At 36.7% G+C, this 54,818-nt stretch overlaps 1 pseudogene; it reads left to right on the top strand.

Moving 5' to 3' along the window:
- The first annotated feature begins 11,877 nt into the window (after window positions 1-11,877).
- LOC128049540 (sulfotransferase 1 family member D1-like) lies at window positions 11,878-43,203 on the top strand (annotated as a pseudogene).
- The last annotated feature ends 11,615 nt before the right edge of the window (window positions 43,204-54,818 follow it).

Raw genomic sequence — 54,818 nt, 5'->3', positions numbered from 1 at the left:
TGTGTGTGATATTGAGCAAAAAATAATACTGATTTTCTATTTTTTCTATTTTAAATATTTCTTGTATCTCTAATTAGCTAAGCTTCATCGTCAAAATCTACAACTTGTAGTATAGGTCTACCAACCACCTTACTGCAATTTGGCATTTCTCTTATGTCACTGTATTAACATTTATTTCTTCAGTGTTTATATTTAAAAGGTAGTATAGAATAGTGATTAAGATTGCTGGCCCTGTCGTCTGACTATGTGGGTTCAAAACCAGTCCTGCCACATACTGTTACGTTACTTGGACAAGTTGCTGAAGCTTCCTCTATGTGAATTTTCCCCTGGGTAAAATAGAACTTAAATTAGAAGATTTTAAAAAATGATTAAATAACATAATACATGCACTGAAAGCAGGGTTGTGTGTTTATATGCATATGTATATGAATGTGTATGTATTTTGAATAATTAATTAGAATGCAAACTCCTTGTTGATTGGGTCTATGACCTACTGCCCCTTCCCAGTATATCCCAAAGTACTAACTTGATGATCAAAATTATAGCTGTAAGATAAAATAATTAAATTCTTGATTATTCCACCTAGAATATTGGAGCAATTTCATTTCATTTTGGACTTCCCTGGTGGCTCAGACTGTAAAGCGTCTGTCTACAATGTGGGAGACCCGGGTTTGATCCCTGGGTTGGGAAGATCCCCTGGAGAAGGAAATGGCAATCCACTCCAGGACTATTGCCTGGAAAATCCCATGGACAGAAGAGCCTGGTAGGCTACCGCCCATGGGGTCGCAAAGAGTCGGACACGACTGAGTGACTTCACTTTCACTTTCATTTCATTTCATTTCAGGATACATTTATTAGGACTTCCCAGACATCTCAAGTAGATGTGTCAAGTAGTAGAGAATCCCCCTGCCAATGCAAGAAGTACAGAAGACGATCCTTGGATCAAACAGATGCCCTGGAGTGGGAAATGGCAACTTGCTCCAGTATTCTTGCTTGGAAAACTCCATGGACAAGGAGCCTGGGGGCTACAGAGCCTGGTGGGCTACAGTCCATAGTATCACAAAGAGTCGGACCCGAATGAGTGATAGAGCACAATCACGACAAATACAATTACATTTATTAATCTAATTACAGCAAAGGCCTTGGAATTACAAGGTCAAATATATATTCCAGTCTAGGGACAAGAACCTAAATTCTGATTAGGGAAGTGAAAGTGAAAGTGAAGTTGCTCAGTTGTGTCTGACTCTTTGTGACCTGTGAACTGTAGCCCACCAGGCTTCTCCATCCATGGGATTCTCTGGGCAAGAATACTGGAGTGGATTGCCATTTCCTTCTCCAGATTAGGGAAGTAGACCCTGTAAACAGAAATAACAAAATACTAAAATATATAAAATAATATTAGTATATTCAATATATGGAAATAGAGAAGAAAAAGTGACTAATTTTGTCTTTAGGTCACCAGGAGAGCTTTTCAGAGGATGTGAAACTTGTACAAGTATTTAAGAAAAAAATAAGCGTTGTCTGGATCAGTCTAATTCAGTCACTCAGTCATGTCCAACTCTGCAACCCCATGAACTGCAGCATGTCAGGCCTCCCTGTCCATCACCAATTCCCGGAGCCTACTCAAACTCATGTTCATTGAGTCGGTGATGCCATCCAACCATCTCATCCTCTGTTGTCCCCTTCTCCTCCTGCCCTCAATCTTTCCCAGCATCAGGGTCTTTTCCAATGAGTCAGCTCTTGGCATCAGGTGGCCAAAGTATTGGAGTTTCAGCTTCAACATCAGTCCCTCCAATGAACACCCAGGACTGATCTCCTTTAGGATGGACTGGTTGGATCTCCTTTCAGTCCAAGGGACTCTCAAGAGTTTTCTCCAGCACCACAGTTCCAAAGCATCAATTCTTCTGCAGTCAGCCCTCTTTATAGTCCAACTCTCATATCCATACATGACTACTGGAAAAACCGTAGCCTTGATGAGATGGACCTTTGTTGGCAAAGTAATGTCTCTGCTTTTTAATATGCTGTCTAGGTTGGTTATAACTTTCCTTCCAAGGAGTAATCGTCTTTTAATTTCATGGCTGCAATCACCATCTGCAGTGATTTTAAGAGAAATAAGAGTATCAGCTCAAAGACAGAATCATACAAATTCAGCAGCTAGATAGAAGGATATGGATCTTTTTTTTTTAATAGGGAGGGTCAGAGAAGTTTAAGTGTAAAAACCATTGCTAAATTCTCTAAACTTTCTCCTTTCAACATGGGGTTTTGATTAGGTGTTGCAGAGATCATGATGGTTAGCAGGTGAAAGGGAGGAACTGAATTTAGAGAAAAGGAGACTAATTTTAAGACTATTGCCTTAGTACAGTGTAGATGATGATAAGGGCAAAAAATTAAGACTCAGGAGAAGGGAGATAATAATAATGACAGTATTAACAATGGCTGTGCTGTGTTCAGTCTTTGTCCAACTCTTTGCAACCCCCATGAATTGTACCCTACCAGGCTCCACTATCCAAGGGGATTCTCCAGGCAAGAATATTGAAGCAGGTTGCCATGCCTTCCTCCATGAGATCTTCCCAACCCAGGGATCGAACCCAGGTCTCCCACCCAAGAATGCTGGAGTGGGTAGCCTATCCTTCCTGACCCAGGAATTGAGCTGGGTATCCTGCCTTGCAGCAAAGTGTTTACCATTCAAGCTACCAGGGAAGCCCTAACAATGGCTACCATTTATCAAATATATACCATGTTTTATGAGCATTCATGTTATATCTGTCATCTTATTTTTCCAGAACAATAGCTCTATAAAGTAAATAAGTCACGACCTCTGTTTTAAATTGATGAATTGAATTTAAATTTGTGATTTGTCCAGAGTCCTCCTGATAATAAATGACAGAGCTGGCATATAAATTTGAATTAGAGACTTTACAGTCTTAACAGCTGAGTTAGTTCATGAAGAGAAGGTGGTTCTCTCAGGGATTCGTTGTTGTTTAGTTGCTCAGTCATTCCAACTCTTTTGCAAGCCCGTTGACTCAGTAACATATCAGGCTTCTCTGTCCATGGAATTTTCCAGGCAAGAATACTGTCATGGGTTGCCATTTACTCCTCCGGGGAATCTTCCCCAGCCAGGGATCAAACTCATGTCTCCCGCATTGGCAGGCAGATTTTTTACCACTGAGCCACGGTGGAAGCCCCTTTAATGGGGATATTTGAAAGATAAAAAGATCTGTGAGCCAAATGGTTTTGGAAGAGTCAAGGAGAAGGTCAAATCTAATATGGCACCCAGATTTCAGACTTAAGTGGTGAGGTGAATGTGGTGTTATCAAAATATGAGTTATATAGGGATTCTGGATAAGAACTGGTTTCCTGGAGAGTGAGGTTATTGAGTTAAATTTGCTGTTATTGAATTTAGACTTGGCTGAGAAATGCTGGGGGAAGACAGGTGGTAGCAGTTGGATACCAAGGCCAGGAGCTCAGAACAGAAACCTAAAAAAAAAAAAAAAAAAGGTAAATCTTATCTTCTAGAGGCATCGGCTTACAGGTGGTTGTTAAAAGCATAGAAAAAATGTGCAAAATAACATAAGGGAGTCAACATGGGATTGCAAAGAAAAACAATACTTCTGTTCTAAATAGGTAGAAATATTTTGGGTATTTTTGAAAGCTTGGAATAAACAGAGATAAGAAATGGTTCTATACTATCCATGTTATGCTTGGCTATACTGCAGCAAAAAAAAAAAAAAAAAAACAACAAACACCAAGATATCTATGGTTTAACACAATAAATACTTATTTTTCACTGTCACTGTCTGAGGAAGATATCTCAGTCTTGTACCTGAGTGTTTGAACACGTATGCTCCCAGGGCTCCGAGGCAGTAGAAGAGAAAACTGGAGGGTAGAGGCGTGGTTTTACATCACCCACAGCCCATCGGTAGAACTCAGGTCCATGCCCTCAATCTAACTGGCTAGAGAGACTGCATGATAGTCTTGATGCTCAGAAAGAGGTAAAGGTGTTGTGAATGCACTGCACTTTCCCTGGCTAGCCCTTCCTCTATCACCAGTGCCTGGAAATAGTATTTGATGTTCAGTATGTGTATATGTGCTCAATTGTGTCTGACTCTTTGCGACCCCATGGACTATAGCCAACCAGGCTCCTCTGTCCATGGGATTATTAGGCAAGAATATTGGAGTGAATTGCCATTTTCTCCTTCAGGATATCTTCTTGATACATAAATTAACCCATGACTCCTGTGTCTCCTGCATTGGCAGGCAGATTGTTTCCAACTGAGTCACCTGAGAAGCCCTTGATATTCAGTAATGTCCAGCAAATGCTATTAAATAAATCTATCAAAATGTGTTATTTTGGAAGGAAGGGAGAGAAACAACCTCTAACTGTGCACATTTTAAACTTTACATTTCTTATGTTTCCTTTGCACAGTTAGGAATTCATGAAACTTAGCCAAGGTCAACAGGAAATATTGTAGTACTATGGGGCTTCCCTGGAGGCTCAGAGGTTAAAGTGTCTGCCTCCAATGCAGGAGACCCGGGTTTGATCCCTGGGTTCAATCCCTGGGTCGGGAAGATCCCCTGGAGAAGAAAATGGCAACCCTCTCCAGTATTATTGCCTGGGGAATCCCATGGATGGAGGAGCTTGGTAGGCTACAGTCCACGGGGTCGCAAACAGTCGGTCTAGATTGAGTGACTTCACTTTCACAGTATAATTATATCATAGGCCAACACAGTCATAATTTTGTTTTTGAGATATGCCAAACACAAAAATTAACTTATCATTATCTACTGGTATTGCAACTTTGTGGTCTTTATAAATCCTCAAATTCTTGGTTAAAAAAAGGTAACTAATATCTATTGCAATTATATATTTCTTTTTCAGTAATGTTCAGAAACATCGCAGAATCAGTTTCATCACCAAGCTCTTACATGAGGACAAAACTGATTTTAAAACTAGCACTGTGGCAGGTTAGTGGACATCCCTATTCTGGTAAATTCTAACCAGAAACCTGGTATATACTGGACACACTTAATCACCCAGAAACGACCTGAAATTTGTAGCTTCTGCTTCAGCAATACCTGAACCATGGACTTCCAGATGTTCAAGCTGGTTTTAGAAAAGGCAGAGGAGCCAGAGATCAAACTGCCAACATCTGCTGGATCATGGAAAAAACAAGAGAGTTTCAGAAAAACTCTGCTTTATTGACTATGCCAAAGCCTTTGACTGTGTGGATCACAATAAACTGGAAAATTCTGAAAGAGATGGGAATACCAGACCACCTGACTTGCCTCTTGAGAAACCTATATGCAGGTCAGGAAGCAACAGTTTAGAACTGGACATGGAACAACAGACTGGTTCCAAATAGAAAAGGAGTACGTCAAGGCTGTATATCGTCACCCTGCTTATTTAACTTCTATGCAGAGTACATCATGAGAAACGCTGGGCTGGAAGAAGCACAAGCTGGAATCAAGATTGCTGGGAGAAATATCAATAACCTCAGATATGCAGATGACACCACCCTTATGGCAGAAATTTGAAGAGGAACTTAAAAACCTCTTGATGAAAGTGAAAGAGGAGAGTGAAAAAGTTGGCTTAAAACTCAACATTCAGAAAACTAAGATCATGGCATCCGGTCCCATCACTTCATGGGAAATAGATGGGGAAACAGTGCAAACAGTGTCAGACTTTATTTTTGGGGGCTCCAAAATCACTGCAGATGGTGACTGCAGCCATGAAGTTAAAAGACACTTACTCCTTGGAAGGAAGGTTATGACCAACCTAGACAGCATATTAAAAAGCAGAGACATTACTTTGCCAACAAAGGTCTGTCTAGTCAAGGCTATGGATTTTCCAGTGGTCATGTATGGATATGAGAGTTGGACTGTGAAGAAGGCTGATCATGGAAGAATTGATGCTTTTGAACTGTGATGTTGAAGAAGACTCTTGAGAGTCCCTTGGACTGTGAGGAGATCCAACCAGTCCGTCCTAAAGGAGACCAGTCCTGGATGTTCATTGGAAGGACTGATGCTGAGGCTGAAACTCCAGTACTTTGGCCACCTCATGAGAAGAGTGGACTCATTGGAACAGACTCTGATGCTGGGAGGGATTGGGGGCGGGAGGAGAAGGGGATGACAGAGGGTGAGATGGTTGGATGGCATCACTGACTCGATGGACTAGAGTCTGAGTGAACTCTGGGAGTTGGTGATGGACAGGGAAGCCTGGCGTGCTGCGATTCATGGGGTTGCAAAGAGCTGGACATGACTGAGCGACTGAACTGAACTGACCCTAATTTGGAAAAGTATTTATGTACTCCTCACTTTCTACATACCAGGCATACAGACATTACTGAAACAGAGCAGGACCCCATGGTCCTTGCCCCCACACCATGTCCTCTGCCTGCCTTTTGTCTATGGAAAACTTTAGTCAGAAGAAAAGTTTGATAAGAAAAATGAGAAATGCAGGGAAAAAAAGAAAAACAGTTAAAGGAGACTAAATAATAATAGTGTAGCCATTAAACACTTTCCAGGTAATTCAGTGGTAAAGAGTCCACCTGCTAATGCAGCAGACATGGGAGAGGTGTGTTCTATTCCTGGGTCAGGAAGATCCCCTGGAGGAGGGCATGGCAACTCTCTCCAGTGTTTTTGCCTGGAGAACCCCGTGGACAGAACTATGTCAAATTCTTGGAGGGCTATGGTCCATAGTGTTGCACAGAGTTGGAGACAACTGAAGCAACTTAGCACAGTATTAAACATAGTCAAGGACTGTTAGTTCTTTCTTAAGAGATATAGACAATATTTTGGGCCATATCCTGTGAGCTGTCTTATAGATACTAAAGCAACAGGTGGAAAACTGCATGATGACCATACTGTACTCAGGACATAAGCTGCCACAGTGCTGAGAATTGGCCTCAGAGAAATGGGAGCAAATGGACCTTGGAACTGAAGATTAACTGTACCTAAAACAATCATGATGATGCTGGGCAGATCACCGATGATCTATTTAAAAATGACCGTCAGAGTTGACTGTATTTCTACATATAGCTTCCCCCCTTCTGTCTAGAAAAGGTCTCACCCGCTGCTTGCTGGGGGGAGTTGGACTTCTGATAGATGTCCACCAACTCCCTCCCACTTACCAGCATCTGAAATAAAGTAAATTTTGCTTTCATCAACCTGGCCTGTTTATTGACTCTAGAGCAGTAAGCAACTGGAACACACCCCACACCTTTTTTGGTAACAGATTTTGGGGCCCAATGAAGGGCTGTCTCCTGTGCTTTTCTGGCACCTGGCTGTCCTGCAGTTTTCAAGGGGGAGCTGTGGTCATGACAGTGTATCAGCCTGCTGCTCGTGGCTTGCTAGCCCTAAGTAGGGGATTTGGAAGATGTTCCTAGCAGCTGCCAAAACCATTTGTTTTGAGGATCTTCCCTATTTCTCCCTGCTTGGCACTTGCTGGCAACTTACGCTTTTTCTGGGTGGAATGGAAACATTTGGGACAAGCTGACGAACTCCAATACTGGGTAAATCCACCAATGTGCACATGGGTGACCTTCCTATTTGTGAGTGCTAGTGGGCATTCTTGCTAATTGGTTCTGATGTCTCTCTGCCACTGAGGACCATTTGTTAATGCTATTTGGGCATTCTTGCTAGTTAATTCTGATGTGTATCTAATATTGAGAGCTGTTTGGTGCATGAGGTGTAATTTGGGCATTTTTGCCAATTGGTTCTGATGTGCGTCTGATATTGAGGACCGTTTATGAGCATTGATTGCTATTTGGGCATTCTTGCCAGTGCCAATTTACAGTTGACAGTGTCTGCCAGATATTAAATAGTAATATTCAGTAAGAATTTTAAAATTTATTTTACTTTCACAACATTGTCCTTTATGTCAGTATGTATGAGCCTGGTGACAAAAAAAAAAAGTAACAATAATAACAATACATGGTTCTAGAAAATATAAAATAAAAATACTGGTAGCTAGTCAAGGACTTGCTGTGCATTTTTTTTGTTTTTTCTCTGACACAGTGGAGAATATGGCTGGGAAGGCTCTTACTATTTCATCTGCTGAAAAGGCTGACCTTTGCAAAAGCCGTGTGGTTGAGAATAAATCTTTTTATATTAAGTGACTCACAGATAGTAAGAATCTGGTAAACATTAATGGACTGAATACAAATTGATGGCATTTCCAGAAACTTCCCCAGAAAGATTATATTATCTCCACTAGAAATCCTCTACTAGCATAGATATATTTCATATGTGATTATATTACAGAGCACAAAGAGCCTGAAACTCATAGGATGAATTGCAAAACAAGGCAATTTAATGGCCTGGTGGAGGATTGAAAAGCCAGTCAATGTCTTGCTGAGTCTTTACATATTGATTTAAAAAGTGTTGATTACATATTTCATAGTGATACCTTGAAACATTTCTCATTTTGATAGTTTTTAATAGAGAAAAACAAAAAATAATTTGGAAACTTGATTTGGAGTAAAGAGCCTGCATTTTAGTACCAGCCTATCAACTATTTCTTGTGGAAGGGAAGCTGTGGGTAACTGGGAAGAAACAAATTAGGGCAACTGGAAACCTGAGGCACAGTATAATAGAAATGTGAAAAGAGAGGCTATAAGGTATGAGAAATATTAGGCAGTGGAGCGAACATTAGCTACTTTGAGAAGTTAGTATATAGGAAAAGGAATCAGATCATGAATTTAACTTATTACATATTAAAAATATTTTTTCTATCTGACTTTTCCTTCCATCCCAAGATCTTATTTTGAACAGGAGGAAAGGATGAGGGATTTGGGGAAAATAAAAATGTCTGAGCACTGCCACAAAAATGTGTCAGTTTCCTGTGTGTTCTGAGGCTGAGTTACTTAAGATAAAATGGCATCTCTTTATGAAATTCTTGTGCTGTAAAATAAATTGGATTTTAACCAGAAAATATTTGTTAAATAGTTTGAATCACAATCTTTTACAAATCAAAGTAAATTTATTTAATTTGAAGAATTAGATGATACTGTTTTCTTTTTTATTGAGATATAATTGACATATAACATTATAGTAGTTTCAGATAGGCATGCATGCCTGCTAAGTTGCTTCAAGAGTGTCTAACTCTTTGCAACCCTGTGGATTGTACTCCACTGGGCTCCTCTGTCCGTGGGATTCTCCAGGCAAGAATACTAGAGTCGGTTGCTATGCCCTCCTCTAGGGGATCTTTCCGACCCAGGGATCGAATTTGCATCTCTTATATCTCCTGCATTGGCAAGTGGATTCTTTACCACTAATGCTGCCTGGGAGGCCCCAGTTTCAGGTATATAACATAATGATTCAATATTTGCATGTATTGCAAAATAATCTACACAATAAATCCAGTTAACATCCATCACCTTGTATAATTACCAAATATTTTTTCTTGTGATGAGAACTTTTAAGATCTACTCTCTTAACAACTTTCAGATATGCAATACAGTATTATTAACTATATTTTGTGCATGTGTGCTCAGGCTTGTCCAACTCTTTGTGACCCTCATGGACTGTAGTCCAACAGGATCTTCTGTCCATGGGATTTCCAGGCAAGAATATTGGGATGGGTTGCCATCCAGGAATTTCCTCTTCCAGATCCAGGGATTGAACCTGTGTCTCCTGCATTTCCTTGTACTGACAGGCAGATGCTTTACCACTGAGCCACATGGCAAGCCCTTTCAACTATAGTTTCTAGGTTGTAAATTATATGTCCATGACTTATTCATGTTACAACTAGAAATTTGTACCATTTGACCCTCCCTCACCCGTTTTGTTTTCAGAAGGACAGTAGTCTTGAAGCAGGATCTTATTTCCCTGTCCAGGGATTGAATCTAGCTGTCAGCCCACCAGGAGCTAGAGGCTAGAGGCACAGTTCCCTGATACTTACCCCATTTGAAAGCAAAAAACGTTTCAAGGAGGCAAAAACTGAAAAAACAGGTACAAAGTATACCATTAGAGACACAGTGTAATGTATGGGAGAGCACACAGAGAAAGTGTATTTCTGTCAGAAGCAGGATACACACCCCCAGAGGAGTGCAGGCATCCTGAATGAGGAGCACAGTAAAATGGTGATTTAAATTGCTGATATAGGACAGAACTTCTAGTCTTTGTTTTCATTTGGCCAATAGTTTTGTTACTTTTTTCACACCTGACTGGCCCTTAGACCCTCCCAAAGATGTGTGTGCCTCTTTGCTAAGATGAATCCCACCACAGAGGCCTATGGGTACATGTCCACACTTTTTATGGGATGGGATCTCCTCAATTTTTGATGTTAAAGAAGCTTTCATTTCTATGCATGTGCAGACAGGGAAGTCTTCCTTGACCTCAGGAATGGGCACCTTGTCCCTTAGTGTCTGGGTGAGAACAAAGCTTCAAGTTTACTTCACTTGATAAACACCAGCTGTCCAGCCCAGGGGCCCATCTATCTCCTAACTCAATTTTGCCCAACCTCTTCCACGTTTGATAATGACCAATCTGTTCTATCTATGAGCTCATTAAAAAAAAAATTACTATCATTTTTGGATTACACATGCAAGATCATACGGCACTTGTCTTTGTCTGACTTGTTTCACTTAGCATAATGCCCTCAAGATCCATTCATGTTATTGCTGGAGAGAAGATTTCAGTCTTTTTAATGGTTGAATGATATTCCATTAGATAAATAAATATAGATACAAATATCATGTTTTTTTATTAATTTATCCCTTGATGGACACTTAGGTTATTTCCATGTCTTGGCTATTGTAAATAATTCTGCAGTGAACATGGGGCTGTATATATATCTTTTTGAATTAGTGTTTTCATTTACTTTGAATAGAATACTCAGAATTGGAGTCATATGATAGTTCATTTTTTTTTCTTTTGATGACTCTCCATACTGTTTTCCATATTATTGCACCAATTTACATTTCCACTAAGGTGCACAAGTGTTCCTTTTGCTCCACATTTTCCCCAACACTTATTTGTTGTTTCTTTGATCATAATCATCCTGACAAGCATGAGGTGATATGTCATTGTGGTTTTGATTTGCATTTCCCACAGTGATTTTGAGCATCTTTTCATGTACCTGTTGGTAATGTATGTGATACCTTTAGAAAAATATTTCTTTAGATATTCTGCTCACTTTTAAATCATATTGTCTTTTTTTGCTATTGAGTTGTACGAGTTCTATGTATTTTGGATATTAGCCACTTTTTAGATAAATAATTTGAAATTATTTTCCAGGTTGCATATTAATTTTGTTACTGGCTTCCTTTGCTGTGCAGAAGCTTTTCAGTTTCAGATGGGGTCCCACCTTTTTTTTTCCTTTTCTTCTTCTGTTACCTTGATTTCTGGTTTCAAATCTAGAAAATCATTTCAAGAGCTTCCAGTCTATGTTTTCTTTTATGAGGCTTATGGCTTTAGGTCTTATATTAGAGTCTTCAATCCATCTTAAGTTTTGTGTATGGTGTAAGATAATGGTACCATTTCATTCTTTTGCCTATAGCTTTTCAGTTTTCCCAACATTATTTCATAAAGAGATTCTCCTTTCCCTACTGTATATTCTTGGCTCTTCCATTGTAAATTAGTTGACTGTGCAATGCATTGGTGAAGCACTGTGGTTAAGACATTTCTCCTGACTTTTAAGTTCAGTAGCTTTATTATTTAACATAAGCACATAAATGAATTGTGTGATACCTCTTTAGTTTTTATAATACCTTCTTATGCCACTGATTCATAATGCGGAGTACTGTGACTAGCCTACTTGATCTAGAGTAGTGAAATATCACTTTATTTAATATGATATTAATTTGTTTCTTAATTTGATTGATGTGGTTAAAACAAAGACCTACTCCTCTTTGCTTAAAATCTAGTCTTTCAAAAATGGTCAATAAGCTGGATATATTCAGGAGGGAGTTGGTGGATGTTCAGGGCATCCCTCTTTTTGGAGCACTGTTGAGGAATAGTCCCAGGTGGAATCATTTGAAAGTCGACCAGATGACCTTCTGATCGTCACCTATCCCAAATCTGGTAAGATCTTTTCATTTATTTGTACTAGCTGACTGGTTATTGATCCACATATGTAAGCCCAATGATCGGCAGATCACTTGACAAGGGAATATCTGGAGCAGTTGTGGGACAGTTTTGTTACACAAAGTCACTTCTTATTTTGAAAGATCTGCAACTGAATGGTGGTTATATCTGAGAGGAAATTAATGATATTGGAATTTCTTTTTATAGTCAAGCAAAAACAAACTACATAGATAAAGAATTTAAGAACATTAGAATACATATGCACACATAAACTTTCTATACAAGTTATGTTTAAATATTTTGCTTATTTTAATATTCAAACATATTTTGTAAAACAGTGTTTTGCTATTTCAAACGTATTTATTTTGTGAATATGTTTAGAAGTATTTTGACCTGAGACCAAACTAGGGAGGAGGTATTGAAGATACTGGCAACCCCCTACAAAAGGTCCCTTGCATGCACTGATGCACTTAGTGCCCCTGACCTTGCAAGAGTCCAATAAGAACTGGACTTGGAACAATAGACTGGTTTCAAATTGGGAAAGGAGTACATCAGGGCTGTATATTGTCACCCTGCTTATTTAATTATATGCAGAATACCTCATGAGAAACGCTGGGCTGGGTGAAGCACAAGCTGGAATCAAGATTGCCGGGAGAAATATCAATAACTTCAGATACACAGATGACACCATCTTTAAGGCAGAAAGTGAAGGAGAACAAAGAGCCTCTTGATGAAAGTGAAAGAGGAGAGTGAAAAAGTTGGCTTAAACCTCAACATTCAGAAAACTAAGATCATGGCATCGGGTCCCATCACTTCATGGCAAATATATGGGGAAACAACAGAAAAAATGACTTTAATTTTTGGGGCTCCAAAATCACTGCAGATGGTGACTGCAGCCATGAAACTTAAAGACACTTGCTCCTTGGAAGAAATGCTATGACCAACCTAAACAGCATATTAAAAATCAGAGATATTACTCTGCCAACAAAGGTCCATCTAGTCAAAGCTATGGTTCTCCAGTAGTCATGTATGGATGTGAGAGTTGGACTATAAAGAAAGCTGAGCACCAAAGAATTGATGCTTTTGAACTGTTGTGTTGGAGAGACTCTTGAGAGTCCCTTGGACTGCAAGGAGATCCAACCAGACCATCCTAAAGGAGATCAGTCCTGAATATTCATTGGAAGGACTGATCCTGTAGCTGAAACTCCAATACTTTGGCCACCTGATGTGAAGAACTAACTCATTGGAAAGGACCTTGATGCTGGGAAAGATTGAAGATGGGAGGAGCAGGTGACGACAAAGAATGAGATGGTTGAATGGCATCTCTGCCTTGATGGCCATGAGTTTGAGCAAACTCTGGGAGAAAGTGAAGGACAGGGAAGCCTGGCCTGCTGCAGTCCATGAAGTCACAAAGAGTCTGACACGACCGAGAGACTGAACTGAACTGAATTTAGAACTATTTTGCTTTAAGCAAATTACTTTCTGACTTTAGTACACAATTTCAGGAAGGAGAGTTTAATATAAAAATAAAAATCAATAATTTTTTTTACTTCCCTAGTGGTTCAGTGGTTAAGAATCTCCCTGCCAATGCAGGGGACATGAGTTCCATCCCTGGTTCTGAAAGATTACATGGGCAATGGGGCAACTAAGCTCATGATCCACAATTACTGAGCCTGCAGTCTAGAGCTATGTGCTGCAACTACTGAGCCTGCATTCTGCAACTACTGAAACCTACATACCTAGGGCCTGTGCTCTGCAACAAGAGAAGCCACTGCAGTGAGAAGCCCATGCCCCACGACAAAGAGTGGCCCCCACAACAAAGACCCAAGATAGCTAAAAATAAAGGAAACAATTTTTAAAAAAGAATCAATAACTTGTATTTCTCAAAAACATATATGACTGAATCACTTTGTTGTATACATGAAACTAACACAATATTTTAAATCAACCATACTTCAATAAAAAAATGTGTATTCCTTCAGATCTTTTTATGATAGCTTTCCACTTTACCCAGTAATAGATATATAGAAAGGTATCAGAGAGATGAGGCTCTCTCTTGCCTTTTATCCAGTTAATTTACTTGCACTCATAATCAACAAACTGTCCTAATTACAGAACTCTCTAAAGTCAATTTTCCTTTATATTCCTGCTTCATTTCTTAAAAGAATTGAGGAAAATAAATTTTTAATAAGTTTATTGACTACTGATCTTTTTTCTAGGTTATAAATATTAAAACTACCTCAAAGCAATATGTTACAAGTCCTAGGAGGAAAGCCCTGCAAAGCTTGGGTGATTCTGCTGCTGCTGCTGCTAAGTCACTTCAGTCGTGTCCGACTCTGTGCGACCCAATGGATGGCAGCCCATCAGGCTTCACCATCCCTGGGATTCTCCAGGCAAGAACACTGGAGCGGGTTGCCATTTCCTTCTCCAATGCATTGCATAGGAATATAGGGTTCCTTATTTTTAATTTTTATTGGAGTGCAGTTGATTTACAATGTTGTGTTAGTCTTGGGTATATAGCAGGGTGAATCAATTATACATATATTCACTATTTTTTTTTTAGATTCTTCTTCCTTATAGATCATTATAGAGTATTGAGTAGAGTTCCCTGTGCTATATGGTAGGTCTTTATTAGGTATCACTATTATATATAATGGAGAAGGCAATGGCACCCCACTCCAGTACTCTTGCTTGGAAAATCCCATGGATGGGGGAGTCTGGTAGGCTGCAGTCCATGGGGTGGCTAAGAGTCAGACACGACTGAGAGGCTTCACTTTCACTTTTCACTTTCATGCATTGGAGAAGGAAATGGCAACCCACTCCAGTGTTCTTGCCTGGAGAATCCCAGGGACAGGGGAGCCTTTTGGGCTGCCGTCTATGGGGTTGCACAGAGTCAGATAAGACTGAAGCGACTTAGCAGCAGCATTCTATATTATATATATATATATATATATATATATATATATATATATATATAATACTGTGCATATATATATATATATATATATAAAATACTGTGCATATATCAATCCCAATAACTCAATTTATCCTTCACTCCCCCTTTTCCCCCTAGTAACCATGTTTGCTTTCTACATCTGTGACCCTATTTCTGTTTTGTAAATAAGCTCATTTTTACTGCTTTTGTTGTTGTTGTTGTTATTGTTTAGCTTCCACATATAAGTGATAACATATGGTATCTGTCTTTGTCTGACTTAACTCAGTATATCAGTCTCTAGGTCTATTCATGTTGCTGTAAATTGAATTATTTTTGTTTTTTATGGTTAGCCCATAGTCCATTGGGTATATGTACTGCGCTTTCTTTATCCATTTCTCAGTTGATGGACATTTAGGTTCTTGTATATATGTACTACAGTAGGAATAGTCCATTGCATTAGATCACTAGTGCTCCCCAGGTGGTGCTAGTGGTAAAGAACCTGCCTACCAATGCAAGAGACATAAAAGATGTGGGTCTGATCCCTGGTCAGGAAGATCCCCTGGAGGAGGGCATGGCAATCCATTCCCGTATTCTTGCCTGGAGTATCCCGTGGACAGAAGAGCCTGGCAGGCTACACACAGAATCACAGAATTGGACATGACTAAAGCAACTAGCATGCACATATGTATGTGCCACACAGGCCAGTGGAATAGTAGTCCACTCTATATATGTGTTACGTCTTTATCCATTCTTCTGTTGATGGACATTTAGGTTGCTTTTATGTCCTAGCTATTGTAAACAGTGCTGCAATGAACATTAGCTGCATGTATCTGTTCAGATTATAATTTTCTCTGGATATACTGGACAAATATATATACTGCAGAAATATAAATCAATGGAATATGATAGAAAGCCCAGAGACACACCAACACACCTATGGTCACCTAATCTATGACCAAGGAAGCAAGAATATACAATGGAGAAAAGACAGTCTTTTCAATAAATGGTTCTGGGAAAACTGAAAAACTACATGTAAACAAATGAAATTAGAATACTTCTTAACACTTAACACCACACAATAACATAAACTCAAAATGGGTTAAAGATCTAAATGTGAGGCTGGATACTATAAAACTCTTTAAGGTAAATAGGCAGAATGCTCTCAGACATAAATTTTAGCAGGATCTTTTCTGAGTCATCTCCTAGAATAATGAAAATAAAAACAAAAATAAACAAATGAAACCTAATTAAACTGAAAAGCATTTGCACAGCAAAGGAAAATATAAACAAAATGAAAAGATAGCCTTCACAATGAGAGAAAATACAGTATTTACAAAAGAAACAACCAACAAGAGATTAATCTCCAAAATATGCAAACAGCTCATGCTGCTCAAAATCAAAAAAACAAACAACCTAACCATTTGTTAAGTTTTGTTTTTATTTCCATTACTCAAGTAGGTGTATCAAAAATGATCTTGCTGCAATTTATGTCTGAGAGTGTTCTAATTATGTTTTCCTTTAAGAGTTTTCAAGTATCCAGCCTTACATTTAGGTCTTCAATACATTTTTAATTTATTTTTGTATATCGTGTTAAGGGAGCTTCCCTGGTGGCTCAGTGGTTAAAAAAAAAAAAATCCACCTGTCAAGGAAGGAGACGCAGATTCAATCCCTGGGTCTGGAAGATCTCTTGGAGAAGGAAATGGCAACCCACTCCAATATTTTTGCCTGGGAAATCCCACGGAGAGAAGAACCTGGCAGGCTACAGTCCATCACAAAGAGCTGGGCATGACTTAGCAACTAAACAACAATAACAAACGGTATTTAGGAGCATTCTAAAGACAATTTTTGGAAGCTACCGTCATTCAAATAGTTCATCTATGAAAGTAACCCTTGAAGGTGAACTTTTTCTGGCATAGTAAGAGTTAAATGGCTTCACATAAATTAATCCAATGCTCTTTATTCCTGTTATTTTCTTTTTGGTTGGTTTCCCTTACAATCTATTGAGATTACATCTTAAAATTACTAATATTTTGGTGTCCTGTTGATTTTTTTATAAAAAGTTTCAAGTTAATGAACTCATTAATGGGCTAAACCATGTGCTATTTTTTTCAAATATTGTGGAAGGTAAACATTTACAGTTCAAACCATAAATTGGCATCTTTTTCAATCAGATTTCATTGACCACCATTCAAACCACTCACTAACAGGAAATACAATGTGCTATATTGTACTTTGGCATTTAGGTCTCTTTTTCTCCCCCTCATGAATCATCACTTAAGCCAAAACCAGTTGCTGTCATTTAGTTACTAAGTTGTGTCTGACTCTTTGCGACCCCCTGGAGCGTAGGCCAGCAGGCATCTCTGTCCATGGGATTTCCCAGGAAAGAATACTGCAGTGAGTTGCCACTTCCTTCTGCAGGGGATCTTTCTGATAGAAGGATCAAATCTGCATCTCCTGAAATATCAGGCAGATTCTTTACCACATGAGGGAAGCCCAAGCGGAAATGAGATCAAGCAACAAAATGTTCAAGGGTAATAATGATTTGCCTCATCTTTTTCTTAGTACTACAATTGTCTATGTAGAAGGATAGAGGAGAGAGACTCATGCTCATGATGTAGGGACAAGGAAGAGGAAGAGTTGTCCATAAGAAAGGACTGAATAGTAAGGAAGTCTAAAGTACTCTAATACCTGGAACCAATCCAAAGTTGCATCTACAGACAGATCATTCTTCAGAAATGCTGTGTGCACAGATCAGTTATTCAATTTGTATATTTAGTTTCTATCCATGATTATGCAATTTAGAGACTATTATTACACACTGGGTAAAGAGGAAGAGGATAGAAACAATTAATAAGGTATTTTTCTCCTAGGTACTATGATGTTTGTTTTGTTTGTTTAGCAGTGCCTCAATACCCTGAACATTGAGTGCCGTAGACAATTGGGTAGAGCATATTCTCATACACTTAGGTCCATTTCTCAAAAGACCAGTGAGGCACAGTCTCAGAAAGATCAGTGACTTGGTCTGCCCTGTCATTCAGAATCCATTGTCTTTTGTTGATGAATGACACATGGGTCTCCATGGATGCATCTACAATGTCTTCTTTGTTTCCCTGTTCACCATTCCACCAAATATTTAACATTTTTACCTGAAGTGCTCTTTTGACCCCAAAACTAATAATCTTTTTATTTTAATAGGAAATATACAAATTGCTGGTCAGATTCACTAAATGTGACTAATTCCCTCATCCATTTCATCCAGGAGGGTATGCTATTGCTACTTAAATTCTGTCTGCTTAAAAAGTCATGCTTATGTCCTTTGCCTGCCTTATTTTCATGGTTATTTTAATCAGATTTTAGACATATAGACACACATACATATGTACACAGTACATATGTATATGTTCAAGATAGATACTGATATCTCCTAAGAAAAGAGATACTGATATTTCCTATCTCCTAGAAAAAAAAGAATGCAAATGAAGAACACATTTTTAAAAATATATTACAGTGCTTTTCTACCTCTATTAACCCTCTCATATACTTTTTAAAAAAATTTTATTCTTACTTTATTTTACTTTACAATACTGTATTGGTTTTGCCGTACATTGACATGAATCCACCATGGGTGTACATGAGTTCCCAAACATGAACCCCCCTCCCACCTCCCTCCCCATATCATCTCTCTGGATTATCCCCATGCACCAACCCTCTCATATACTTTTTAACACAGAAGTTTTGAGTTTCTTTGATTCTCTTTTCCTCAGGAACAACCTGGATTAGTGAAATATTGGATTTGATCTATAACAATGGGAATGCGGATGAGTGCCATTCATGGAATTAATAATTCCAAGACTTACAAATGGTACTTTCTCTTAATGTTCCTTTTCTGCATAGGATTAAATCCCCGTTTTTGTGGTGCTTGAAAATGACACAGACAGAGCTTGTGCAGTTGAATCATAAGTGTCTACAATAAAAGAGTAAGAATTTGGCTATGCCAATACCCATATTATAGTCAACTTCCACCCAAAGATAATATCTACATATGAAGACATTTTAATGAGTTTTTTTTTTCCTGAATAGGACACACAGAAGCTTTCAACATTTAAATGATGTGTGATCATTATATGTAGAAAATTCAGTGTTTGATTCATTATAGAATCATGTCTACTATTATGCAGCTGATGTTCACAGACTCAAAGAAAATGATGATGGGAATATGTGGTTTTGTGTTATTAAAATATTTAAAATTAACCATGGATCTCATAGCTTAATTTGATTTTAAGATTTGAATATAAAAAAGCTGGAAAGAGATTTTGAAGTCCTGTAGTTCAATTTCCCCATACTGTAAATAAGAAAAAGAGGAAGATAAATGAAGGAAAAACTTGGACAATTTGCACTTGACTTACTGCCTCAGCAATCCTTTTTGTCTGAGGATTTATAGACACTTATAAAGATAATAAGCCCCATTATTTATAAATAAAAAATCCTAGCTTACCAGAATTTATCAGTTTTTACCTTATTGTGGATCTCAGAAGTATATGAGGACATGTAGTAATATATCCGTTTCAAGTCACATAACGGAGTTAATGTTTACAAAGTCTTAGGTTATATTTTAATTAACCTTTATGATTCCATATTTAAAATGTAGTTTAACTTTTATGCTTGCAGGTGTTGAGGACTTGAATAACATGCAGTCTCCTCGATTAGCGAAAACACACCTACCTGTCCAACTTCTCCCTTCTTCATTTTGGAAAAATAACTGCAAGGTAGCAAAATTTTAAAAAAGCAAACTTTATGTTGTGATTACTTTGACTAATTATGCAGAAATTAAGATGGGAAATTGCAATCCCTGGATAAATCATTGAAAAAAAAATAATTTCATCCATATATTCCAAGGATCAAAATAATACCACTGGACACAAGTGCTATAGATAGGATTTTTCTCAGTGCCCAAACACTGAGAATCACTCAGGCTTTCTCTTCTCTAAAATGCCTTCTTGTCTAAATCCCTTCACTCATTGTTTTTAAACAATGGATGTTTAAATAACTCAGAACTCCTTCATTAATTCAGTATAATTTTAATTTACCAATATGAACTTATATATAATTTATAATATAACCTGGATTAGTGAAATATTGGATTTGATCTATAACAATGGGAATGCGGAGAAATGTAAAGAGATACAATATACAAACGAGTGCCATTCATGGAATTAATAATCCAAAGACTTACAAATGGTAATTTCTCTTAATGTTCCTTTTCTGCATAGGATTAAATCCCCCTTGTTGTGGTGTTTCAAAATGATACAGACAGAGCTTGTGCTGTATAACATACAGCATGTTATAATTTATAACATTTCCCTGTTGGCTCAGTGATAAAAGATCCACCTGCCAAGTAGGAAAGGGAGGTTGGATCCCTGGGTTGAGAAAATCTCCTGGAGAAGGAAATGGCAACCCACTCCAGTATTTTTGCAGGGGAAATCCCATGGAGAGAGGAGCCTAGTGGGTTGCAATCCATGGGGTGGCAAAAGAACTGGACATAACTTAGTGAATAAGCAACAGCAAAATATTACATTGCAGGTTTAGCTAAGTACTATATTATGGACTTCACTTGTTGCTCAATAGTAAAGAATCTGCCTGCCAATATGAGACACTGGTTCAATCCCTGGGTCAGGAAGATCTGCTGGTGAAGGAAATGGCAACTCACTCCAGTATTCTTGCCTGGGAAATCCAGTGGACAAAAAAGCCTAGGGTGCTACAGTCTATGGGGTTGCAAAAGAGTTGGACATGACTTACAACAATGGACTTGTAACAACAACAATGGATTTGTTTCAAACTACCTTTTTAATAAGCATTTTAATTCATGTAATGTTTAAAGTCAAAGTACATAAATACTAAGGATATGGATTGATGAGTTTTCACAAAGTGAGCATACCCTCGAAATTAGACCCCACAACAAGAAATTGATCAAGAAATTGAATGAGGAATAGAGCCCGATAAAGCTCTGTTCCTGTGCACTTCCAGACAGGAACCCCCATTTGCAGAGATAATCACTATTTGTGAATGTTTTCATCGTAAGGTGATTTGCCTCTTTTTCCTGTAAAGTAATTCTCTTGAATGTTTAGCTAATTTCATTTAATGTAATATCTGTGGGATCAATTCTTACCATGCTTGCTATTTTGCTTTTGTCTGGGTTTCTTAATATAGACCTGTTTACGTCATAAATTATGGCATCATGAGCAAAAGTAGCTCATTAGAGATGCAAATTCTCAGGCCCAAATCCAGCCTACTGAGTCAGAAATTATGGGCTTGGAGTCCAGCAATCTGAGTTTTAATTAGACCTTCAAGCATATTTGGTTCATATTAACATTTGAAAACCATTGATGTTAGGCATTCCAATACGTGCATGTGAATATTTCACAAATTACTTATTCATGGTATAATTGATGGACAGTTGGGTTAGTGTTTATTGTCAGTAATAAAAGTAGTTCTGCAGTACACATTCTTATGCAAGTATTAAATAGCACATATATGTTTATATTTCCCTTAGTTACACATCTTGGGATAGAACTGCATCTTAAAGTGTGCATTTGTCCAGCTTTAGAAAAAATTTTCCAATTTCTTTTCAAAGCATATGCACCAGTGTACACTTTGATCAGTAGTATATGAATCAAAGTTCTCCATGTCCTCATAAATCCAAAATATAGCTAAAAATACTGGCACATGGTGGCAAATTGGTGGCATCTCATTGTGGTTTTACTTTATATTTTCCTAATGATTAATTGTTTCAAGCAAGTTTACATAGCTTGCTGCTGCTAAGTCGCTTCAGTTGTGTCTGACTCTGTGCGACCCCATAGACGGCAGCCCACCTGGCTCCCCCATCCCCGGGATTCTCCAGGCAAGAACACTGGAGTGGGTTGCCATTTCCTTCTCCAATGCATGAAAGTAAAAAGTGAAAGTGAAGTCGCTCAGTCGTGTCCGACTGTCAGCGACCCCATGGACTACAGCCTACCAGACTCCTCCATCCATGGGATTTTCCAAGCAAGAGTACTGGAGTGAGGTGCCATTGCCTTAGATGGCACCTTTTCTGAGGTATGTGTACAAATCCTTTGCCTTTTTCTATAGAGGCTTCTTTCTTTTTAATTATTAAGCTAGAAGTTCTCCATATAGTCTTGATACAAGTCTTTTCATAAGATAATTTAATTTCTTTATATCTTACTCTGTTTTATTTTTTTTTTCCTTTTTAACTTTCTCAGCAATATCTTTTAAAGAAGTTTTTAATTTTGGCGATGGGGGATATATCAGTTTTTTTCTTTGTGATTGGAACTTTCTGTAATTGTTTAAAATGCCATCCCCCCAATCATGAATATATTCTCCCTTCTGTTTGCCTCTAGAGGCTTTATTGCTTCAATTACCACTTTTATATCAAAATATCTGTTTAATACCTATAACCTAAGTAGTAATGTTCTTTTTAAAAAATTGATATAATAATTTTCTTTCTCTATGACCGCATTATGCAAAGGTTTAAAAAGTCAGGGACCTCTGCCCCATAAAGCATATAGTCTTATGCTGCTACTGCTAAGTCGCTTCAGTCGTGTCTGACTCTGTGCGACCCCATAGACAGCAGCCCACAAGGTTTCTCTGTCCCTGAGATTCTCCAGGCAAGAATACTGGAGTGGGTTGCCATTTCCTTCTCCAATGCACACATGCATGCTAAGTCACTTCAGTCATATCCGACTATATCATACTCAAAAATAGAATAAAACATCCAGTTACTTAATGCATTATGAGCAGGTTTATATCCTTCTTATGGCTTTGCTAAACAGCAGGTAAGATGTACAGACATCAAGCAAAAATATTTAGCGACTTCCTATTACTATCTAAATATATTTGCAATTATATATTAATATATTTGTGGTATGTGCTATATTGTAATATATTTGCAATTATTTCTATTTCAATTTTTAAATAGGTCACAAATAATCTAATATTGCTAAAAGAATAAATACATACTGAAAAAAATATTCTTCAATAACCAACATATATAGCCTTTTAGAATACATCAAATACTGTGGAGAAGACAGATAAAATATTCATATATATATACATATATATGTATATATATGAAAAAATAATTACATCTCAGCAAAGTAAGTGTCAGTACATGAAGTAAAGATTCTCTGGGGCAAAGTAGTCTCTCTCTCTGGCTATGCTGCACAACCTCCAGCAACTTAGTTCCCAAACCAGGGATAGAACCCCATGTCCCCTGCAGTGGAAGCACAGGGTCCTAACCACTGGACTACAAGGGAAGTCCTGAAAGAAATCTCATAAATGAAGGAAAATTTTGATCAACATCTTAAAGAAAAAGTAGGAGATTTTCAGATTAACAAGATCAGTTTAGAAAAAGAAAACTATATGTCCATAGCCTAACACATGAAACAGCAAGGCATGACGCAAATTCCACAAATGGTTTAATGTGGTTGGAAAATGAATCTGGAAAGCTAGGCAGTCACCAGACCTGCAGATCTGAGAAAGGTGTTTACAGCATGTCTTTATCACCGCATCTTTAATAGAATGAGCAAAACAGCTGTTGTTTTTCAGCTGTAGTTTTTCTTTTGAAAAATTGATTGATTATACTTTCACTTATATTATCCAAAATGTCTTTGGATGTGTGTTTGTGTCTACCTTTGTTTTTTATTCAAAATCTAATTAAAACAAATGTGATAAGGAAGTAAGGATATGGTTTATCATCTTAAATCTAGAAGTAAAAACTCACAGAATCTCCCAGAAATACCTTGGTGTTAGGAGAACTGGGGAATATCTCTGAGTGCCTTTTATCTACATTTCTATCTCACAGACTTCATTAAGGTGGTGATGATAAGAAAGCAGTTGATTCATCACCATGGTCTCAGTATTGAAACAGAAAGCAATTGAGAATGTTTGCAAAGTTTAGTATTTTCTCAAGAAATTATATCAGCAACAGAGTCCAAACTCTAAACTTTTGAAAAGTCCCTTTCCACTCATGTCACTTTTTTCCCCTTTCTAAGCCTGTCCAGAATATGAGAACTACCAGTGGTATGGGATTATAAAATTTCTCATTTCCTTTCTCCATCAGTTGGAAAAGAAGAAGAAAGCTCAGATTCTATTTAGATGAAAGGAGATTTCTTCCTGAAATACATTTTTACTTAGAAATATATTTACTTTATAAGTGGCTAGGGCTTCATTGTTTTCAGGTGGGCTTTCTGGGGATAAGTAGTATTTATAAGTAGTATTTTCAGGGGATGAGTAGACTTAATGGACTTCATAGGATTTGCCAGCAAGGCATAGCGATATCACTTTTGGTGGGAAATGTGTTCAAAATGTCTGCCTTCAAACATAATTGACATCTTAATACATAAATTTTACTCCCATGTCAATCATTATAAACAGCAATGATCATTATGCACATTGATTAAATGTATCCAAATAATAGTTTCTTTTCAATAAAAGGTAAGGTGTTTTCTCAGCTTTATAAGTTTGCTTTTTCCTTTCGTTATTAGTTTTAAAAAGTTATACAGAGAAATAGTTTAAATTTAGGAGCAAGTTTAGTTCATTCTTAAAATACAATATTTACTGTAATTCTTATTATACTTGGTTTTCCATGTGTTAAGAGATGTTCTTCTTTTGAAAGACTAAAGACAAATCAGGGATGTGAGATATGAGAAGTTTTTGTGTTATATATAGTCATGAATATACTATATCAGGATATAAATATTAAGCTTAGGTTATGATTAAAAAAAGGAAAATAAACATTCTGCCAGGGTAAGCAAAAAAATACAAACAATTAAAGAATATAATGAAATGATGATTTTCCCTATCTCTCCACAGATGGTCTATGTGGCACAGAATGCTAAAGATGTAGCCGTGTCTTACTATTATTTATACCAGATGGCAAAAATACATCCAGATCCTGGTACCTGGGAGGAATTCCTAGATAAATTCATGGCTGGAAAGGATGAGTCTAAATCTTATTTTAATGATAGAGTTCCAATGTGAAAAATCTTTTTACAAGGAGATACAAAGTTTAAATACAAATATTGTATTTATTATAAACCTAATATATACCCAACATTCTACTAGTGTATGAGGAAGATAGACAAAGCAAAAGATATAAAACAAATAGTCTCTTCCCTTTAAAGACTTTTGGGGAATATGAGGCTTACAGAGTCTTCAATCCTGAGTCTCTGTTTTGTTACTGCTTAGTGACCACTGATAAGCACTTTCTTACCTTCCCTCCCCTTGTATTGTTTTGATTTTGTACATATCTTTTGGACTTTCTTTTCTCTACCATTTCCTTCATTTTTATTATATAAACTGGAAATCCTTGAGTGAAAATTTTATATTCAAATCTTTGTTCTTCTACAGAGCCTCTTTTAGGAATCATATTCATGCCTGTGGTAGTAAATGTATGCTTCTTCCACATCCCATTCTTAACCTCTCAATCCCTTTCTCTCCCTCTCCCTCTCCTATGAACTTCAATACCACTTACCTTCTGTGCTACTTAGTATCTACCATCTTGCTCTTGTAATTTTAGTTTTATTTGTTTGTAGCTGTATTTTTTGTGCTAGGCCTGTCATAGCAAAGTACCACAGCCTGAATGGCTTAAACAACTCTTTTATTTTCTCAGTTCTGAAGGTTAGACGTCCAAGATAAAGGTGTACTCAGGGTTGATTTCTGAGGCTTTTCTTCTTATCTTGTAGGTGACCATCTTCTCCCTATGTCTTCATATGGTCTCATTGTACATGTTTGTTGTAATTTCCTGATGACCTCTGAACCTCCTTTAGGATCATTCTTGAAAAAAGAAGCATGCTTGCAGCCACATGCTCTCTATTGGTCTATTTCTTGCCTGTAGAGACCTAGAAGTCTAACAGTCTTCTCACATTTCATCCTGCCACTGTCCCTTCAGTGCAAACTGGCAGTGTTTTCACTGAGATAACTAATTGCATCTTTAAGTCACACACTGAACCTCTTTGATGAATGCTGCCAGTCACATCCTTGGTGTTTTTTCCAGAGCATGCTTTCTCAGATATTTTTGCAATATGGATAAGCTGAGAATTTTCTAAATCTTCAATTTCTAGTTCCTTTTTGCCTAATAACTACTTCTTCAGTCTGTTTCCAAAATCAGTTATAGTCCAAAGTACTAGTGATCAGGACTTCAACCTAAGAATTTTAGGGGACACAATTCATCATGTAACAGAAGTATTTCATCCTTTCTAAGATTGTAAGTTGGGTGAGAACAGGAGTTATTTGATATATTTCTCTTATCCTACCACCCCTCATCCCTGAACTAATAAGTAATCATCCTGATGTGTGATGATGACTGGGAATAATGTTGAACAATTCTTTACTTCATGTAAATACTTTAATTATGTGATCATTTTATGTCTCAATTTAGTGGCTTTTGGTTCTTGGTATGACCATGTTAAGGGCTGGTGGGAGAAGAAAAAAGATTATCGCATACTTTATCTGTTCTATGAAGACATGAAAGAGGTATGAGCAAGCTACAACTTCTTCATTTTTAAGGAAACCTAGGATTCATCTTTGTATCATGCTTTCTTTTCTTTTTGATCTATAAATATGAGTAATCTGTGCGTGCTAAGTCACTTCAGTCTTTTCGGACTCTTTGCAATGAACTAGACCACTCGGGTATGACCTAAATCTAATCCCTTATGAGTATACAGTGGAAGTGACAAGCAGATTCAAAGGAGTAGATCTGATAGACAGAGTGCCTGAAGAACTATGGATGGAGGTTTGTGACATTGTACAGGAGGCAGTGATCAAGACCATCCCCCAAAAGAGAAATGAAAAAAGGCAAAATGGTTGTCTGAGGAGGTCTTACAAAAATAGCTGTGAAAAGAAGAGAAGTGAAAGGCAAAGGAGAAAAGGAAAGATATAGCCATTTGAATGCAGAGTTCCAAAGAATAGCAAGGAGAGATATTCTCATATTCGCCTTCTTCAGCGATCAGCGCAAAGAAATAGAGGAAAACAATAGAATGGGAAAGACTAGAGATCTCTTCAAGAAAATTAGAGATACTAAGGGAACATTTCATGCAAAGATGGGCTCGATAAAGGACAGAAATGGTATGGACCTAGCAGAAGCAGAAGATATTAAGAAGAGGTGGCAAGAATACACAGAAGAACTATACAAAAAAGATCTTCAGAACCAAGATAATCACAATGGTGTGATCACTCACCTAGAGCCAGACATCCTGGAATGTGAAGTCAAGTGGGCCTTAGAAAGCATCACTATGAACAAGGCTAGTGGAGGTGATAGAATTCCAGTTGAGCTATTTCAAATCCTGAAGGATGATGCTGTGAAAGAGCTGCACTCAATATGCCAGCAAATTTGGAAAACTCAGCAGTGGCCACAGGACTGGAAAAGGTCAGTCTTCGTCCTGATCCCAAAGAAAGGCAATGCAAAAGAATGCTCAAACTACAGCACAATTTCACTCATCTCACATGCTGGTAAAGTAATGCTCAAAATTCTCCAAGCCAGGTTTCAACAGTTCATGAACTGTGAACTTCCAGATGTTCAAGCTGGTTTTAGAAAAGGCAGAGGAACCAGAGATCAAATTGCCAACATCCTCTGGATCATCGAAAAAGCAACAGGGTTCCAGAAAAACATTGATTTCTGGTTTATTGACTATGCCAAACATTTGACTGTGTGGATCACAACAAACTGTGGAAAATTCTGAAAGAGATGGGAATATCAGACCACCAGACTTGCTTCCTGAGAAATCTGTGTGCAGGTCAAGAAGCAACAGTTAGAACTGGACATGGGACAACAGACTGGTTCCAAATAGGAAAAGGAGTACGTCAAGGCTGTATATTGTCACCCTGCTTATTTCACTTATATACAGAGTATGTCATATGAAATGCCAGGCTGGATGAAGCACAGCTGGAATCAAGATTGCCGGGAGAAATATCAATAACCTCAGATATGCAGATGACACCACCCTTATGGCAGAAAGTGAAGAAGAACTAAGGAGCCTCTTGATGAAAGAGGAGAGTGAAATGTTGGCTTAAAACTCAACATTCAGAAAACTAAGGTCATGGCATCTGGTCCCATCACTGCATGGCAAATAGATAGGGAAACAATGGACACAGTGAGAGACTATTTTCTTGGGCTCCAAAATCACTGCAGATGGTGACTGCAGCCATGAAATTGAAAGATTCTTGCTCCTTGGAAGAAAAGCTATGACCAATCTAGACAGCATATTAAAAAGTAGAGACATTAGTTTGCCAACAAAGTTCTATCTAGTCACAGCTATAGTTTTTCCAGTAGTCATGTATGGATGTGAGAATTGGATTATAAAGAAACCTGAGTGCCAAAGAATTGATGCTTTTGAACTGTCATGTTGGAGAGACTCTTGGGCATCCCTTGCACAGCAAGGAGATCCAACCCCAGTCTATCCTAAAGAAAATCAAACTTGAATATTCATTGGAAAGACTAATACTGAAGCTGAAACTCCAATACTTTGGCCGCCTGATGCAAAGAACTGACTCACTGGAAAAGGACCAGATGCTGGGAAAGAATGAAGGCAGGAGAAGGGGGCGACAGGCAATGAGAAGGTTGGATGGCATCACCGACTCAATGCACATGAGTTTGAGTAGGCTCTGGGAGCTGGTGATGGACAGGGAAGCCTGGCATGGTGCAGTCCATGGGGTCGCAAAGAGTCAGACATGACTGAGCGACTAAAATGAACTGAACTGGACCAGAACCCACCAGTTCCTCTGTCCATGAGACTCTCCAGGCAAGGATGCTGAAGTGAGTTACAATTTTCCTTCTCCAGGGGATCTTCACCAACCAGGGGTCCATCTGATGTCTCAGTCTCCTGCTTTGGGAGGTGATTTGTTTGTTTGTTTTTTTGTTTAATTCTAGCACCATCTGGCAAGTCCTCATAACTAATCTACTGTTCTATTAATTCATCCTTGAAACTTGATCTTTTACTTAATCTACTCCTTTCTGCTAATACTGTCTCCTAGTCTAGGTCAGCCAATTGTCTTGATATATTTGAACTAATTTTGCTTCTGTTATTCACTCAGAGAGAATAATCTTCTTAAAATCTAAATCAAAGTATGTCCACTCTCTTCTAATTAATCTCTCAGTGACTTCTGTCTCTGCTGTTGTTTAGTCACTAAGTTTTATCCGACTCTCTATGACCCCATGGACTTTAGCCCACCAAGCACTTCTGTCCATTGAATATTCCAGGCAAGAATACTGGAGTGGGTTGCCATTTCCTTCTGCAGAGTATCTTCCTGACCCAGGGATGAAACCTGTGTCTCCTGCATTGGCAAGTGGATTCTTTAGTCTGGATGAGCCACCAGGGAAGCCCCAGAATATAAAACATTAAGAAAATTTACAGACTTGCACATTATTTAGTCCCTGTCTGTCTCTCCAATCTCTTCTGATACCATTCATTTTCCATTTCTCAAAAAATTGAGCTTGCTTGACACATTTTTCCTACTATTTTTAGATTAACCTCTTCTCCTGCTTCATGTCTTAGGTGTTACCTCTCCACCGAGCTCTTTCATGTTCACAAGATCAGATAACTTGTCTTTTGTCTACTAAAGTCTCTTTTGATGCTATTGTTATTTTCATAGTATCAACTACTTCTAATTATTTTATGTATATGTTTATTTATGGTTTTTTAGTCTCCTATAATATTATGGCAAGGATATTGAGGAAGCAATGTAATTTTTATTATGTAATCTCTAAAACATATAACTTTTATTTTTTATTCTTCAGTTTAATCATTAGCATTGAAAATCATTCATTCTACGATTTGATTGAAAACTTATCCTGTCCTGATTATTTAAGCAATTCATTTAAAAAATATTTCTCATCTCTTAAACTGAATATCTCTCAGAGAACCTGTCCACACCTAAATTCCTTTGTATGACTATGACTCATTTATCTCTTATTTGGGAAATCTATTCCACACACAGCCCCTAAAGAAACTACCTTACCCACCTAAGGAAACCCTCTCTGGCAGATTTTCTAGTCAAATTCTCAGCTTCCCATGGATCCTGTTCAAACCACTTTGCACTTGCCACTCTGGATTATGGGGTAATATATTACGCTAATTATGGGACAAGAAGCAACAAATAGAGATTGAAAAGGATAAGCATTATCTTGAAAGAGAAGTTCCCACATTAGGTCATAATAAGGTCATTGAGCTAAGGAAGTTTTGTTTTTGTTGGTTAGTCGCTAAGTCGTGTTTGACTCTTTGCGACCCCATGGACTGAAGCCTGCTATATTACTCCATCCAGGGGATGTCCCAGGCAAGAATACTGGAATGGGTTGCCATTTCCTATTCCAAGGAATTTGAATCTTCTCAAATATGGGAGGAGAATCTAAATCTTCTGTCAGAAAAAGCTCAAAATTAATCAAGGGTTCCAGTGTCTCGGTCACGAGATCCACCCCAAATATTACCATTCCAGGCCTTTCCCTCACCCCTCCATGTACCTTTCACATGATAGACTAGTCACAACTGGGGATTCAACTTTCATAGTAATTCTTCCACTTCAAGAATTAGGGTGTGTATCTTATTGCTACCATGTTAAGTTCTGCAGTTATAAGAAATAGATTCTGTTAGAGCCACCACAGAAATGCTCTGGTTCTGTTTCCATGAATTGAGATGGATGTCTTAGGAAAGCAAAAGCTCAGATTGCCTTTCTGGCTGATCTCCCCAGTTCACTGAGATTATGGCTCTCTGTTCCAGTCTGGTTTAGAGCATCAAGAAGAACACTTCCCCAGTGGATAGCAGGGCCCAAGCTATTAGATCTGAATGCAACTCTTTCACTACATCTAACATGCTGGTCTAGGTCCAGTCCTGATGCACAGAGAAGGAAAGTCACAAGGAATACATTAAATGGATCTCTCCTCTTCATTATTGTCTCTTTCTCTTCCCTACCACTCCCTGGGCTGGAAAGTGCACAGGTTTTTATTTTACTGTCCTCATATACTCAGACTATCAAAATATCTATTTAAGTGTGAGAGGTAGAAAGAATATCTTTTTTCTACTATAAGAGATTTCTCGGAGAGGTATATCTATTCATTATTTTATCAAGATATAATTGACATATAATATTAGTTTCAGGTGTACAACAGAATGATTCAATATCGTCTACAGTATAAAATAACCACCACAATAAGTCCAATTGACATCCATTACCACACAGAGTGATATATATTTTTTCTTGTGATGAGAATTTTTAGATATACTCTCTCTGTAACTTTAAAATTATAATGGAGTATTATTGACTATGGTTAACCATTATTCCTAGCCTCAGAAAACTTTCAGCTTTTCACCGTTGAGTATGTTAGCTCTGGACTTATATGTGGCCTTAATTTTACTGATGTATGTTCCTTCTCTATTCCCTTTGTTGAGAGTTCTTAATCAAAAATCGGTGTTAAATTTTGTCGAATGATTTACTCTGCATCTATTGAGATGATCATGTGATTATATTCTTGATGTTGTTAATGTGATATACCACTTTGATTGATTTGCATATGTTGAAACATTTATGCATCCCCAGAATAAATTTCACTTGATTATAGCATATGATCCTTTTAATGTGCTGTTGAATTTAGTTTGCCAGTATTTTGTTCAGGGTCTTTGCACTGATGTTCACCAGAAATATTGACTTGTAATTTTCATTTCTGATACTCTCCTTGTCTAGCTTTGCTGTCAGTATAAAGCAGGCTTCATAAAATGAGTTTGGAAGTATTCTCTTAGATTCTACTTTTTGGAAGAGTTTGAAAAATATTCATATTAATTCTTCTTTAAATGCTTGATGGAAAATCTATTCTTAATATTAGATGTGCTATAAAAAGAAGATAAAGGGGTTTTGAAAATTTCATTTTATCATAATTATATCTTATCTTAATTATACCTTGCCATGAGATGGTTGGATGGCATCACTGACTCGATGGACGTGAGTCTGAGTGAACTCCGGGAGTTGGTGATGGACAGGGAGGCCTGGCGTGCTACGATTCATGGGGTCACAAAGAGTCGGACACGACTGAGTGACTGAACTGATAGTATCATAGGGCTTCCCTGCTGGCTCAGTCTGTAAAGAATCCACCTGCAATGCAGGAGACCCAAGTTTGTTTTATCACCATCTATTATTCTACAAGATAATTCTACTTTTGAAAGTAAAAAATTGAATATTGACCTTTTTTTTTCCACTTTTTGAAACAAATCTTACCTCTTCCTTTTAGCAGATGGTTGCCTGGTATAATCAAGAATAGGATTATACACTTGGGAAAGAAAAATGAAAAGGCCAATATAAAACTATAAAAATATTTCCTCTGCCACATTGATATGTTTGGATCCTTATAAAATGCACTGCCTACTTCATGACTAAATCTACCTGAAATAATCCTGTTTCTTTATAACATTTTTTAGGATCCAAAGTGTGAAATTTGGAAGTTATTAAAATTTCTAGTTAGACCTTCCAGAAGAAACTGTGGATAAAATCCTCTATCATAGCTCCTTTGATGAAGCAAAATCCTAGTGCAAATTATACCATTATGCCAAAATCTAGTAAGGACCATTCTGTGTCTCCCTTCATGAGAAAAGGTAGCTTTATATACATTATATATTAGCTTCTATACGATTGATAGTAATATTACGGACATTGTATGTGGGCAGATAAGAATAGTATCAAAGTAAATGGGAAGAGATTAGGTATGTTGGGGAGAAAATTTTATGAAAAAAATTGTTAAAGGAAATAATTCATGGCAACAGTATTTATTATTACTGTAAGTCTAACATATAAGACAAGCTTTCTAATAAAAATATTTATTCAAGAGTCTATGTGTTGATAAGTATGGATTTTGGCACTCAATGATGTATCAGAAGAATAAGTGTTATTTGTCTGAATTATCTAGATAGTTTTCATATTCCCTAAAATTTTTGCTGTGGCTAGTAACTAGCTTAAATGATGTTGGGAATACTAAATTAGTGAAAAGTGAAAATGAAGTCTCTCAGTCGTGTCTGACTCTTTGCGACCCCATGGACTGTAGCCTACCAAGCTCCTCCATCCGTGGGATTTTCAAGACAAGAGTACTGGAGTGGGTTGCCATGAAAGAAAATCCAATTTCTTGAGATTGTTTCTATGATTATGATAAATCATTGCATACTCAATTATTGAACTCAATGTGTAGTCAACATTTTGCACAAAATATTCCTTTGCTGAATATATGTTGAGTTGAATTGTGTGTGTGTGTGTGTGTGTGTGTGTGTGTGTGTGTGTGTGTGTATGTATGGTTGGGTGGCATTACCAACTCAATGGACATGAATTTGAGCAAAATACGGAAGATAGTGAAGGACAAGGAAGCTTGGCATGCTGTAGTCCATGGGGTCGCAAAAAGTTGGACACGACTAAGTGACTGAATAAAATGTGTGTGTATGTCTTTGTCCTTATGATGAGATTGATTGATAAATTCTCTTAGTTGTGTATGCATTAGTCAACTTTGCTAAAACAAACAACCCCAGGAATCTCAGTAGCTTAGGGATTTGTTTTTTGATTAATATTGGTGTGTGCTGGCCAACTGTGGCTGCAGCAGTTTTATTCATCTGTTTTTGACTCTGATTAGTTTTGTTTGACTCTCATGGGCTCTGCCTCTTGTGTCTTCTCTTTCTGAAACCCTTACTGAAAGAGCTTCCCTTTTGTGAGCTATGCCCTCACAAAAGAGAGAAAGATCAAGAAAGATGTTGGAAACTTGCCAGGCCCTTTAAAGTTTCTGTTCAGATGTGCTATATACCACATATATTCAAATTCCATTGACCAAAGCATACAAAAAATCCAAGCCCAAAGTTAATGAGGTAAAGAGGAATCACGCAACACATTACAATGGACATAGGTGTAAAATCTTTTTACAGTGAAGAAGAGAGTAAATATTAATATAATCTAAGACAGTTTTGGAGGAACAGATGTTTTGATGAGAACCTAAAAAGGACTAGTAAAGGAAATTGTAATGCATCAGTACATTCTAGAGATAATTTTAGGAGGTTAGGAACTGTGCAATGGATAAGCCTTGCTGGGAATATCTGGATCTTGGCCAGGTATGATTTTGCCTCCCAGGGGATGTTTGACAACATTTGAAGTCATTGCTGGTGATCATGACTAGGGGTTCACTGTTAGCTTCCAATGTATAGGGGCTAAGGATGGTGCTTAAAGCTCCCACAATGCACAGGACAACCCCCACATCCTCCCCAGCAAAGAACTGGCTGACTTGAAATATCAACAGTGGAGATATACATAAATAAAATGTCAAGGTTAAGAAGTCCTAGGCCAGATTGACAGTTGTTTTGGCATATTTTCTTGATTTTTTCTCTAAAATGGGGCTTCCAAATGTGTCTTCTTAATTGCCCTATGAAAATGACATTGTTTTTTATCAGATATGCATTATAAATACTACTTCCTATTTCTTCCTTTAAGGTTTTAGATGTGGTTAGTATCGGGAAGACTGAAAGAACAATACAAAAATAATGAAATAGATTTAATTACATTGAATATCAGTTCAGTTTGGTTCAGTCGCTCAGTTGTGTCTGACTCTTTGTGACCCCATGAATTGCAGCACTCCAGGCCTCCCTGTCCATCACCAACTCCCAGAGTTCACTCAGACTCATGGCCATCGAGTCCGTGATGCCATCCAGCCATCTCATCCTCTGTCGTCCCTTTCTCCTCCTGCCCCCAATCTCTCCCAGCATCAGAGTCTTTTCCAATGAGTCAACTCTTCACATGAGGTGGCCAAAGTACTGGAGTTTCCGCTTTAGCATCATTCCTTCCAAAGAAATCCCAGGACTGATCTCCTTCAGAATGGACTGGTTGGATCTCCTTGCAGTCCAAGGGACTCTCAAGAGTCTTCTCCAACACCACAGTTCAAAAGCATCAATTCTTCGGCGCTCAGCCTTCTTCACAGTCCAACTCTCACATCCATACATGACCACAGGAAAAACCGGAGCCTTGACTAGACAGACCTTAGTCGGCAAAGTAATGTCTCTGCTTTTGAATATACTATCTATAGTGTTTTATAATAGAATACTCAAAGAATTTCAGAGTTTTCATATGAAAGATCAACATTATTTTATTATTTTAACTGTCTTCTACAATGTTTTTATTATGCTTTATTATTCTTAAAGACTAAATAATAAAATTGTCTAAAAATTCATAATATTACTTTATTTTTTAAATTTAAGGCCTGTGTTGTTGGACTGGTAAGGAAGATATTTAATGAAATCTTCAAGATAGATGGATTAGACCCAAAATATCCTCTTAAGAAGGCATTATATTCTCTTTGTTGTATGCTTAGAATGGTATCAGCATAATATCAGTGACATTTTTGTGTATTTCCTTAGAGTGTCTACTGTAGATTCAATTTTGAATAGCTTCTTAATCATGGTCTTCTACTCATATAGTTTATGCATTAATAATCTAAAACAATACCAAGCAACTAACAAACATATATTACCAAAGTATGTTATAATAATAATTCATTACTATCAGAGATAAATATCAATAGTGAGTCATCATAGTATCAAGCTCATTAATATTTATTAACTACTTCCTATGTATAAATAGGGCTTCCCTGGTGGCTTAGATGGTAAAGAATTCACCTGGAATGCGGGAGAGACCTGGGTTTGATCCCTGGGTTGGGAAGGTCCCTTGGAGGAGGGCATGGCAACCCACTCCAGTATTCTTGACTGGAGAATTCCCAAGGACAGAGAAGGCTGGTGGGCTATAGTTCATCAGGTCACAAAGAGTCGGACTCAACTGAGTGACTAAACATGTATAAATAACATATATATGTATAAATAAAGTAACTTAGATGTAACAAAGAATTCAAAAAACTTTAATCCAGGCTTGGAATAAAAAGAAAGTACAGATAACTAATTGTAAGAAAAGTTAACAAACATTTGGTCCTACTCAAAATGTTCATAAGACACTTGGTCCTGTTCAAAAGATCCACAGGCACTTTTGATCTATGCCAAATGATTTTGAATATGACCAAATATAAAGTTGGCTCAGTTGGTAAAGAATCCATCTGTAATGCAGGAGACCTGGGTTCTATCTCTGAGTTGGGAAAATCCCCTGGAGAAGGAAACAACAACCTACTCCAGTATTCTTGCCTGGGAAATCTAATGAACAGAGGTCCTTGGTGGGCTATAGTCCATGGTGTCACAAGTGTTGGACATTATTTAGTAACTAAACCACCACTACCAAATATAAAGTAATTTTTAGCATGGTTCATGGACGTTTTGGAAAGGACCAAATATGCCCAAATTAAAAGGACATTTTAGCATGGACCAGCTGTCTAATAGATGTTTTAGACAAGACCAAATGTCTTGCAAGGGTAAGAAAACAAAAACTAGCCACAATACTAATAGCTAATGTTTATTGAGAACTTACTCTGTACCAAGTACTATGCTATACAATTTACATCACTTCAATTGATCTTCGTTCAGTTCTTTAAAATAGGTATTCTTATTTTTCACAATTTTGCTAGTCAGTGGCAACCCACTCCAGTACTCTTGCCTGGAAAATCCCATGGACGGAGGAGCCTGGTGGGCTGCAGTCCATGGGGTAGCTAAGAGTTGGACACAACTGAGTGATTAAACTAAACTAAACTTCAGAGAGAGTAATTATGCAGCCAACCATACATGCCAAATATGCCCTAAAAGCACTTAGAGGGGATAGCTTAATTTCTGGTTATTTAATCTTTTAAGTCTCAGTTATTCACTCTTATCCTCATATTCTCTCATGAACTTATCCTATATTCACCTTCCTTCATGCTCTCCAATTTCTGCTGTTGCATGTGATTCATGCCTCATGACTATCAGAGAATTTAAATAAGAATACAATTACAAACATAACTGAAAATCTTCTCTGATGTGGAAATAACAGATGCTCTCAAATTTCATTCTTTCTGAATATCTGATATTTAATTTGGCAGTCTCCAAGTCTTTCTGAACAATCACAATGATGATAACATGCTTTAGGCATACTCCAATAATATACACAAATCTATTTCTTTGTAAATCATATATTTTTGTATAAATACATTATGTATGCTGTGAAATGAACATATATATTAATTAAAAAGAGATAAATATGAAATAAATAATCCAGAATATATTATCTACCAATTATCCAAAGTACATTTACTGTTACTAAAATAGTTTTAGAATAATTTAGAATGAGGAACAATGAGATTGAAATGGCTTTATGATTTTTAAAAATATTTTTGTATTTCTTTAAAAAAATTTTTTAATTGGTGGAAAATTGCTTTATAAGGTTGTATTGGTTTCTGCTGTACAACAATGTGAGTCAGTCATAATTATATATATATGTTTTCTCCCTCTTGAGTCTCCCTTCCTCCCCACTCCCATCCCACCTTTCTAAGTCATCAAAGAGAGCCAGGCTGGGCTCCCTTTGTTATATAGACACTTCCCACTAACTATCAGTTTTACACATGATATTGTATATATATCAATGCAACATTTTGATTTGAAAATATGGTTCCAAATTTAGATTATTTAAGTACTTTGCTTCAGTTATTGTAAAGGTAAAAAACATATGTTGAAATGTAAAAAAAAAAAAGTAAATTTTTTCCTGTGCTTACCAAGTCAGGTACTCAGCTTTCAATCTTATCTAACATTTAGGACAGGGAAGCCTGGTATGCTGCGGTCCATGGGCTCTCAGAGTCAGACATGACTGAGCGACTGAACAACAGTGATTATTTAGGAAAAGCGTTTTGCTGGAATTTGGTAATAAATTTGTATCGTCATGAAATATGAGGTGTCATTTATGTTGTATTTTTATGGGTCTTAACAAAGAAGTTCAGAAGCCATCAAAAGTCTTTGGAAAAATTTTAAATTAGTTAACCCAAATCATGCTTCCCATGTTTTTAAGAGTGTTGATATGATTCCCCTGAATGATACATTTACATTATTTTCACTATTACAATCTTATAACTATAAAGTATTTTCAAAATGTCCTCTTGTTAGTTCACTTTTGATTTATATTTCAGAAAGCCCTTATTTTCTCACTCATTGTTAACATCAAATGTCTTTGAAATCACAACTGATGGTAACTTTTTGTCATAGAAAGTAAAAATATTGAAAAGATATCTTTAAAGAGAAAGGAAAGTGTAACATTTTTAAAGTTCTACATTCAGTTAAGTAGTTTTCCATGAGATGATGGGAAAAGCTTGGTGTATTTAAAGAATTTTTTGTCTCCTTAGAAAGTAAAATTTGTTCCTATTTAAAGGCCTTGTCTGTATACAATTAATTATGTACAAGGCACCCTATTGTCCACAAACTGGAATCCATTGCAGTCACAGAGTAAAAAACAAAATAATTGTTATCTATAGCTTAAAATACTATGTTGTATATTTGAAAGTTGATTAGAGAGATCTTAGACTTTCTTATAACAAAAGAAGTGTAACCATGTGGTGATGGATGTTGACTAGATTTATTAAGGTTATCATTTCACAATATTTACATATAGAATCCTTATAGTATGCATCTGAAACTAATGTATTGTTATATGTCAATTATACCTCAATTTTCAAAAAATTGAAAGTGCCACTAAATTCTTTTGTCTTCCTAGAATTTCTCTGTTTCTTCATAATTCGTTCACAATATTAAGTCAGATTTAAATCACTCTGTCAAGATGCCCAGGTATAATGAATCACCTTTCCATCAGGCCTCTTTTCTTCATCTGCCTTCTGACTCATACCTGAGTACTCTGGTGATACAGAGCTAAAATATGCCCTCCTCTTAAAATAGTAAAGTGCTTAGTTGCTCAGTCATGTCTGGCTCTTTGCGACCCTATGAACTGTAGCCCGCCAGGCTCCTCTGTCCATAGGATTCTCCAGGCAAGAATGCTGGAGTGGGTTGCATGTCTTTCTCCAGGGGATCTTCTCAACCCCAGGGATCAAGCCCTTGTGTCCCTCATTGCAGGCAGATTCTTTACCCTTTGAGCTTTCTTGTGATACAGACAAGTATGAAAAAAATAGAAATTTGCTCAGACTTCTGTTATAACCTTAACTGAAGGAATATTTTTACCTTAATAGTTAGTGAAAGAAAGTGAAGTCTCTCAGTCGTGTCCCACTCTTTGCGACCCCATGGACTGTAGCCTGTCAGGCTCCTCCATCCATGGGATTTTCCAGGCAAGAATACTGGAGTGGGTTGCCATATTCTTCTCCAGGGGATTTTCCCGGCCCAGGGATCAAACCTGGCATCTCCCGCACTGCAGGCATACTCTTTAACATCTGAGCCACCAGGGAACCCTTTTCAGTTATTGATTGTAGAACAACAAATAGAGGAAAATAACATCCTTTAACATTCCGGCAATCCTTTAATAATGGCCCCATATTATTCAATTATATAAGAAGTAATGACTGAATGATCTATCTATTAATCTCTTATCAGGAAGGTTATTTAATGTAAGCTGATTAAAGAGATTGTGTTAAAAAAAAAAAGTAAAATTTATACTCAGATTGTTCCAAAAAGAAAAGGACTATATTCATACCATAGAATTGAGACTGCCTTCTATGCCAGAAGTGGTAAATCTTTTCCTTCTTTCCTGGGCAAAGGAAAGTTATTTGTCTGCTGTTTTCAATTACCTATAACTTTCCACACAATAGACACATATCTCTTAGGTTCCCAAGGTATTCTCCTCCTTACCTGTTTCAAAAGTGCTGTTTTGCACAAGATTTTAAAATAACATATTTTATGTATGAAATTTCAAAAATAATTTAGACTGGTTCCCTATTTACCTTAATAATATAACTATGTCCATTGCATTTTTCCTTGTCTTTGATTTATTTAACTATTCTAAACTACTTAGATTACATATGCAAATAAAAAAAGTATTCTTCCAATATTGAGAAAGCAATAGTTTGGGATAAAAAAGCTATTCTTGTGTTTCAGAGCAATAAAGAAATTTCACAACCTATTAATGAGCAAATTTATATGCTTTATTGTATATGATTTAATAAAATCTAGAATTTATTTAATTATTAGTTGAAAATCTGCATTTAAAGATGTAAAATGTCAGCATACTATTTGGCTGAAAGACCTATTTTTGTTATTGGGCCATAACTCGTGCCTTTGTTCTTAAGATATCACTGGTAATAAACCAGCACAAAGCCCCATGTTTGTTCCCCCTGAAAGGTAAGGAAGATTATCCTTTATATTGCAGAAGTGTGTTACCAAGAAAATGTATTCTTTGTAGAACACATGTCTTTTTAATTAATGAGGACAAAAAACTGCCTGTGTCTTATGTCTTCAAGTCAGAATAAATAATAACTACATTTGGATTTTGTTTTTGTTTTTCTTGACTATGGTACATGAGCATAGAAGACAGTTAATAATAAAGGAATTCACAGTGGATGCTATAAACTGAGTTTTCAAAAATTGTTTAATCCATCCTTATTTCCTGTTTTGATTTACTTTTGTGAAGTATCCCTCACATTTCTTCACATTACAGGTATTCTTGATAATTATAAGCATTTTACAAACAGAGAAAATCCATTACTAATAATTCAAATGATTTCCCTAAAATCTTACATTTAGAAAGCAATCAGATTTGCTTTATAATACTAATAACTGACATTTGCTTTTCCAATGCATATCATTGAAATAAAGCAGTCATCATTCCAAATTTTCAATGTCTTTTACTTTCTTCCTTCCTTTATTTAATAATGAGTTTTTCCCTTCAAATTTTATTGAGATACAATTGACAACTATCACTGTATAATAAAACATACAGCTTACTTATTTGACTTACATACATCATGAAATGACTATCACAATAGATTTAGTAAACATCTATCATTTTATATAGATGCAATTTTTACAAATAGAAAAAACATTTTCCTCGTGATGAGAACTCTTAGGATTTACTTTTAACAGTTTTCATATATGACATAGTGTTAATTATATTTAGCACATTGTACCTTACGTCTCAAGTACTTATTTATCTTCTAAGCAGAAATTTGTAATATTTAAATGCCTTCATCCAAATCCACCTTCACCCCCATCCACTTCTGGTAACCATAGAACCGATCTCTTTTTTCTATGACTTTGTTTTCTAAGTAGAGTTGACCTAAACTTGTGTTAATTCCTGCTAGACAACACAGTGTCAGTATTTCTTTAGATGTAAAATTATCACCATGATAGGTCTAGTTATGATATGCATCATATGAAGATATTAGATAGCTATTGACTATATTCCCCACACTGTACATTTTATACCTGTTACTCATTTATCATGAAACTGGAAGTTTATGCCTCTTAAACCCCCTCACCAATTTATCTCTCATCTCTCCATCTTTCTACACTCTGGCAGCTGCCTGTTTCTCCTCTATATCTGTAACTCTGTTTCTCTTTTGTTATTTTTGTTCATTTTTTCTGTTTTTCTTTATATCCACATATGAGAAATAATATAGCATTTGTTTGTCCCTGTCTGACTTATTTCACTTAATACCCTCCAGGTACATCCATGCTGCCTCAAATGGCAAAATTTCATTCTTGTTTATGGCTAAATATTATTCCATTATATATATATATAATGGAATACTATTATATATAGCAGTAACAGATAGTGGGATACACACACACACACACACACACACACACACACACACACACACACTGACAGAGAAAAACCCATTGCAAAAAGAGAGATTAAATGATTTCCCCAAAATCTTACATACAGAAAGTAGGGTGATTTGTATTACAATAATATGTAGCTTTCCCAATGTCCAACAGAACTGGGATTGGAATCTAGGCAATTCTGTTCTGCTTTAAAACCCTACCTCACCCTTGACCAAACTCAGCATTTCATTAATTAGAAAATCAACAGTGGACAAATTAAGAAATATTTCTTAGTCTTTACTGAGAGAAAAGTGGCTGAGATCAGGTTAGAAAGTATCTTTAGGTCTGACCTTCAAGCCTAAACTTCTAAATAATTGGTTATAAATGGTGGAGACTAGAAAGTGAAGGGTATTTAAAAATGAAGTCACAACAAAACTAATCATAATTAATTACATCTTGGGCAAAGAGTGTGGAGTAAGGGTGTGAGTTGTAATACATTATTCTATACTTTCTATACCTTTATCTCCTATAGACTCACTATATTCAATCTGTCTGAGAAATTTTCAATTCTTCAGGAAAAGTTAAAAATGTTGCAAAGAATAGCATGAGCCACCTATATTTATAGAAGTCTGAATCACCATTTTGTATTCATTTCTTGGTTAAAGTTCTTTATTATTTTATGAGCACATTGAGATGTTCATAGGGTGTGTGTTCAGCCAACTATGTCAACTGAATTACTGTCTGGTGGGCTACAGTCTATGGGTTCATAAAAAGTCTGACACAACTAAGTGACTAGCACACATAGTCAGATGACATAAATTTAATCCTAGACTCAGATTTTTATTTCTTTAAAAACATGCAATAACTTTAAAGATGTTACTCATCTCAAGTTAATATAAATTTTAGAAATCTCAGGAACTACAGTATATAATATCAACTTAATTTTATTAAAGAAAAATGAAAATATCATTGTTATACCTTGCAAAAGAAAAAAAATACATTTTATTTCATGCAAATAAAGTAAAAGCAGTAATTTGTTTTGTATTTCAAATAGTCATAAAATAACATTTATACTAGTCTCTGTTGGGATTTCCCTGGAAATTCAGTGGTTAGGATTCTGGGCTTTCACTGATGGGGGCCCAGTTTCAGTCCCTGATCAGGAAATTAAGATCCTGCAAGTCACACGGCCCAGCCAAAAAAAAAAAAAAAAAGACTAGTTACTCTTTGATATATGTTTGCCTCATCCAGCTATGAAAGTAAACATTCTCAAAAGTATTAACCATATAACTTATTTTAAAGAAGCAAATAACAGTAATTTGTTTAAAAACAATTTCTAGTAAAAATCTAGATGATAAGAATTTTTAAAAAAGCAAAACTCTTCTAAGAACTTAGCTATAAAATTTTAATTTCTAAAGATGTTTTAATAAAAATTTATAGTATTTTGATCCATTGATATGCACAAAGGTACTATTTAATCTAAGATGCAAACAAGTAAATATTCATTTTTAAAAACTTATACCGAATAATATGCTCAATAGGTACTCCTGCCCAACCAACAAACTTTATCAGGCTGAGAATGGGTGAGGTTCAGGTATGAGGTGTGTATCTCCAGAGCCACAGAGGTCGGGGAGGGAGAAATAATGGGATAAATGTTGGGATATTAAAGTACAAGTTAATATGTTAATAGAAAATATCATTTTTACTTTTTGCTGAGGCAGCTTATGAGGACTTGGGCTAAAAGACACACTTCCCTAAGAAAGCTTTTGTTGTTTCTTTTTCAAGAAATGTAAATCACAGGGAAAAGTATGGGCAGTAGCGGTAGCTGGTCACTCACCTTTCCCAAGTATATACTAAAGAAAAGACAGAACCAACGTGTGTGTCTCCAGTTGCTTCTTTCCCACCTTGCGATAAGAGGAGAAAGGTCTTCCACTCAAGTCCTTCTAATGTTATGGTGAACAAGGTTTACCCTTCCTGTGTGTGTATGTGTGGTGTGTGTGTTGGGGATGGAGTGGGTTTGTACAAATGGAAGAAGAAAACTGGACATCAAGTAGTAGGCTTTATTATTTCCTTCTCCAGGGTCAAGATAAAGTCAGGATTATAAACAGAAACCACAGTGTCAAACAGGACTTTTCCCTTTGGCAGCAAAGATAGTTAGCACTCCTGTAGCACTCATGATTATAACACTATGTATAATACATTCACTATGTATTGTTCTGAAAGCTCATTTTTATTAACAATAAGAAGGAAGAAAAAAAAAAAATGCATGTCCATATCCATAAACCCCAAATCCTTGCCTAACCAAATGAAGCTGTCTTTTATGAGGAAGAAGAGAATATATTTGACTGGTGTCAGTTGACAATTTAATGTTCATTTTGGTTTTAATAATTGTACCCAACAAGCAACAAGTGAGAAAATCTGTATTTGAACTCAAATTTATCTTGTAGACATTGAATTTCATGATCTCATCACTCTACTATGTTCTCACTTAAGGGTAATTACCAGATTTTGGATCAAATTAAGGATTAAAGAAAGCAATTGTGAGATTAATTACATGCTGGCATTTACCAAGCACAATTGATTAAATAAAATTAATCTGGTTCCTATATCTAGGACTAAAAACTTTTAATATATTACATAACTTTATGAGTATTGACATAAATCTAAAGGCCTTTAATTCATCAGAACATCTACCAAGTTCATTCTAAGGGTCAAGATCAGTGCTAGTCTATATCACTAACAAGTGAAGTTTTGAGTGTTATGCACTTTACAATTCTAGGTGGTACAATTCATATTGAAGTAAAAAAAAAACAAAAAACAAAAAACTAATGTCATTGAGACCTTAACAGACAATTGGTTTCTGAAGAAGAATAAGCTCCAGGTTTTGCCACCAAGACACTTTAAATTATGTCAAATGAGTGGATTTTTTTTCTTTTGAAGACATCTAAGGAAAGAAGTCTAAATTATTTAAGCTCACTTTTGTATATTTTATTTCCCAATGCCAGTAATTTTTTGTATTTCTTGTTAATATTTCTTTATCCAACAATATTTCTTCACTGTTACCATCTTTTTTTCCTCATCAAAGGTGACTGAGGTATATGAGGGTATTAATATTCAGATGAGGGATTTCTCCAGTTCTGAATAGGGAAGTGAGGAAAAACCCATTCTGGCAATGCCTGTCAGTGTAATCTGCCTGCAGAGAGGGAGGAAGAGGGATCTTCCACCTAAGCCCTGCTTTCTTAGGTAGATGAGCTATGATGACACCAACAATTTCAAGGAAGTGACTCTTACCATTATTTCTATCACAGGAGGAAGAAGACAACCCCATTCTCAGGAATTAAAGGCAAACTAGCAATTTCAAAAAAAGTTTACCTTTTCCTTTAGACTCATGCATTCTTAAGAAGGGTAAGTAGAAAACTATTATGTATGCAGACATTACTGATATAAGAAAAATGAAACTTGGAGAAAGTAGATAAATATTAGGACATTAAATTTCATGCTCTTAGATCTGATCCTATCACTTCATAGCAAATAGAAGGGGGGAAGTAGAAACAGTGACAGATCTTAATTTCTTGGGCTCTAAAAAAGATGCAAACTCCTTTGGAAGGAAAATTATGACAAACCAAGACAGCATATTAAAAAGCAGATCTTTGCTGACAAAGATCTATGCAGTCAAAGCTATGGTTTTTGCAGTAGCTATGTATGAATATGAGAGTTAGACCATAAAGAAGGAGGAGTGGCAAAGAACTGATGCTTTTTAATTGTGGTACTGGAGAAAATTTTTGAGAGTCCCTTGGACAGCAAGGAGATCCAATCAATCAATCCTAAAAGAAATCAACCCTGAATACTCATTGGAAAAACTGTCCCTGAACCTGGAGCTCCAATATTTTGGCCACCTGATACGAAGAGCCAACTCATTGGAAAAGACCTTGATGCTGGGAAGGATCAAGGGCAAGAGGAGAAGGTGGAAGCAGAGGATGAGATGGTTAGATACATCACCAACTTCGTGGACATGAATTTGAGCAAACTCCAGAAGATAGTGGAGGACAGAGGAACCTGGCTTGTCGTAGTCTATGGGGTCACAAAGAGTTGGACATGACTTAGCCACTGAAAAACAACAACAGTAAATACGGAAAATAAAAAGAAATGTTCTTAAAATATAAATAGAGAGCTAGGGAAAACATCATAATCTGAGAAAAGCGGTCATCACTTTTGCCTGGAGTTAAATATCATAAAGTAAAACGTCCAGTTTCAACGTTTCCTCTCAATATCACTTTTAAACTTGATCTTTAAAAAAATCAGAACATTTATTCTGTATTACTAGGTTCAAAAATTGAGGATATTATTTTTATTAACATGTAGTGAAAAGTAAAGTTCACTGTGGACATAAGCATGCCCGGCTAAAATTTAGAAGCCCTTTTCCTCACAAATGCATCTATAAAAATTACATGCATATTTATCATTTCTTTGTATTTACTTTGCATATGCATTTTTTTTAAAACATAGTACACATTCCTTGTCTTCAAAGAACTTATCTTCTTATAAGATAGATAATAAAAAACTAAAATTTATTGATAAATATCAGGCTATTGTATAAAGGAAAGTTGCATGATGTTGGTCATTAAGACTGATAAAATGTGCATTGATAGTCGAATCATGAAAGTTTAAATTGAATGAAGTACCTAGCTTTGATTTAGCAATTCTGTCTAACATCTTTTTTCAAAGTATGAAATATTTTTCTTAATAGCAAAATTCAGCTTAAAACGGGCATGTATAGCATAATACCATTTGGGGGGGTGCAATTTGTGTAAAAATATTTAGAATATTCTTTAAATACCCAAATATTAATAGCAGTTGTTTCTGTCAGTGAAACTTAGAACAAATTTAAATTCACATTTTCTGTATCTTCTAGAATTATCTTGCAATGTAAATATATTACTTAAAAAAATATTTTAAGATTTTGTGTGCCTCTAAAATTTTATCTTTCCCACTTGAAATAAAACCTTAATTTTTATTTAACTCTTCATAGAGTTTATTTATGTATTTATTTTATTAGACACTTAGTGACATTGGAAGAATTCAAACTTCTTGAACACTTCTGTTTAGATTGATTAACGTGTACACAGGGTTAATTTTAGGGAAAAAAGAGTACATGCACTGTGAATCTTTCTTAGTCTAGCTCTTTTGTTTGTTAAGCCCACATGACTTAGAAATCACAAGTTGTTTTCTGAACCTGATACTTTACCTTATAAGATTTTAGATAAATCATTTAGAATTTCTGAATCTTAAAGGTAAAATTTGAGTTGTCAATAGATTGAGGATGCCTTCAATCAATAATTATTTGCAAATCAGGAAGGCAAACACAATGTCTTTCTTTTTTTTTCCCAGTGTAGTATCTGGGACATTTTAGGTCTGGTGACTGAATGAATAAACAAATAAATGGACAGATAAATGAATGAATGAAATATAGAATATTGATACAAGTTTTAAAACAAAGGCGAATTTTTATTCATGGTTCTCAAAATACGATCCTCAAACTAATAGAATTAGTAATATCTCTGAGTTTGTTGAAATATTAATAGAACATTTTCAGACTCCATCTTAGACCAAATTTATCAGTAACACTGGGTATTGGGATCCAGTAATTTGTATTTTGTCATGGCCTCCAAAATGATTCTGAAACATGCTAAAACTCAAGAAGCTCTGATTTATATTGTTTTTCAATTAGTATTAATACTAATCGAAGTTTGATGGTTTTGTTGTAGGAACGTGGACTCTTCCAGGGGCTGAGAGTGGGCTCTTGACTAGCAATCAGAAATAAGTTGTCTGAAGAGATACAAGTGCTGACAAAGCAAGAGACTTTATTGGGAAGGGGATCCTGGAGAGCAGGAGGGTAGGGGACCCAGGAAAACTGCTCTGCCCTGTGGTTTATAGTCTTGGGTCTTATGGTAATGGGATTACTTGCCAAGTTGTCACTGGTCAATCTTCTGACTCAGAGTCCATTCTGGTGTCGCATGCATTACCCAGCCAAGTTGGATTCCAGAAAGAAGGATTCTGGGAGGTTGATAGGACATGTGATGTTTTCTTTTGAGCTTTCCCAAATTTTTCCTGTTGATGGTGGCTGGTTAGTTACTTGTTCCTTATCAGGACCTCTTGTCATAAACTAACTCAGGCAAGTGGTTGCTATGGCATCTGACCAGGATGGGGCCTTCAGTCAGTGTTTCCCTTAACAGTTTAATTGATAATGCGGTTGCCAGGCAACTTATGCACATCTGAAGTAGGGTTTGCTTGAAATTAACACCTTGTTGCCAAAGTTTGCCAGTTGCATTCCTTGGCATGTCCTGCCATACAGAAATACTTGTATTGTTTCATGTATGTATGAATAGTTAGTTGCCAATATTTAAAAATTTAATATTTGGACATATCACAAAAAGAATCTAGATCTCTAAAAACGCTGCCCTCTTTTCTTCATGAAAAGGATGTGGTAGACCCTTGCCCTTCCAGCATCAGCATCATCAGCACATTATCCTCCCACTAAACTCCTTCTTTGTGTATATGTGACTTACGAAAGAAAAAAGAGGTTGTGGAAATGATTAGAGTGACAGAAAACAAGTGTATTCTGAAACCATCAGCTGTACTCTATTTCTTCTGCCAAAGTGTATCTTTAGTGTATGTTTGTGTGGCTTTGTTTTTTTGTGTAATGTTGGAAACTCATGTTTCTTTCAGATGAAAACACACACACAATGACTTTTTATCATGATCAAAATTATTACAAGACACTCTTTAAAACTTGTAGAGAAACAACAAGATTCCCCCTACTGACCCTTCAACTTTTTCCCTTTGCTTTTCTCTCTTTGAAGCCATGTAAACCTTTAAATCTAGGTAATCTCCGACTTTGCTTAATTTTGGCTGCCACCCTGATTCATTTCCTTTCAAGGCTTCCTGCCTCTTCCAGCTGTTGAAGCAACAGGCCCTGCCTCTGTGTATGTAGTTCAAGTTTGTATATCTTAACTGCCCATGAAGTCAATGACCACAGCATTCAAATCATATCTTTAAACTTTTTTTTTTTAATCTCAGAGACTGAAAGGAGCCTCCCCCAGCTCGTCTTTCCCTCCCTTCAGGACTCCCACCAGGACCCAGGATTCCTTTCGGCAGCTGCACCACCAACTGAAAATGAAAACTGAAAAGAGGGATTAAATCCTGAGGTAAAGTTTTCTTTTTAAATCTCTTTTCTCTGAGTTTTTTATCATGTATCCACAGCACAAAGAGCTCCTTGAATAATTTCTGTTTTGAACATATGTTTACTGTTAGAATGTTTTTGCCTAATTGCCTCAGGAAACGCAGTGTTGTTTATATTGTGCAGACTCTTAGTCTTGCAGTGATCCCTTTCATTTTTCTAGGTTCAGTGGGACTCTGCTGAAGCATGCCAGGATTGTGGGTCTTCCCATCAAACTGTAGCTCATAATGGAAAATGGAATCCACTCCAAGCTCTCATGTTTCTGCTCGCATCTGTACTTCACCCCATACACACCCTTTAGGGTACTTTCCAGAATACAGAACATGTTATTTAATTCATATATTTCATTAGCTGGAGTTTGACGTAGACTAAGTAGAGCTGCAGTTTGTTAGAGTGAAACAAATGGAGCAAATATTCTTTTCCCACTAAAAGAATCTCAGTGTCAGATGATTCTGTTTATTTCTCCTAAGAGGGGCAATAGTTTCCATTTTCTTCTTCTATTCTATTGTGTGTTTGTGTGTGTCAGTCGTATCCAATTCTTTGTGACTCTATAGACTATAGTCTGCCAGGCTCCTCTGTTCATGGATTTTCTATTAATGTTTCTTAAGTCAATTATAGACTTTTAATTTTTAACTTATCACTCAACTAGGTAGATTTGTAGTATTGTGTAGACTGTACTATATAACACATTAAAAGTTTTTGTCATTTTTTGTCATTTTAAGATTTAAGAGACTTCTAGGAACCAATTTTTTAAAATAAATATCCCTTATCAACCATCTGCCAAAATATCTTACTCAATAATGTTAGTGGTAGCTCAGTTGGTAAAGAATCTGCCTGCAATACAGGAGACTCCAGTTCAATTCTGGGTTGGGAAGATTCCCCTGGAGAAGGGATAGGCTACCCACCCCAGAATTCTTTGTCTTCCCTGCTGACTCAGATGGTAAAGTATCCACCTGCAGTGTGGGAGAACTGTGTTTGATCCCTGGGTTGGGAAGATCCCCTAGAGGAAGACTTGGCAACTCACTCCAGAATTCTTGCCTGGAGAATCCCATGGACAGAGGAGTCTGGTGCGCTACGATCCATGGGATCGCAAAGAATAGGACATGATTAAGAGACTAAGAACGATCCTATATCTTTGGTCTCTCTCCCCTGAATCTATCTTCTCATATAATTCTAAGCTCATCATCATTCACTGATCATGATGAGGCAATGCTAATCCCAGACTGCTATTCCAAGGTTCTTGAACTGGTTACACCCATTTCCCAGATGTGACTATTATGTAGTCACTATCCTGTTGTTATTCATATCCCTTCTTCTCTGACAACATTTTTGCAGCACGAGGAGCTAAAATTTTTTGTCAGAGGGAAGTTTGCTTTGTCAAATAAACAATCAAACAAAAAATTCCCTACAAACTGTGAACACCCTTAACCAAATGAGATAAATCAGGAACACCTTAGACTCTGGTCAGGCCTACCCATGCAGTATGACCAAATGAGCAAAGCTGGGAAAACTGAACTCTATTTCTGAGACACACCTCACTTGCTATTTGTCTGAGCAGAATTCCTGCAACTCTGTTTCCTAATCTCAGTCTATAAAATGAAAGTAAGACTTATCATCAGGGAGATAATATACATGAAGCACATTCAATATAATGTATTTTCTGGAAAATAATTCATTTTGATAAATCATTTATGTGCATGCTATATTGTTAAAAGAGTACCTTAACAGTAGTTTAAAACCATGCGTCCCCAATTTTCTGCTAAATGTAACCTACTTGGAGATTTTATTAAAATATAAGTTCTGATTCCGGATTGGAGCCTCAGATTCTACATTTGTAATACAAGCTCTCAAGTGATGACAATAGTGCATGGGGCTTGCATATGTACCATATTTAAATAGTAATTATGAATCAATTATATAAATACAAGACAATAGTACAAGTTAAATTAAAATGAGTAAGTAAAGAAACTAAAAATTTTAAGACATGAAATGGAACCAGGAATGATGTTATAAATGTATAACATAATGTTAAGCACGTACTGTGTGAGAAACAAATTTGTCAGTGTGATTTGTTGCAGACCGTATGGAAAATAGATCTGTGTCCTCAAACCTACTTGCTTTCCCATGACAATCTGTGTGTTTAATAAGAGTTGGTAAGTGGAATTATATATTTATAAATGCTAAATTCCAGAGCCAAAAAATTTTAAAAAAGAGAGCCTCATTTAATTTTCTCAACTGATTCAGAAAATGCCAGTGTTTAAATGAGCCCTGGAATTGATATTTACTTTTACATAATCTGGAAAATTTAATTTGCTAAGGAATTAATAAAATAAAATGTTTCAAGAAAACTATTTCATTTACTATATGAAGCTCAAATCTAATATCTGAATATACTATGTTTATTTCTGCTCTCACTCATTCCTTATATCCAAACTCCAAAGTAACACTATCCCTAAGATCTTAGAAGATTCTGAATGGGAAGTACATGTTGCATCATTCATTCATTCATTCATTCAGTTCATTTAACACCTAGTTTATTCTAGGTACAATGTTTACCTACTCAGTTCCTCTTCCTTTCACTTCTTGCTCTGTTGAGTTTTTGACCAACCACATTATTTGTTCCATTCTTGAAGCTGCTGACATGTTCCAATTTTTTCTAGACCTAACAAGGGACTACAGATGCAAACATATAGGATAATTAAGAAATATCATGAAGGTAGCAATTTAATATGGAATATTTAATTTTCTAACTGCCCAGACCACACAGCTCTCACATGCATCCTTGTTTTAGGGTCTTGCTGGCTCTAAACCTAAGTGTGTCTACTCTGTGCTGAGACTGCTCTTTTCTAGGCTTCTCAGGTACCCAAATCCTTTACTCTGGGAGCAGTAATGAAGATGCAAAATTCAAATTATTTTCCCCATATTTCTAGTGTAAGATGCCATATATTTTTAGACAAATACATTATATAATAATAACTTCTATTGGGAAAACTAAAAAAATACACTACTGTGGGCATATCCACTAATTGTCAGACATAAAATATATAATGCATATCTTATAGTGTAAAATGAAAAAAATGTCCAGATTTCTCTCTTCTAGACTTTTTTAAACATTATTTATTATTTTGGCTGCACTGGTTGTTGATTACTGTGTGCAGGCTTTCTCTAGTGGAGGAGAGTGGGAGCTGCTTTTCATTGTGGTGTGCGGGCTTCTCATTGTAGTGGCTTCTCTTGTCGTGGAGCAGGGGCTCTAGAAAGTTGGAGCTTCCATAGCTGCTGTACTTGGGCTCAGTAGTTGTGGCACATGGACTTAGTTGCTTCACTGCTTGTGGGATATTTCCAGACCAGGGATCGAACCTGTGTCCCCTGCATATTAACCACTGGATCATCAGGGATGCCCCTCTTCTAGACTTTTTTAAGAGCCTGGAGAATGAGGTCTAGCAGGATATGGAGAAGTTATCTCTAAAACACAAGGCTGTTACACTATGTATTTTTCTTAATCTAAAGCATTCCTTTTTCTATACAAAAGCATGTGAGTTTAAATAGCAGCTAACTTTTATGTTAGTGATTTTGTTTGTGGTTCCCATTACACAAATTGTTAGCTTAACAAGTTTCAACAATTTTCAAATCACCAAATTACTTTCAAAATATTTGCCTGGTAAAAATATTTATATCAGTTTGACAATCAGTGATCAGCAGTCTTTGATGTCTAGTTATAATTATTTGCTAGAGGCAATACAAGTTTATCTGAGATACATAATTTATGTTGTTAATTCAAACTCTATCCATCTGGTTGTAAACATTATCTATCATTATTATTGATTCACAAGTTCTCAGAAATAAATGGAATAGTAGATTATAATGGATCTTGAAGTTTCTACATTCTACCTTTCCTTCTATTGGAGAAGCTTGTATTCCTTGAGGGCAGAGAGAAGGGTTTTAAAATGAGAAACACATTAGCAAGAGACAGGTTACAGTTTCATATGCAAAGTTCAGTGAAGATGAAGTGGAAAAAGTAAATAATGATGAGCTCTATGTGATGGTCAATTTTGTGTGTCAAAATGATTGACACACAGGAAACCCAGATATTTGGTCAGACATTATTATCAGTCTGCCTGTTAGTGTATTTCCTAGATGAGATTAACATTTGAATTATTATATGAATAAAACAAACTACCCTCCCTAGTGTGGACAAGCCTTATCCAGTCAGTTGAAGGTCTGAATCACATAAAAAGGCAGACGCTCTTGGAGTGAGGCGGAATTCCTCTTGCCTGAGTGTTTTTGAGCTGGGATATCATGTTTTCCTATCTTCACACTTAACCATGTGTTCTCACTGGGTCTCAAGCCTGCAGGCCTTCAGAAGGGAACTACACCATTGACTGTCCTGGGTCTCCAGCTTGGGATAAGTTGATTCTATATCTCTGGAGAATCCTGAGTAATATACTCTCAAAATGTTTTGAATAGGTTCAATTCAGTTCAGTTCAGTTGCTCAGTTGTGTCCGACTCTTTGCGACCCCGTAAATCGCAGCACGCCAGGCCTCCCTGTTCATCACCATCTCCCAGAGTTCACTCAGACTCACGTCCATCCAGTCCGTGATGCCATCCAGCCATCTCATCCTCGGTCGTCCCCTTCTCCTCCTGCCCCCAATCCCTCCCAGCAGCAAAGTCTTTTCCAATGAGTCAACTCTTCTCATGAGGTGGCCAAAATACTGGAGTTTCAGCTTTAGCATCATTCCTTCCAAAGAAATCCCAGGGTTGATCTCCTTCAGAATGGACTGGTTGGATCTCCTTGCAGTCCAAGGGACTCTCAAGAGTCTTCTCCAACGCCACAGTTCAAACGCATCAATTCTTGGGCGCTCAGCCTTCTTCACAGTCCAACTCTCACATCCATACATGACCACTGGAAAAACCATAGCCTTGACTAGACGGACCTTAGTCGGCAAAGTAATGTCTCTGCTTTTGAATATGCTATCTAGGTTGGTCATAACTTTTCTTCCAAGGAGTAAGCATCTTTTAATTTCATGGCTGCAGTCAGCAGATCAATAAGATTCTAATTCAGGATTAGTATTATTTAGGATTATTATGATAAGAATAGTTACCACTCAAAAATATGCAAGACAATTTTTATTATATATAAATATTTATGTATATATGTATACATAAAGAGATTTATCATATGTAATTGGCTCAGATAATTCTAGAGGTGGGCAAGTCCCAAGATGTGCAAGATGATTTGCAAGCTGGAGACCCAGAATAGCTGATGATTTATTTCCAACTGAGTCTGAAGTCTAAGAACAATGAGAGTTAATGGTATAGTTTAATTCAAAAGCTGCCAGGCTTCAGACTCAGGAAAAGTTGATGTTTAGTTCCAATCTGAAGGCAGGAAAAAAACTGTATTGCAGCTCAAAGGCTATCAGGTAGGAAGCATTCATTCTTACTCAGATTTATTATTCTAATCAGGCCTTAAACTCAAAGAATGAGGTCATTCCACACTAGGGAAGGCAATCTGCCTTACTTAGTATTACCAATTTAAACATTAATCTCACCCAAAACATCCTTACAGAAATACTCAGAATAGTGTTTGACCAAATGTCTGGTCATCTGGTGGCCCAGTCAAGTGGACACATAAAATTAATTATCATAGCTTCTAATCACTACAGATGGTGACTGCAGCCATGAAATTAAAAGACACTTACTCCTTGGAAGAAAAGTTATGACCAACCTAGATAGTATGTTCAAAAGCAGAGACATTACTTTACTGACTAAGGTCCGTCTAGTCAAGGCTATTGTTTTTCCTGTGGTCATGTATGGATGTGAGAGTTGGACTGTGAAGAAGGCTGAGTGCCGAAGAATTGATGCGTTTGAACTGTGGTGTTGGAGAAGACTCTTGAGGGTCCCTTGGACTGCAAGGAGATCCAGCCAGTCCATTCTGAAGGATATCAACCCTGGTATTTCTTTGGAAGGA

This window comes from Budorcas taxicolor, chromosome 6 (genome assembly GCF_023091745.1).
Source record: "Budorcas taxicolor isolate Tak-1 chromosome 6, Takin1.1, whole genome shotgun sequence".
Lineage (NCBI taxonomy): Eukaryota > Metazoa > Chordata > Mammalia > Artiodactyla > Bovidae > Budorcas > Budorcas taxicolor.
This window is presented reverse-complemented; position numbering and strand designations above follow the sequence as displayed.